Here is a 72,089-nt window from a genome sequence, read left to right on the forward strand (position 1 = left end):
CCAGTAGGAAATTTTTCCACTGACATTGATTTTGTATGCAAATGGATTGACATTTTTCTGTTTGAGTTGATTTGATTGCCGTTTTATTCCAATTTTTGTCCTGAATACAAATCATCTGCTAAAACCTTACATTATGGTGTGCAACGACAACTTTGGTTAACAAAACGTCCCAAAATTCATTCTATTCACTACGATCTTTGGTTGCCGGTCCGCGAATTTTTTTTTAAAGTTTGCCGGTCCCCCACTACCACTGGTCTAACACAACCGCCGGCTTGCCAGCCGAGTACTGTGTAATGTGCAAGCAGGGTGCATATATTGCCAAAGCTAAGCAACATTTCAACACATGAAAAAACCAAGAAACACCTAAATAAAATAGGCTACCAAACTCCTCTTAAAGTTCTCTCACTAAATTTGTCCATGAAATCACTGATTCAGAAAAAATAGCAGAAATGGATCTTAGTTTAACCATAGCGTGCTCAATTGATCACATTGGTAATGTGAAGAAGTATCATGGTAACATTTTCACTAGTTATTGCTGTAAAAACAAAACCTAGAAACAGAACACAAATTCAACTATTGGAAGTTGTCATAAGAATTCGTTCTCACCTGTTGGACCAAAAAATGTGTTGCAAAAACTTCAAGTGCACCCCAAATATGATTGAATTGCACAACAGTGAGAATTTGTATATTTCATCAAAAAACCAACTATTCAGAAGAAATTCTTCAATAATCCAATAAAATATAAGTAAATTTGTTAAATATATGTAACTGTTTTAGTAAAATAGTTAAATATATGTAACTATGTATATTTCATTATTTTTAATATAAACAGGTAAATATCCATTTAGCCTTTTTTATTTTAGTTTTAGTAAAATAGTTAAATATATGTAACTATGTATATTTCATTATTTTTAATATAAACAGGTAAATATCCATTTAGCCTTTTTTATCTAATATTTTCCTTGTTTTGGTCTTTTTTCTTGTATTATTTTGGCATTAAGACCTTTTCACAGTCTGACAACCCTGATTACAATGCTTATTTTACCTTGTTTGAGTTTGGCTTATTTTTGGCCTTTTTTCTACCTATTTGGCCTTAAGTTGGCCTTTTTTCTTGGTGAGTTTGGCCTTTTTTGCAAATTTCAGTCTGGCAACCCTGGCAAACTAACAAAATTGAAATTTTCAATCAATGAATCAATGGTTTACTAGCTAGAAACAGGAACAGTGCATGGTCGAAATATACAAGTACAAGTTGTATAACCTATACACACTTACACTTCAAAAGTGGCACAAGCTCCCACATTGACAGGGAGACAACGAAACGACCATAATACGGTCTACTAGACAATTGCCACCCTATGTCAGAAATGATAATAATTTTGCCATTTCAGACAGAAAAATACAATGTTTCAATGTTCAAAAATTGGCCTAGGGGCTATATGGTAGTCAAAGGCATATTGACCTATACTTCATTACATTTATTGTAGTCTACTTATTACAAAAGTAAAATTACAAATACGTACTAAGTTACAGGCTACCGCCTATCAAGCAATGCTATAAAATTTAGTTAATAAAAACCTGCAATTCATTCAGCCTATGTGTTGCAATAGATTGACATGTAGCCTAACTTGGCATGCAAAAAGGTGATTAAGGACAACTAAAGTCTTTAGGTATCAATTATAACTGAGAGAGCAAATTTACTTTTAAAGTGACTAATTAGGGTAGTACGCTCGAACTATCCTAACTACAATGCGTCACTACAAGTAGGCTACCGTAGGTAAAGTTGTATGAAACACAAGCGTTTCAAAAATTCAAACGAAAGCAAAATTTTTGTTTTTAAATGTTTGTAGCCAAATTCTCATGTTTGATTTCTTTTTCAATAAAGTTTTCTGATTAAAGCTTTTGTTTGTTTAAGAACTTTAATTTAGCCCAACCTTGTGTAACAACTCCTGGTAACAACGTTCATCGAATAAGCGTATCCTACTTGTCAATTATTGGGATTATGAGTATTGAGCAGGCTATGATGTGGAAACAGAATTTTTGAATATACAGTACAGTAATTTGTCCTGATTTCGTTTTGTTTTAATTTATTTTTAATTGCCTTTTAAAGTATAAAATTCCATTTTCCTGATAAAATAACTTTATTTTGTAAAACCATGTTTAAAAACTGGGACTTGAGGTTATAACATTACCATCCTGAAATTTCATTGGAATATATTTCATATAATTAGAAAATGCTTAAGTTTCATTATTTTCTTTTGCATAATAAAATGTGAATTGTCATTTAATAAAATATGTATAGGCTAGTTACTTACGCAGCCAATAAGCCTCTTTGTACATGAGCGTTCCACCTGTTCAAACAATTTTTTTTTACGGAATCAAAGTATATTCTTAAACTTTTGGGTTTAACATTGCTGGGACTACTTGATTTACTTATTTCAATGCCAATTCGTAGAAAAGGCAATAGTTTCTGTCGATTTTATTACATGCAACAGCTTATGGGTATTGGGTAGCATACTCTACTTCAAATTAAAAAAGTTCTAATATTAAAGAAAAAGTAGCCTAGTCTAACTTTTGCTGCCAAAGCAATTGATTATGGCATCGACCAAACTCTCACCAAGAATGCATTAACCGACAATGTCCGGATTGATTTAAAGTAGGTTGTATTTCTCTACAAATGAACTTTCTTTTGATCTATGAGTTTCGATAAAAACGTTACTTTTTTCCCAAACATTACTAAATCAACAACGTGTGTAGTTGTTTACTTTGTCGATATTAGGTTGCTTTGATGTCTTATCTTTTTTCTTTGTTGTAAACACTCAAATGTTATGACCTATCACACTTATGTTTTCTGGTTGGAGCTGGCTTTTTATGGGAACCAACTTTATTTTAATATTTTTTTAACCGATAAATTTTTTTTGTTGTTGTAAATTTAACTTTGCTTTGCCTAAAAGCAACGTATTGCAGGCTGACTGATCTCAATCGTAAAAGTGATAAAACGAACCAAGGTTTACAAAATGAGAATAACTGAACTTCATAGAAATCCAATATTGAGCAAGGCCATTGATTTAGCTCGGTACTAATGAGATCCTCGGTCTCAAATCGAGACACTTATAAGAAAAACGCATCAGTCTATATCCAAAAATACGCAGTGATTTCTTCAACCTCCAGGGCCCTTTGGAAAAATTACGAGAAGCTCATAAAATTTTCCTGGGCCCGAGTTTAAAAGTAGGCTACCTCACTGTCAACGTTACATAGCTGTGTTATGCTCTTGTATTGAAAATAATTTTAGTATGCGGTTCCAAACGTAGCCTATAGCTTAATATTGTTCATTGCACTTATTTGCAATCAGTCTACTCTAGGCTATAGGCTTATAGTCACGTAAATGCAATTTCTTTGCCAATTTTTCAAAAGTTTATGTCATCTAATAGCAACGCAAACGTCTGTAAACAGTGTAAAGCAGTTCCAGTCATGTTGAAAGTTAATAATAATCATACAATTTCCTGGTTCTCCTTTTTATGCACTTATAAAATCACACTACCTTGAAATGTTGCAAAAGTTTGACAAAACCAAAAAAAACTTATAGTTCAAGGTCAGGAAAACTTAAATACAAAATAAGAAAATAAAATAGTCATATACCGTATATTAAATGATTTTTTCAACTTTTTTTACGTAAACTTTTTTCAAGTGAGGAAGCAAGGCTTTTTTTATTTCACATTTTTTTCTAATTAGACTCAAACTATTTTGCTCGCGACCCCTTTTAATCTCCAAAATTTTTCCGCGACTTTTTACGGTTAAAAAGGATAAACAATGCGAAATATACGTTTGTGATATTTATTGAAACGCTTAATTTTAACAAAAACTAAAAACAAGCTATCCATACTCGAAGCCAGTGCCAGTCTTTGGGTTGTGCAAACCGTGCGATCGCACAAGGCCCGCAAATTAGGGGGCTCGCAATTTACTCAGAAAATGAAGTAATTTTGTCATTTCCAATGAAAAAATTCAACAAGCGAATTCAACAAAGGAATTTGCAACAAGAAAACATAGAGACTCAACGGGTGCAACCTATTTCGTCCCCTGAACATTTCGTACCCTGAAAAGATCGAGAAAAAAAACAACAGAGCCGAAGTAGCTGATCGGATTTGCGGCAAACATTTCAAAATTTCTCTCGATGTTTTCAGGGGACGAAATAGATCGAAATTTGATTTTGTTACTCCGATTTCAGGGTACGAAATCGGGTACGAATTTTTCAGGGGACAAAATAGGTTGCATCCAGACTCAGCTTTATTCCCGAAAAACGCCAAAGAAAGCATGATCTTATCCTTTTGCTATGCCACGGACAGCACCATTTTACATTAATATTCATACCCAAATTTTTGTTGAACATGCTCTCAGAATGCCCCAAATTCATTTGGGGGCCTCCCAGACCCTCCTCCGCTAGGTGTCGCCTTCGGCGATCACGCCGTTAGGTTTCGCCCGCCGCCCGTCAAACCAACCCCTCCCCTTTCAAAATACCCAGCTCCGCTACTGAATTGTATCATTGTCATTTGGGGCCCGCAAAGCATATTCCGCACAGGGCCCGAAATACCCTAAGACCGGCACTGCTCGAAGCCTACTACTTTACTAGGCTACTTGTAGCCTGCTGGAAACAAAACCAAAAAGTAAAACATTTATTCAGTGCGATGGGTGCGACTGCTCTCTGCTACAAAGCAAGTCTAGCCGTCTCTCGATGTTTGTCAATGCTGGTCTCAAGGCGGTTTTAATATTAGTCTACTTAGCCTACCCTGGAACAGTATTTTATCAACTTTGAAAACACTGAAACGCACATATACGGGGAGACAAACGGCAGGAGTGCGATTACTGCGGAGTCATATAATGGTGAATATTCTGCTCTGACGTTAGGCTAAGCCAAAAAGTGTGAAACTTTTTTCCAGAAAATTCAAGCCACAACTTAGAGTCAAAAGATAGATCTGTAAATTTTTTCTGAGATTTGAAAGAGGGGTGCTCGGTACTTTGTTTTTACATTGCAAATGGGTTTTGGATCCAATCTAAATTGTTATTGTCCAATTCTAGAAGAAAATAACTTTTAAACTCTTTCAACAGTCTTGACAAGTGTCGATAACCAGAGGCTTAATAACGTTTGACTCCACGCCATTGTTAGCCAAAAACTTTTCAGTAAATGAGAATATTTCAAATAAATCATTTTCAATCTTTTGTTTCTAGATGTTTAACTTTTTGATGAACGCTCCAACTATAGATTTCAATGCAAAACATAAATGTTTTCTCCTTGGAAGGACAAATTAAATTCGTTCCCCCTTTTTCAACGAAACCTGACAAATAGCATAATTCAAAAAACCTTTCCAAAAACGTCTTTACAAAAACGGCGGACAAAGACTAAACTGTTTTCCGTTAGAAAAGTCACGACTTAATTTTTTAACACTAACAACTTTTTAAAGCATTGGCTTCAGTTTTGAAATCCACGTTTACAATGCAGCCAAGAGGGTTTTAAACTCCTATTGCATATTTTACTATATAAATTTACAAAATACGGGTAGCCTAGACTGCACGATTCTTAATAAAGTTAATAACTTTCACAGCATCTTGCAAATAAATCCCGGTACAATGCTCTGAGAAACTTTTATGTTAGATCACTGAAACTCAAAAAGCAGAATCATTTCAAAATTACTCTGTTAAAACACAAAAATGATCTTAAAAGCACCTGGAGTGTTTTAAATCAGCTATTAGGGAAAAGCAAGTGCAATAAATGGTCCCGTCTGGTTGCTGGAGATAAAATCTTAGTTCACAACAAAGATAAAGCTGACTACTTTAATGAATATTTTTCTTCAATTGCATCAAAGCTAGTTGATAAAATCCCAAACACAACTTCACAATTTTCAGATTACCTTTCCAATCCTATTAGTAAATCAATTTTTTTACAGCCCACCACCACTCTTGAAATTAAGCAAATTCTCTCTTCCTTTCAATCCAAACTAAGTTGTGGCATTGATGAAATACCAACAAAAATTATAAAAGCTTCCCCAGACAATATACTTACTGCACTTGCACATATATTTAACCTATCCTTAACCAATGGCAAATTCATATCATCATTCAAAACATCAAAAGTAATACCTGTATTTAAAAAAGGGAAAGCAGAAGACTGCAGTAATTATCGACCAATCAGTTTATTACCATCAATTTCAAAAGTAGCCTACTTGAGAAAATAATGTACAATAGAATATACAATTTTCTAGAAGGCAATAACTTCTTCTATGGTCAGCAGTTTGGTTTCAGACAAAATCACTCAACAAGTCATGCAGCATTACACCTTGTTGATAAAATTTCAAATGCAATTGAAAGAAAAGAAACAACACTAGGTATATTTCTGGACCTGTCCAAAGCATTTGATACTATCGATCACCACATTCTGCTAAACAAACTTTACTATTTTGGTATTAGGGGAATAGCCCATGACTGGTTCAGAAGTTACTTACAAAACAGATTTCAAGTTGTAGAAGTATCTCACTCAATGTCTGCTAAACGAGAAATATGTTATGGAATACCACAAGGATCGATCCTTGGACCACTATTATTTTTAATCTATGTTAATGATTTTTCGAGATGTTTAGTACACTCTGAATCTATAATGTTTGCTGACGATACCAATTTATTCTTTTGCAGTAAAAATTATGACAAAGTTTTCGAAATGGCGAATGAGGAAATGACAGGAGTAACAAATTGGTTAGCATCAAATAAGCTATCACTAAATGTAAAAAAAACAAAATACATGTTATTCAATAACACCAATAAACTTTCAAACCTCCCTTACACACTGTCTATATGCAATCAACCCATTGAACGTGTCAACACTATTAGTTTTCTGGGCATACTGTTGAGCGAAGACTTATCATGGAAACCCCACATGCTATCCTTACTGCAAAAACTTCGCAAAAACTTTGGAGTGATCTGCAAGGTTAAGTCCTACTTAAACACCAACAATTTGATTTGCCTTTACCATTCCTTAATTGAAAGCAATCTCCGGTATTGCATAAGTGTATGGAAGCATGGTCATGTAACTGTTTTAAATAAACTTCAAAAGATTTGCAACAAATTTATCAAAATGATTGCAAAGCATGAATCAAATCACTCTAAATCCCATAATTTCTTCACAATTGACGAACTATACACAATAGAAACTGCAAAATTTATGTTCAAACTCAAACACAATCACTTACCCCAGTGCTTTAATTCTCTATTTCAACTTAATAACAATTTGCACTCAATATCAACCAGAAGCAACAATCACTTTTTCCTCCCCTACTTCTCCAAAAAACTGACTCAACAATCCATTCAGTTTAGTGGAGTTAAAGTGTGGAACAATCTCCCGAAAACCATCACCGAAACTGAAACCTTTTCAATATTTTGCAGTAACCTGAAAAAGCACTTGCGTTCTGAAAATCAACCTATGCTGTAACTCTTTAATTCTGACTGTGTTACTGATTGTTGCACCAAATCCTGGTATAGCATGCCTTGCCAAATGCCACTTTTGTAAATTTATCCTACAATATTACTATATTTACTACAAGCTTGCATCTAACTGTAACTACCCCCTAATTATTATAAGCTATTATGTTCGTTCAGAGAATGGATTGACTTTTTGTAAGATTATTGTTTAGGTTGGTTGGAAAAGATACTTGAAACAACTCAGACACTAGGCTACTACATTCTTCATCGGCACTACCAAAGAGTCTCCACCTCTCATTAGCGATACCAAAAACACTCCATCCCTCACTGATGCTATAAAAGATGATTCAACTCTTATTGGCAATACCAAAAACACGCTGCTATATATGCCATCATGCTTCTTATGCTTTTACATGTGCAAGAAATTAATTTAAAAAACAAAGCTTTTTTAACTATTTTATCTTGATAATGAGCTGCCATATTATGTATTTGTTCTGCAATCTATAGGCTACTTAATATCGTTGCTGCGAACACTTTATTTCTGTATAAAATCTGTAAATAATCCATGTTTTGATAGTCCATTACCTAATTACAATATGTGTGTGTTAGTTTGTTTTTGTGATGTTGTTAGGTTCAGTCGTGTTCTCATTGCTTTAAGAATTGGCGCTTCAATTGTTTCAGCAACGGGGAGGCGACTGATTCTTAACTAATTCATCTAGGCTACTTGTTTTACAGTATCAGGTTTGGTGGCCGTGCTTAACTATACTTATCGATGCAAATACCGCAATATTAGATCTGTTTATGCACGTCTTAAACCATTAAGGTTTTGCCACCTTTTCCTTTTGTTGGTTTTGTTACTGTATTTCTTTTTTACAATATCATTTCTTTTTGCGTTCTGACAAAGAAAAATAAATTGAATTGAATTGAAAAATAAGTGGTAATATGCAGTGCTTTGTGTAAAGTTTGTCTACTTTCTGCGACCCCTGATGTTCGTCACGCGACCCCTCAAGGGGTCGCAACCCTCACTTTGGGAAGCCCTGGATACTGTGTTGCTTTAAAATGAGCTTTTGAGTGGGATACATTAAATGTTACTGAAACTTTTTTATGTTATCATTTTATGCATTAGAAGATTATATTTACTCTGCTTGTCAGGTTTCACTAGATCCCATCACTTTTGCTTACGAACAAATGCTGAATAATAAATTAAGTAGACTGGGTTCACTTGGCCATAAAAAAAGCTGTTAATGCTGTCTGTCATAACAACTTCGAAGTTGCTAACGTTTGTTTATGTCTTATTGAAAAATTGTAGTCAAGTTGCGGCAAGTAGAGAATATTCTTCTTTCAAAGATTGGTATGCCAGGGCCCACACTTGGACCATTTTTTTTTATTCTGCATAAATTATGAGCTGTTATTTTGTGCATCGAAATAATGCTCTAAAGATGCTTGGCTCATTGTGAAAGCTAAAAGTGTAATGTCAAAGTACATCAAACCTTGCAATGAAAGGAGTTAAACGCAGAATTACTGCTAATGAAAGATAAACACTTGAATGTTTCATCTTCTTACTAAGACTATTTTCTCACTTACTTTCTTACGTAGGCTAGAATGAATCGACCCATACACAACAAAAGTATACCATTAAAAATCTAGGCTACTAGCCTATAACAGTAGGCAGTTGCTTTGGTATGCAACTCGTCAAATTCTTTATAATATGGAAAGCAAAACAATGTCAGAAATTTGAAAGCGATTAAAGATTTCCATAGTAGGCTTAAGAATTAAGCTTCATACTTTTTGATTGATCTGGTTTTTTCACAATGATCGAACATGCAACATGGTTTAGCAATTCTAACCTATAAATACATTTTTTATTGACGCTATTGCACATTCGCTCACTTAAATACTTTACACAAGAGCTGGCTTCTGCTTTTACGCATGTAGATTTTTTTTTAGCTTAATGGAAATTTCTATAGTCCGTCATTAATATTTATAAATATTAATATTCATATTAATAGATATGTTAATGTATAATTTATAAGGTGTAATATCAAACAAAATAGATACCGTATTAATATTGATAGCTTTATTATGCATTATAAACAGTAGAATTTTCGTTTTAATGGCAACATATGCCACGAGTTTTTTTTAGAAACTTTTTGCCATAGTTTCTTTCATCAACTTGAACAGAAAAATTGATTAATAGCACAAAATAAATAATTCATAATTTTGCAAGAAAAAAATCTCTTCAATGAAGTAAGACATCAATATGTTGAGATTTATTCCAAGCAAAAATAATATTTTAATAGACAAGGCAGCAAACTGTCATATTCTTCAAAGAACGAAACGTTACATTTTCGTTACTTTGTCATTTTTTTAGCACAACATCATAAGAATGGTCAAAGGTTTTTCACTACAAGTAAAATTTATTATTATGGTGTGCGAAACCGATTAACGCAAAGAATTGTAAATTTGTTCTTATATTCTACTCTTGTAGATTTGATGCTAACAATATTTGTCAATGGCTTGGCAAGCTAGTCCGCCGGATTAATCAGAGAATTTAGACTAAATTTAAAAAAAACTTGCTGTCAATGTAAGTAAAAAATGGTGATTGCATGCTATGAGCGCTCTGGTTTTGGTACAGTGAGCACGTAATTAGAGGAAGGCGGGGTAAAGCGAAAATGCAGGTCAAAACGGATATTTTCGTTTTTTAAAAATAACTATGCATAAAAATAACACATTTTTTCTCTATCTTATAAAACTGCTTGAATGAATATACCACAATGTCAATTGTTTCTGGGCAGTTGTTGTTACGTGACATGTTAATTTAAAAAACGCAATAGGTCCAGGATATCTGATTTGTTTGCTCAAATAAAGCATTTCAAAGTTAGCATGTCCGCTTTTTGCCCCACTTTCCCCTATCCGAAAACTGTTGCCTTTATGATCTATTTGCACACACACAAACGTGAATTTAAGCATAATTTGGTCATTTAATTATTCAAAAAGCAATTCACATCGTGTATAAGTAGCTTTTGAGTTGCAAAAGACATCGTTCTCTGTTATGTAATAAAGTCTCTTCGCGTTTGTGTTATTATGCTTATTTCGTAACAAAGACAATCACCTTGTTTTCTTTCAACAAAATAATTCCAGAGTCGCCAGTTTCGCTGTTTTCTTGTACAATTTTAGCAGTTATGTTTGTTGGTAGGTTCATTCTTTTGGTTTCGTTTCTCTTCGAACCGACTTTCATAGAATGAATACCATCAACAAAATGTATTTTTTTTTACTGTAACCTACTGTGCGTGAAATTGTCAAGTTAGAAACTTTGTAATTGATTGATTGAATCTTTATCCTCGGACATGGAAAGCTTCTTGCAAAGCTTAATCCTGGTAGTTTCGCACACTTGTAGAGGTTTTTGACGCATGCCCAGTCACCGAAATTGTCAATTTAGAAACTTTGTAATTTTTTGTGCATTGATCATAATGCGGTAATACTAATACGATTTCTTGTTCATTTGAAATACTTTAGTGCAGGCCCTTAGGGGCAAAAATGAGCATCTTTAGGCTAAACGTGTTACACGTTGTTTTTTTGCATTTTTTTGTAGTTGATGAATCTAACTTCAATTTTAGTGGGTGCCGCAACTTTTTGGGTCACGTGATCACCCCCAAATCGGGGATTCCCCCCAAGTCAATTTTGAGCTCTTTTCACGGCATTTTTATGCAATTAGATACGTTATTTTTTTACATTTGGACTGACTGCCACTACAAAATACACGAGATAAAAATGACACAAAATTATGTTATTAATGACGTCATTGTGACGTCATGTATTATTTTTTTGCTTGTTTTTTTCTTATTGTAGTCGCTTGTTTGTTGTTGGTGTTACCTTTTTGGTTACAATAAGTTACCAATGGTTTTTCAACTGATTTGATTAGTATTGAGTGTCAGTACTAACATATTCAATATGTTAAGGAATCCAACTTCCGGAAAGTGGTTATTTTCAAGATAGCTTCCAAGATGGCCGCCATACCATTGAACAAAACAGTAAATTGACCATAACTCAGTCATCATATGACCAAAACATGTAGTTTTGGTGTCTATATCTAGGTCTTTATACCCTGTGAAGTCAATGAGACTATTCTCAGAATTGTTGAATTATCTGATAGCCTATAAATTCAATATGGCCATCCAAGATGGCCGCTAAACCATTAAAATAACAGTAAATTGATCAAAGCTCGGTCATCCTATGACCAAAACATGTAGTTTTGGTGTCTATATCTAGGTTTTTATACCCTGTGAAGTCAATGAGACCATTCTCAGAATTGTTGAATTATCTGATAGCCTATAAATTCAATATGGCAAACCAAGATGGCCGCCAAACCATTAAAATAACATAGTAAATTGACCATAACTAGGTTATCATATGACCAAAACGTGTAGTTTTGGTGTCTATATCTAGGTTTTTATACCCTGTGAAGTCAATGAGACCATTCTCAGAATTGCTAAATTATCTGATAGCCTATAAATTCAATATGGCAATCCAAGATGGCCGCTAAACCATTAAAATAACATAGTAAGTTGACCATAACTAGGTCATCATATGACCAAAACATGTAGTTTTGGTGTCTATATCTAGGTTTTTATATCCTGTGAAGTCAATGAGACTATTCTCAGAATTGTTGAATTATCTGATAGCCTATAAATTCAATATGGCAAACCAAGATGGCCGCCAAACCATTAAAATAACAGTAAATTGACCATAACTAGGTTATCATATGACCAAAACGTGTAGTTTTGATGTCTATATCTAGGTTTTTATACCTTGTGAAGTCAATGAGACCATTCTCAGAATTGTTGAATTATCTGATAGCCTATAAATTCAATATGGCAATCCAAGATGGCTGCCAAAACAATTAAAAATGTACAATAACAATGTATTGTTTAAGTTATTTTGGCAGCCGATTGTAGCATCGAATAGACAGCGATAGACTGCTGTGCTGATAGCCGGGAAGAACGCCTTTCTTCACATTGACCTACCCCTGGCACCTGCTGGTTTTGTTGGCTCTTTCTTTCCACAAAGATAAGAGTTAAACTGACTGGTAAAGCGGCGGTCGATTACTCAAGTGGCAAGAATACGGTGCGATACTGATGAGCCCAGCCTCATGGGCGAAACACGTGTCTATCGCTGTCTATTCGATGCTACAATCGGCTGCCAACGTTTAATTGGAGGTCTCAATGGCTGGCGTGGAAGCTACACCGTTCTGGTTAGCGAAGCGTCACTGCAGCTCGCTGTGCTAGTGAGTAATCAGCCTTGTGCTGATAGCCGGGAAGAACGCCTTTCTTCACAATGTATTGTTTATTAAAAAACCCAGTAAATTTCTATCACAGGGATTTCTATATATATTTATGTTAACTGAGCAGGCATAAAGAGCTCATACGATGTGGTCATGTAGACTCTTGACATAATCAGCGTAAAGAAAGCAAATGGATCAAGTATTACTAATGCTCATCGCTGTCACTCTCGATGTCATCGTCTGTAATTATGTGATTGCTGTATGGACACATGAACCAGTTTGGCATGGTCCACATCCAGCATGGTATGGTAGCACATATCTCCGGCAACTACAGTGAGGTGCACACGATTCGCAAATGCAGTGATCATTTTCAGTAGGTTGTCCGGGGCAGCTTTCATGTCCGTCATGATTGGAACCATCTGATTATTGTCTACTTTCCATCCCCAGTCTAGAGCATCCATACCATCTTCAGTAGCTTACCCATCCTGACCATAATCTGGTAGTAAACTCTGAGGCAGTGGAATTTGGTATAGGATGATGTAGGTGGCAAAAGTTCAGGGTGAACAAAGGATTTGGCTGTTTTAATTTTCTTGACCAATGTATTGTATCGCTGTGTTTCTAGGTTACTACTGCCGTCGTTGCCAAACGTAACGGTCATAGCTTTGTTTCCAAGATGATGTGGTCTGTCTGATTTGGGAGAATAAAGCAATTTGCACATTCTTTGATTATATTGGTTGACTTTTCACTAGTTTCTTGAAAGCGTCTTCTTCCCGATACCAAATATCCTTGACGTTGAATCACAACCGGTGAATGCATGAATGAAGAGGAGTTGTGAGCATAATTATGTCTGGTCCGATGATTGCTTTAAGTTTGTTGATGTCGTGTATCTTGGTTGCGTAAGCCTTTTCGGAGCGGAAGTAGAGGTCTTTAATGTCTGGGTCAGTGTCAGCATAGCGTAGTATCAATATTAAAAGGTCCGTGTCTTCACCAATTAAAGTCGTACTATGTCGATGAGGGCTGTCCATCTGCCGTCTTGACGATGTCAACATCTGCATCACATGGAGCGTTCCTCACATTGCAGCTTCTATTCCTCAGTTGAGCAGAAGTTAATCCTTCCTTGTTGGAAGCTCGAGGCAAGAACTGCTCCTTCTTTCCAATGAACTTGGTGTCTACAGTAAAGTGAACAACCGGGTGGACGTTCATGCCGCGTCTTTGATGGGTATTGTCTTTGATAGACGGACCACCATATCCACCAAAGACCACCGTTGCTAAGCGATAATGACGAATGGTAAAATCTGCATACGACTGTGCAATAGACCCATAACTGTCTCCAGTTTCAATGGCACTTGATGCAACAAGAACCCTCCATCAAGGACGTAGTGATCGGTTTTCGAGGCAGATTCTTTCACTACTTCATAATCGGCTGACATCACACTGCTGGCATGTTCTGTGATGGCAGTAGCTATTTGAGGCTTATCTTCTGCAAGAAACAGGGTCTGGATGTTACGTGGCTGTCACAAGTAATACTCGTCTTCCTCTCAACTAGTCTGAGTTTTTGGGAAATGACAGCAACAAAACTGCGTTATATCAACTGGTTCAACAAGCTGTGATAACTTCAGTCGATCCAAACTTGTTTACGATTGTTGTAACATCGTTTGATACAGCTCTTAACAATCAAACATTGGACATGTCTGAGGTTTCCCCATGTGATCACGAAGAGGCAGACACCCGTATGTTTCTCCATGTGAAACATGGAAAATCCGATGCCATAGTCAAAACAGTAGATACTAATGTGGTAATTATTGCAATTTCGTGTTTTGACAAGTTAGAAATCTGTAAACTATGGGTTGAATTTGGAGTTGGAGAAAAAACTCGCTTCATTCCAATCCATGATATTGTTTCATCTTTACCTCAATCTCCGATGATTTGAGCTTCTTTACCTTTGTTTTATGCTATCACAATCTGTGGTACTGTTTCGTCTTTGGAAAAAAAGGCTTGGGATTGTTGGATGCTTAATCTTACCGCAATGTGTGGCTTATTTAACTCTCTGAATTTCTCAAGCTCACCTAGTTCTATAAATGACATACAAAAGTATGTCATAGCTCTTTATGGCAATGGTCCTACTATCACGGATGTAGAGGAATGCCGTTATATGATGTTTACCAATGGTTGCACTATTGAAAAGCTGCCACCAACGTCAGCTGCTCTGATGCAACATACACGCAGAGCGATACATCAAGCTGAAATACGGAAATCAAGCCTCGTAAATGTTCAGCAACTACCTTCTCCTTTAGCTTGGGGTTGGAAACATAATGATGCAAATCAGCTTGTTCCGTTTTCTCAGTCTACTTGTGGCTCTCGATGTTCCTGTAAGAAAAAATCCATAAAATGCACAAGTCTTTGTTCATGCGAGTACGAAACATGCAATTCGACCACAAAATATCCAATCCTCTCTGATGTTTCATCTTCAATCCACATTGACGTTTCATCTCCAATCCACACTGATCATTCAAGAAATGCTTTTGGCTTTCTAAACTCTATCTTGTAACTTGAAAAAACTTGTCGTACACGAATTTTTTTAACATCAAATTACGTATGGTAGGAATTTAACATCGAAAACCGCTAGTTTTTTCATCTTGAATTAACAGTGTTATTAAAACTCTGACATTGCATCATCTGGGGTCGTGTATTAATTTGATTTGTAGATCATAATTAGGCCTACATATTATTTTAAATTTTAAAGTGGCATGACCAAAAGAGAAATTCATTCCTGGTAGCTGCTCTTCTGGTTATTCCCTTGATGACGTCGTTATTGCGTCATACTGTACTGGAATTATTGTTATTGCTTGCAATTATAAAATTTTAAGCATTTGCAAAACTTATAATGAGAGTATTTGATCGCTTTTTTCGGAATAAACTTACCTTTGGTTCCTGAATTTGAAGTTGTCTAGTTTTAGTAATGTAATGATGACGTCATAAAAGATGCAATCATGACGAAACTACTTTTAGGAATTGTGAAATGGTTTTAGTAACCGGTACTCCAACTAAAACCAACAGCAAACGACCAAAATAGGTTAAAAAGGCAAAAAATATATGTGATGACGTCACAATGACGTCATCCATCAAATTATTTTGTGTTTATTTTGTCTCATTTATTTGTATGTGCTTTTTAAGTTAAAATATACAAAAATCAAATATGTAATTGCACAAAAATGACGTAAAAAGAGCTGAAACGTGATTTCTGGGGAAATCCCCGATTTGGGGGTGATCACGTGACCCAAAAAGTTGCGGCACCCACTAAAATCAAAGTTGGGTTGATCAACTGCAAAAATATGCAAAAAAACAACGTGTAACACGTTTAGCCTAAAGATTCCCCTAAGGGCCTGCACTAGCTTGACCAGAACGCCGTGAATGTTCATAAAGTGTTTAAAGGGCGCCATCACATAAAAGTTTGGGAACCACTGGTATAGCCTGCAGAAATTAGGGATAAGTGCAAGTCTTGTGCAGTTTTTTTGCATTGTAATTCGTCAAAATGTAATCTGAACACAAACTTTTTTGCACAGAATATATTCCAAAGTTGACATCACGCAATCAGTCCAAAAAACATAAAGAACAAACCACAAACTTCCTGAAATGTTTTAAATTTAGTAAAAGCTATAAGTTTTGCACTATCACACACCGATAAAATTGACAGTCACGCATGTCGGTCAGGCAAAAAAAAAAACGCATGTCGGTTAAAGCTTGATTTTTGTTATTCAGATCAATTTCCTTATTATCTAGGGCTGTTGAGAGAATAGTTTAGGCTCGGCCCCAAATCAAAACTTTTAAAGGAAAAACGCAGTGTATCCAAAGAATGCGCTGTGTTTTTTTTATGTTTTCGGGCCCCTTGAAAAGGTTCCAGGCCCCCAAAATTATCCCGTCTCGGGTCCAAAAGTACCCCCTGAACCTCCCTATCAACGCTACTGTGGTTATCAATCGTGTGTTCATATTTCTCACAGTAAATATTATCCAAGTAACATCTATGATAACATGGATGGTGGATGGTAACATCTAATCAAAACTGAGCGTAGCTATCATCTTCTTTATACATGTCGAAGTCGTTGGAGTCTTGCTTCATCATCTGCACACCTTGATCTACTATACTGGAGAAGAGGGCAATCACGTGGATGGTGAAAGTATAATATATAACAAGCACAAGGACGCAAGAGAGCATCGCTGCATGCAGCCTTCCCGATCCCGATGTAATTCTAGAGCAAATAAAAGTTTTTACAAATTTTGAGAGGATTTAAGATTTTTACAGTCGTGGCTTGTGAAAATCAATTGGTTTTGTGTTCTTGTGATATGAAACCACCATACCTTGTCCGTGTGACATTCACAATCATCCTAAATCTACAGTAGTATTAGCCTATACTTTAAAAAAGAAGGAAAATGCTTATTTAACATGAAAAGGTATATTTACAGGAGATTGCTTAATCGATACAACGTGCAAATGTTTGGTAAAAGCATTTTGCAAAAACATGTTTTATGTAGGTTTTGTGCGTAGTATCGTAGGAATCTGCTGAATCATGGCTCTTTTACTCAAACTTATGTTAGGTTTATGTTATTTATCAGAAAATGAGAAAACCCCCCGGACCATGTCTATGAAGTTATAAGCCTTTAAGTTACGCTTTCACTCTATTGTACGAGCAAGCTTTTACTGAACCTTTGGATTGAAAAGGCGACGAGAGTGTTTTTGTAAAAATGTAGGATCCAAAATATGAGTTTTGTTTAATTTATTTGTCTGCTTTCTTAATATGGACAGGTTCCTCATTAATATTTCAAGAACAGTTATTGTTTAGCTAAAAGCAATATCTCAAACTGTCATAAATCTTGAAAAAAAAAACACATTTAAGACACTTTAATAAACTACGGGTAAAAAGTGCATTAATTTCACACACAACTATACTCACTGGTTATCTGTCAAACTTCTAACGAAGAATTGATTATTTCCTTCTCCTGGTATTGCCGTCACCAATACAATTTCCCCAAGTTGAAAAAGAGTTAAAAGAATAAATGCCAATAGTTTTTTTCTTAATTTGATGATTTGTTGGTATCGAAATCGAGCCAAGTTGCTGTGTGACCCTTTTTGTTCGGGCAAAGGAGCAAGACAGCATTGCTCGGGCATGTTTATCTTTTCTTGATTAAACTCATGTCTTCTCCTGCTTTGTTTGTTTTCACGAGAAGATCTGTGCTTTTCTCTGTTTCTTGATGGCATTGAAGATGGAAATGGAACCGTTTTTGCTTTTTTCCCAACGTCTGTTATTAAAAACAAATATATTCCACTGTAAGACAGCCCATAACATTCTTTTTAAAATGTGTGTCATAAATCTTTTCTTTTTAGTCAAACCGCTTTAAATTATTACTTTAAATTATTGCAATAAAAAAAAATTGTTGCTCATCTGGTCCTATGATGGCGGACTGACTAAAGTAAAAAATTCGGTTTCAACGCCCAAAAAAAGCATACGATAATGAGCCTAAACTTGGATGCGATAAAAGCATATTTTTATCTAGTTTGAAAATAGAAACAAAAAAATAAGCAGTAATCTATAGGCTACTGCAGAAAAGCAGTTTCAAAAGTTTGAAAATCTCTGAAACTTTGCAAAAAGTACTGTAAAACAAAATAGGCTACTAGAAATTGTGTTTGCCTCAAAACATTAATAAATAATAAAAAATAATTCTTCTGTTTAGTTTTCGATCTTTACCCTCGGAATAACAAAGCTTTGATAGAACATTTCTGGTAGTTCAGCATAGGCTACCTGCAGAGTCTAAAGTAGCTAAACCATTTCAGGCATGGCTGTGGAGTCGGGCGAAAATTATACGACTCCAACTCCACGGTTTATTTCTGGTCAATTCCGACACGAGAATCAGTGTTGCCAGGTATTTTAGGGTTGCCAGAGTTTTTTTTAATTATTTTCGTTATATTTCTAAATTTAAATTCACTCACGTTGTGATCAAAATTGACATGGAAATTGTCACAAAAACTGTCAAGAATAAACACTTCGTAAATTTTTAGAACGCAATACGGAGAACAAGAAACAATATCTGAAAAAAGATTTGCAAACAGAAATTTTATTGTTTTGCCTCAAGTCGGACTCGGATTTAGCCTTTTTTAAACGACTCCGATTCCGGACGCCTTAAAATCTTTCCGACTCTGCAACCTTGACCGAGGAAAGCAATACAATGCTGCGAAGTCTCATGTCGATTCGGGATGAATGTTTCAATCTGAAATGTTATGATACGGTTGAGTTTCAAGCAGACCTAAATAACTTACTAACCTTCGCTACAACTTTTTTGACTCTCCTCCCGAGATTTGGTGTTTCTCTTGAATTGACGGACCTGCTTCCAAACTATTCCTCTTTCGGTGTTTGATTTATCTGCTGGTTTTCTTCCAATCCAAACTATACCTTTGCCTTCATCACTTTTTTCTCGTTCATAGGAAGAATCTTCTTCAGAACAGGACTTCAAGGAAAAATGAGACTTTGCTTCGTTTAGCACTTCCTGTTCTTCGATGATTACTTCCAAATGTTTTACGGATGACTTCTTTCGTCGAGGATGACCGGAAGGGGAAGGAGTGTGTCCCTAAACAACGCAAAGAGGTTTGGCGCATGTAGGCTACAAAAGTTAACGTACTTGTGTTAAAAAGCTATGATCATATTGTTATCATGATAGTTAGCCTTATCATTTTCAAACGTATATCCCAGACTATCACTGTATCTGGTCCAGAACGTTACTAGATCTGGTACAGATTTGACCAGATCTTTACCAGATAAAGTGGCTGTCTGGGATGTTACATGACTATGTAGGCTAACTTGCTTACAAGCTAACGTAAATGTTTTACTGAAAGCTAACACATTGTAAACCTAGTAAATATTATCTTGTCTTTTAAATTTTATTGAGTTAAATATTTAAACAAAGCGTTAACATTGGACCCCATTTTCTTTTTACATAAAGTCGCTATTTTTCTTGCATAGCCTATTTCTTTTTAACCCTACTGTAAGCCTACTAACCACTCACCGCAATTGCACACACGTCTTCGTAGCTATCATCAATATTGCGTCTGGGTGTGTTCTCATTTTCCTTTGAGGAAATAACATGGAATTACTGATAACAGCAACCACAAATATGTATGTGTAACCAGGAGGGCAAATAGCACAAAATTTGGTGGGAGGGGGAAAGGAAAATAAGTGTATGCTTGCACATGTCAGTGAGTCCGGCAACGGGTCGACGAAGGAAATCACCTGGAGGGAGTCTAAGGAGCCTCTTCCAGAAAATGTTGAAAAAAATACATTGAAATTGAGCATTTTGAGAGTACTTTCAGCATAAATCAATAGGAAAATTTTGTCAAATGTTGCTGTGACAGAATGTAAAATTTTTGTGGAATATATTTCAGGGAGGGGTAGTTGCCCCTTTGCCCCGCTGAACACGCCCCAGTCTTTGACATATGTTAGGTCAGCGGATCTCAACCGAGAGTTCGCAAACCTCAAGGGGTTCGCAAAGCATTTTCAAGGGGTCAGTGAAAGTTTGCCAAATTTGCAGCATGATTGATAAGTTACGACATTTAAAAATTGGTTACAGTGCTCTATTTGTGTACATTATTAACCAACAGCGATTCTCAAATTGTGCGACGCAACGCCCTATAGTGCGTTGATTGAAATTTCAAAAGGCGTCGCACAAAGGTTCGCATTCCTGACTATACAACTTTTTTGTAAAACAATTTAATATTTTTATAATATATAAGTCTCAACTATTCAAGTATTCTTTTGAGATAGCCAATTATTATTGATCAATGCTTAATTCAGAAACACAAACGTATATGTCAGCAGCTTTTTTACACGCATAATTTTGCCATGACCATCATTACGACAAAATATCGATTACAATTGAAAAAAAGTGAGAAATTCTTTGTTAACCTAAAGATCACAAAATCTCTATTAATCTTTGAAAAGATTGTAGAAAAACATTAAATCAAAATATAGATTACTGATTTTTGATCCCGTCTGCCAGCATGTCAATGTTATCAATTCAGCAAATTTTTTAATGTGCATCGCTTCGGAACTTATGAAAGTAAAGTCAATTTATTTTGTTTTTATAGCACGACAAATAAACAAGCAAAGTAGATGAAAAGTAAAAACAATGTATTGTAAGTTACAGCTGTTGCTAGATTATGACGCTATCAGAATGGTAGCGAAAGATCATAAGCGGTCATCTAGTCAGCCACCACCCCATAACAATAAATCTAATTAACACAGGTGTGTGAAGGCAGGCACACTACATCAGTAAATAAAAAGGGTTTAGCCACTGACATTAAACAACAAATTACTGCAAGACACGATATACTAAGATTTGAAATAATTTTTCGGGGGTCTGCGACCGCTTTGAGGGCACCAAAAGAGGCCCGCCGAGACAAAAATATTGAGAATCACTGTGTTAGCCCTGTATACAACCGCGATTGTTCAAAAGCACAATAATCGAGTCTAGGCTACTGATAAATAGAAAAATGATAACATACTCTATCAACTGCGAGACAGACATTGTCGTAGTCATGAAGTCCTTTTCGCTCCATTTCACTCATGGCGTCCTGAAAATCATCAAAATCTCCTAATCTGTCGTGGTTTGGCTCTTCAGGAAGCTTCCTTAGGGAAAAGTTTGATACCATTTCTTTTACACTTGTTGCGTCTTCTTCGGTGAAAAATGTCGAACTTGAAAACGCTAATAAAACGGAAAAGTTAACTACCAGTAAGCTATAGAGTCCGATAAGCATAAAAAAATATCGCTCTTTTTGCAAACAATACTCATGTAAGCTAGTTCTATGCACGAAAATTTTTGAGTGAAAACATAATCTATGATCACCTTCTAAAGCTGTGGTAAATATTACCGGTTCGTGTGTATTAGAGACCATTTGATAAAGTTTATTAATTCATACTTTTTTAAATTAAAATCTAATCTTACAAAAACGTGTAAATTTGTAACCTCTAACTACAAAGTTTTCAAAATAACCAGAAGAACCTTTCTTACATTCTTGACAGCATTTCAAACCGCGCTGGCAGCATCGTCTGGGACAACAATTTTTCTTCCATTTATTTCCTGGATCCGGACATCCGGGAGCAACTTCAAAGCATTCCGCTATCACTGAGTTGTCAAGAATGCTTTGGGGAGCCTGAGTTAATTTGAACGTTTTGCTGTAAAGCACGTTTTCATGACAACAGTTGCTAATTTAGAATTGAAAGACCTTTTAAATTCTTTGCTACTATAGGCAACTTGTCTAAACATATGGGTTTTGTATCGGTGAAACCTTGTGGATTTCGGTTTGAAACTTAGGTTAGCAGTTATTTTCCATGTGATCAATAATAATAATTAATCGTTCGAATACTCAATCATATTCAGCCTTATTGCTTTGTTGTCGATTACCAGAGATGTACTGTGCGTATACGCCGCATACTTGCGGCGTAGACTTTTTGTTTGCGCTAACGCTTGCGGCCACATTTTTTTGGATAGTTTGCACTTGAGGCTACGCCGTAAAGTTTTTGCGGTTTTTTAGGGCATAGCGTCAACGCATACTTTTGTATTTTTTTCGCTACAACACGCCAATACCTTCCAGCGCTGCAGTTGAAAGAATGTTTTCAATGGGCAAAGGCATTTTGCAACCAAAACACAGCAAAATGTTAGATGAACACTTTCAGATGCTTGTGTTTCTTCGTGGAAATTCAAAATAAAACTTGTTTGTTTCGAGTGGTTTATACCGTGTGAATGTTTGGCACCTAGCAAACAAAATGAGTTTACGCTAGTGTATGCGCTAACGCCGCCAACTTTTTTTACAAGTTAAGTTGACGCATACGGCGTATGGTTTTTCGAACGTTTGCGTTTACGCTGACGGCGTCAATATTTGTTGTATGCGCGTACATCACTGTCGATTACTTATACTTGTTTTGCAAAGAAAAGAACTTTTTTTTTCAATGACACTGCAGTGTTCAATAATTTGTGTTGGTTTCATTAATTTTCAAGGTTATGTGTGACTTGAAGTTTAAAAAAAAGATTAACGCTAGCGCTATTTATTTGGCTTATTTTATTAAAACCATCAGTACAAAAATAGTATAATATATATAAAGGCTATATCCACATCACCACGATATAAAAAATATCTATAGCAAGTATATCAATCACCTCGTCTGTTAGTTTCATACATGGTTTAGCTGTACTGTACCCTGTGTGCCGACGTAAAAAAAACCTTTAGTATTCTCTGCATTGTTTTAGTTCATATCTACTGTATTTATGTTGCGCGTGTGCAAAATGTGTGTTTACATTGGTGACCAAGCAAATGATTTTTATCGAGCTAGGTGCTTCGATTACATCATATGTATGCCAATTAGCGTGACACAGTGCTGGAAATAGTTTTATGACTGGCACAAAGGAGTTCCCTGCAATGCAAACCTGTTGCACTAATCTCTCACAAAATCTCGCAACTCGAACAACTTCTCCGGTTCCGTCAATTGACGTTGTTGGTTGTGGCATAATCGGAGCATCAGTGGATTGAGTGTGAGACTCGTGTAGAATTTTCGGACTTTTCAAACCACTTGGACCACTAGGAATATCTAAGATAAAAAGTTGTAAATGAGTTGAACACAAGTTTGGTATGGTAAAAAACGGTTTTGTTGCCAATGCAAACTCTGTATAATGGATTTTTTTTTGTGGTTATTTTGATCAATATTTTTTAAAACATTTATTAATATGTAATATACTCGCCTTCATTTCGTAAGCGAGCCATTTTGGTTCTCACAAAAGCTACAGAACGTGCAGTGAAATAATCTGGCAAGCAATTACAGATCATTGGCTCGACTCGTAACCGGCGGTTGCTTGTGACACAAGAACCTACCAAAAAAGCAAAAAAATATATCGATGCATAGTTTTAGCAACAGATCACAGAGTAGGTTGTCACTAGGTTTTACCTGCATAGCATATACCTACAATCCAATTTACGAAATTTAGCTTATTTTCGTTATCTTACCTCATAATATCTCTGAGAGGTAAAGAAAACCGACTGAATTCAACCACTTTAGCTTGGCCTGGCAAAATTACTCATTTCAACATTTAACATAACTACCCTGACTTTGGGTGTCCCCATGGTTTTGTTTGTAGGCCTGGAGTAAATCATGTTTGTTTAGCTCATAGCGGTAATTTATCCATAATTAAACGAGGTGGCTTATAATTTTGAATTAATGGGTTTTCAATGAATTACTAAGTCATATAAGAAAATAAACAAACAGAACTCATCTGCAGACGGTGCAGCGACATTGTGCAAAATATTCAAAATACAACTTTTACCTGCGTGGACACTTCTACATTCTAATGTGCGAAGCATCAGGCTAGACCCTAGTGCATCCGGTCCAGGATTCCAACTGGAAGTGACTGGACCGGTAGAAGTGACTGGGACGGTAAACTTCGGGTTTAAGTCTTTCCACGTTACATCCCTGCTTCTTCCAAGAATTTTTTCAAATCCCTTACCGCCAATTAGCCGAAATAACCTTTAAAATTATAATAGATGCCAGTTAGTGTAATTTAAACTTAATGTGGCCTACGGTCCTTGTAAGCCTATTTACCCATTGCCTACTATTTTTACATGCCACCATTATACGATGTTGTCAGTGCTGGCCTAAATTCTTTTCCAGCCTCATAGTTTCAGTTTTCAGTTTCATGTTTTACTTCCGACCATCAAAGCAAAGAGCTTTACTTACCATAACATAGCAGCGGTCTACAAAAGGTAGAAGCGACGAAATATAATTAAGCTACCAATGGGCTGCTGAACAACAAATCAAAAGTAAGTGGGCTACATCATTCGAAAATAACTTGGTGTGCCGCTGCTAACAACAAATAGTGGTTGTTCAAATAATCCAACGCAATTTTCTTGCTTTCCTTTACCAGTTTATACCTTGTCAGTGACTGCCAAATATGACATTTGATGTCAACCTATTTAACGCAATATCACGGGCACTGGCAGCCAGGGACGCCAGAACGGTTTTTGACTGGGGGGGGGGGGCAGGATTATGAAAAAGGGCACTTTTGTTGCGGAAAAGCCAATTTTTTTTAAGTTTTATGATAAGATATAGCAATAATGCTCATCCATCAGCTCATCATCGAGTAATGATACAAGTGTCCGGTATACAAAGAACAATGGCACGGGAGGGCATCATGCTATGTTACGATGATGTAGGCTAATTACCTACTGTGATGCGGATTTTTGTGTCGTGAATATTACTTTGAAGCAGAAATGAAAGATTATAATTAGGCTAATAACTGAAATTGTTACATCATATTGCAAAATGTGCAGTAGCTTACATAACCTTAGAAGGGCACCATTGCCACCCTGCCCCCCCATTCACAGAAAAATCGAGGGTTCTGCCCCCCCGCTTCCGGCGCCCCTGCTGGCAGCTGGCAGTAGGCCGTCATATGTCACACTGTCACTGAAAGCACCATGTAACATTTAAACAACAATTGTCCAAATTTTATTGTTTCAACTCAAATCAATTAGTTTGTGACGAATTTTATCTTGTTTCACCAATAAAGAAGAAATACATTGAATAGTCCTAGGCTACTGTACTTGATAGGCTACAGTACACTAAAAAAATACAACATCAGAGGTAAATGGAAAGATTTCGAAGTGCAGCGATTCACAAACGAGTCAGCTTCTGAAGTCTCAAAATTTTGTTCCAAATAATGATGGAAAAAACTCTTACCTGCACCACAGCAGTGACAATGGTATAACAACTAAAGAACATAAAAAGGACATCCATACAATGTGTACAAGACACAAGATTTGTGTATCGAATGTTGACTTCCCAAATTGTGTGAAAAACTCGTACAAATCGAATTGCGTGATCTCGATGAACTGTGCTGAAATTTACAAAATCTAAACGTTTTGTTTGCATAGACGTGCTATACATTGGGCTACCCCCCCCTCCCACCCCTTCAACAATATCATTTTTTGTCGTTGTGATTATGTAGTGCAAGCACGTTATTGTTTAAGAGTGGTCTTGGGTAGCAGGGTTTTATTAACCGCCCCTCGTACTCCCAGGAGGGAAACTGCTGTTTAGGGGCCCACTCATTTCAATATGTTTAATGTTATTTTGGCTATTTAAAATGAGATAATGCTGTAAATATTGCTACAGAAGCTCGATATTCAATAACTTAAATCCGGCAAGGCCCTATTTAACGCTTCCAAACCCAGATTAGTGGGACCACATCGCTGTTTAGCGACCCATCCATATTCATATTTAATTGGTGCAGCGATTTTTGGCAGTTTTATGTAAACTATGTGACAATACTGCTACAAAAACTCGACATTTTATAGCTTACTGTACAGTAACCTATAGGCTGCATCCATCAGTTTTGTATTGTTGATCATCATTCGCAATGACTATTTTAAATCAGCGAAACGAGTAAATCTATGTTATTTTTGTTGGAGTTTATACTAGAAATAATACTACGCTCTCGCTTTCTCGGAAAAGGCCTTTCAACGGTTGATAGCATAAGCTTGTCCAAAATTAAATGCTCATGAAACGACAAAATGTTCAATTGATATATAATATACATGCAGTATAGTGAACCATTGATATAGAAGGTATTGTGTTGCTTTGAGTTAAAAAGCTAAAAAATAATGTTATGAATATTAATATTTACTTTTTTGTAGCCTATTATAGATTTCACAGTTCCCTTGAAAAAATCCTGCGTACGCCACTGTGTATATAAACCTCGTAGGTTGGCTACAGACGAGAAACTGGTGAGCTTCGAAGATTTTTGATTTCCACAATTATTGTCTATTACGTCAGTTGCCTCGCATGTCGAGTGCCAGTTATAGACTAACTCGTCTTGACTTTGCAAGAACTTATTTTTTAGTAAAAAGCATTAACTTGTGACTTCAATAATCCGCAAAAGAATTAGCTCCAGCATGCAGTACTTACTGTCTTTATATAACTTTTCTATACTTGCTCTTATACCAGGAAGACCCAGATTTTCTTCAAAAGCTATAAATGTTGAAAGAAATTAGAATACAAACACTGACAATATGTGGCATAAGTTGAAACAAAAGCACTTTTTTGAAAAAATTTGTCCTCTGCAAGAGATTGCATTGAAAGCTTTAGAGTTTATTATGGCACACGAAAAGTTGTTTTTCTCCAAACCACTTAAAAATTTCATAGACCGCTAACAGATCCGTGAACCCCGGGTTGGTTTACCATTGATATAGAAAGTATTGTTTTGCTTTGAGTTAAAAAACTCGAAAATAATGTTATGAATAATAATATTCACTTTTTTGCAGCCTATTATAGGTTCCATAGTGACATTTTGGTATAGCACTTATAAGAAAAAATCCGTCTTTTGAGGGTTAAGCTGGGCCAATGGTTCTCAACCCGTGGAGAATTCCTCTCAGGGAAAAATTTCATGAGTTCAGGAGAGAGTTTTTCGCTTGATACTTTATTGCTCAGATATTCCATTGCCAGGACTTCTCAAACTTTTTTTTTATTGTGTAATCCGGTGGTTCCTAACCTTTTTAGGCTTACGGCACCCTTCGGAGAAAAAAGTAATATGTGGCACCCCGTTGCAGACCAACGATCTTTCACCTCGACTGCCATAAGGTTGTTAGAACAAACCTTTACCGTTTCACCCCAAAAAGACTTAAAATGATAATAGCCTGTTTGTAACTTTTCTGTTCGACTTTCAGCTCTAATGCAGTGTGGAGAAAAGTAGGACAGTTTGCTTGTTGTGTGTGCTCTTGAGAAAGGCAATTAATAATACCACCTTCAGAAATCAACATACAGTAATAATAGTACGGTAGCTAACACTTCAATTTTGCTTGGAAATTGAATGCTACTTTGATTTGAAACAACATTTTGACTAAAAAAAGTACAAGGTAAAGTTTACTTATTTCGAAGTTATTGTGAAACTGTAAACTAGTAAAATGGTTGACCAAGAGATCCAATTCGCATTCATTGCATCAAATTTTGCAACAGTATTCAAGATGTTTTCATGAAGTAGCCTATTATTTTTTTGTTATTCATGTTCCTTTCACAAAATTCCATTGCGCAACGGCATAGCGCATATAGGCTATAGTTCGAAACACCATGCTGTTGGGAATACAGTAGATTTATCCAAAGATACAACAAAGCAACTAATGGATGGACTAGGGTAGTGGTTTAAAATATAATCTGAGCTTTGAATCATCCCAAAAATGATACTTTATTATTTCGGTCATTTTGTCTACTTTTACATAGCAAGGAATGAATGAAACGTTCCAAAATCAGCAAAATGAGAAATGCACCAAAAAGGTCGGGAACCACTGGTAGGAATACAGAAGATTTATCCAAAGATACAACAAACAAACTTTTAGCCAGTTTACTTTTCAAATAGTAACCTGTAAGTAATCTACTGGCCTAAAAGTATCTAATCGCACCGAAAGCAAAGCTCATGGAAACAGCTACAATTCCGGCAAGTTGGTCCAGCAACAAAACAAACACGTGATCAAGTTTAGAAAAGTTGCTCCAGGGGTCGTGCCACTTGGAAGATAGTGAATAGAGATAATGCAGAGGACGATATCCCATTTTTGCGTTTTTCTTTAAGCTTGAAAGGTAATAGCAGGTTAATGAATTGTACACAACTCAGTGGACGGCGTTTTTTCCCAAAAGTAATTTGGATTGTACACTAGTAAAAAAGATTTGCCGGCCACTGGCTTAGCTAAAAAGCTCTCATTTACGATGCGATTACAATTATTGACAACAATGCAATGATGCTACAATGCAACTCGACACACGTAGCCTACAAGAGCAGGGCTGATGAAAAGTAATTTTTACGTTTTGTATTATTGTGTTTAATATGCCGTATGTTAGCACCACCATGTGTTTGCATATATTTTGTGTCTTCAATGCAACACAGTATTTGCAAAAAAAAACATGCAAACGAATTTTCAACAATGGGTTTTTGCTTCAGTTTCTTTAGTTTAGCTTACCCAGGATTTTCTCTGGTCAATGGAAGGGTAACCACAGCATCTCGGGTACGCAATACGTGGTTCGTTCCTTTCACATCATCTCCAATACCGACAATGCCAGCACCTAGAGTACAACGTACATGCAAAAACTTTTTATCATTCATAGGTTACGTACAATAATTATTATGAAAACAAATAAATAAAATAACTTTTAGTCAAATGTTCTTGTCAAGACTGTGGAGTCGGCAAAAATATACGACTTCGAAACCTCGGTTTATAACTAGCCGAAAATACGACTCCAGACACGGAAAAATCCCTCCGACTCCACAACCCTGGTTCTTATACAATTTTTACATCGACTTGACCCTATTGTGGCAACAACACATAAAGTCTGTGATTTTAAAATGATTTTCATTCTTCAAAGAACGAAACTCAAAGGCGTCAGCGTTTAAAAGTCCAACATGAAGAAAGAGTCGCAAAATATTCACAATCATCTTTTTAAAATATTTGTAACTCACAATTCAACATAACCTTCGTCAGGTTAAATTACAGTGCTCTAAGTTTAAGCAACCTAAAAATGGGGCTTAATTTGCAGAAAACTTTTCTGCTCTTTTGTTGTTTTTTTTTCTGAGTGATAACTAGCAAACATTTTTCTAACGCGACCTGCTGTGTTGGTGACTGTATCCATACAAACCCAAGTTCGTAAATCTTCAGCCAAGGATGAAAAAATAGCCGTTGATGCACGTTGTTTCCACAAAGAATATGTACTGATTTTTGATTTGGCATGTGACACCGTCCACCTGAGCAGTAAGAAATTGAATGCAATAATTATACCAAACTGATAAAAAAATGCTGTCGAAGATACCTTACAAGTTTTGAAACTTTTGATTTTGTTAATAGCTATGTCTAGGACCGTTGAGAGGATAACTTAGGTCCAGTATTAGTGAGATCTTCAGGCCACAAAACAATATACCTTAGATTGTGATCGATTTCGAGTAATGGGTAGTACCAAATTTAAGTCATAAGTAGAGTAGACAACCGGAAACAGACATTGCCGTCGGCTGCAGCGTGGGTCAGGTGTATGTCGGAAGGCGTACACCGATGCATAGCGCTCAAGTCCGCTTTCCCGCAATGCAGGATAAAGATAAACAAACAAACAAAAAAACAAAAGAAGAAGTTACCTTTTAAAAAACACGCAACTAAGAGAAAGGAACTTGCAAAATGCTAACAAAGTTATAAAATTATTCAAGAAAGAGTTAGTTTACTAAAAAAGTCTGGAACCTCCAAAAACCTATTTGGTACAAATGTAGGTACAAATTGGCGGTGAGATGGCGCAGTGAATAAAACGCTCGCTTTTTAAACATGCAATCCTGGTTCGACTCCCTACTTAAGCTGATTATTAAAAAACACCGCTCACTTCTACCCAAGGCGTAATAAATCGGGTGGGCGTAGCTGCTGAAGGAAAGGCGGCCGAGAAAAAAGAACTGACCTTTCTAGTCTCGTTGGTGCCGAAGGCTTTATATAATGAGAACCAGGGCTGGATTTCAGCCGGAGCGATCCGGAGCGCCGCTCCGGAAGCTCGATCAAAAAATTGACTTTTCCGGAACGGCGTTCCGGAAGCTCAAATATTTTATACTCTTATTAACTTATGCTTTGCCCTGTTCAATAAAAGTACATCCATAATTCTTGGTGAGTCGAACACGTTAAATCGGGTATTCACTCTGATAATATATCTTCGTACCAGTCTTGACGGAAGCGAACCTGTGAATGTATTTGTCTTGTTGAGCTCGCTATTCTTACTGCGAATGGCATCTATGATTCTCTGAAGAGCTGCCTAAAATCAAATGGCATGTCCCTACAACATTTTTATCTTCTTGTTTGATTTGTGTTGTAGGGGAAGGGAAGGTAATTTGATACGATTTTAACATTTTTCCCTGTCACATGAAAATCACGTGACACTGACTATCGGTTTTAGGCTAATGTGAAACTCTAATCCTTTGCACACTTTTAAAAAAAAAAATTACATTTGTATGTCTTTTAATATTTTTTTAATTCAAAATTTAAAAACGTCACTCAAGTGTATCAATTTACCTTCCATGGAAGGTAAATTGATACACCCGGAAAGTAATTTGATACAGAAAATATAATGCAGAAAACCTTTTTGACAGCAAAGCACTAAATGATAGTTTAAGCATTATTAATGTTGTAGTCAAAATCTAACAAATTCCATCAACACAAACATGCTATAGACAGGTTGGAATGACATATATAAACTACTTAACACCGAAAAAGAAACAAAGCAATATCAAACCATCATATTTACAAAAAATTACAATCTATTTCACGCCATCTAATTAGGTACCCGGTCATTTGGTCGACAGATATTTGGTCGACAGGGCGTTTGGTTGACAGACGTTTGGTCGACAGACATTTGGTCGACAAGACATTTGGTCGACAGGACATTTGGGTTAGGGTTAGTTAACTCTAACCCTAAAATGAATCGTTCTGTCGACCAAATGTCCAGTCAACCAAATGTCCTGTGGACCTAACGTCCTGTTGACCAAATGTTCTGTGGACCAAATGTCTGTCGACCAAATTACTGTCGACCAAACGACCGGCCACGTCTAAATAAGAGAATGAGCTAATGCATCACACACAAATACACAACACATCTTTCAGCCTACAACACAGCAATAAAAGTTCTAATCACAAACAGATTTCCTTAGGCCAAATTGAATTTCTCAAAGTTAAAAGGAAACCGCAGTTGGTTGCATCTCCTTGCAGAACCGCCAACTGTAACTGGCGCTGGCAATTTTAATACAATGTCCTCCGGTGCAAATGAGGCAGCATCATTATCATTAATGATGAAAATTTGTCCATCAACATCATCTTCATTCACTTTCCTATTCACTTTTTGCAAAAACACCCCATCGTATTCTTCACCATCAAAATCATCGACTCGGGCTATGTATTTTAAGGATCTTGACTTTCCAAAGACTAACACAATTACAAAGTCACCACAATTTGCTTTAATAATTTCTTTGTAGGAGGCATCGCTATCATCATATGGGACATGAAGTTCATCTGAAGACGTGCTTTCAACTTGGACTGAATTTTTACTCTTGCCAAATAAATTTCTTTTAGAGCTTTGTTTTGTGTTTTTTGCCGTCTTTTCCATCGCCGTTTTCTCAACTTCATCTCGAATAGGAGTGTCTGTGTAAACCCTGGTTTTTCCTCTTCTTCGGTTCATTTGCTTTCTGGGTGCTGCTTTTGGAATAGGTAAGACATCAGAAGGAGAAACATAAGCTGAAATATCTGGTACTTCTGAAGATAATGATTCATTTGTACGAAAGCCCTCACCATCATCAGTTGCATTTGCAGCACCATAAAAAACAGGAGTTTGTAAACTGTTGGTCTTGTCACTATCCAATTCATTTTGCACCAATTGTGTGATTTCTGGAATGCTGCCAGCCTCGGGAGTAAAATCTCTATCGGTTACCGATGAAGATGCAAAGTCAGCCTCTGTGAAAATATCTGGATTGTAGGGAAAGTTTCCAGTCGCACTAAATCCAGACAAGATATTCCTTGGCACCATTGCAGCTAAATGGGCTTCATTAACTAGTCCTGGAATGTCATAAATAGAAATTGTCTTTCCAGGATTGGACCTCATCCAGTTGTCCATTGCTTTGTTGTAGCAAGATTTGAATGGACCAAACACAGTTTTATCTAACGGCTGCAGTTTGTGCGACGTGTGTGGAGGAATTGTGAGCAAAACAATACCAAGATCTCTGGCCTTATTGATAGCTGCAAGTGAAATATGTGTTTCATGATTGTCCAATATGATCAATATCTTGTGGCTTGGAGAACAGCAGGTTAGATTTGCAACATGGTCAAGATAATCAATAAAAATATCCTCATTGATCCAACCTGATTTGTTTGATTTTCCCACAGTTCCAAGTGGAGCTCCACGTATAAAGTGCTCTCGATATCGAACTCTGGGGAAAATTAACATTGGAGCTAAAGCATATCCAGCAGCACAAATCGTGTAAACAGCTGTGACCAGTTCTCCACGCTCTCCAGACGTTATGGCACCAACACTTTTTACTCCAGAAGCAGTGACAATTTTCTTAGGGTTTTGCACAGTTGTTACACCGGTTTCATCAAGATTAAACACTCGGTCAGGTGTAAATTTAAATTTATCTAGCACACAAGATAAATTACTGAAATATTCTTTTACTGTTTGCTTATTGAATGCTGTTGCTCGGCCGAGTGATGTGGCTTCAGGACATCTAATAGATAAACTGTGTCGCTTCTTGAAACCCATCCACCATTGTTTTCCAGCTTTTTTGTCCTTGTGCCAACAATCTGGAAGCGTTAGGTTATTTTGCATTGCAAATTCATATGCCAGTTGTTTGCATTTCACCAATGATAAGCCAAAATACATATCTGCCAAATGAGTGATATGTGCAGCCAGTTCTTTTTCCATACTTTCTGGAATAACTCGTTTCGAAAGACTTGTTGAGCGGTATCCAACTGCACTATTAGGGTTTGACTGTTGCCTTTTGATGTATCGAAGTAGTGTCATCTTGTCAACTCCAAAATCGCATGCAGCTTTCCGATATGACAACCCCTCTTCAGTAACTTGTTTTGCAGCGCGTTCAAGTATGTCTAAGGGAGATCGACTGCATCGATTTGTTTTCCTTTTGTAATTGGAAGGCATGGTATTTTCAATGATAAGATGTAGAATAAATTATTATCACAGGTACATTCAATCACTGAAATACTGTTATAAAAAAAGAGTAAGTTAATTAATTCTTGATGTACTCTCAACAGATTTGTTCCTATGTAGTCTACAATTTAAAACTAAAAGTCAATATTACATGATGTCACTTTGATAGTAGCCTGTGTGTTAAATTTTTCACCTAACTATGAAAGGGAGTATACATACTGGCTGTGGCTATATTTACTCTGCCTTAATTTGAAAAAAGTTTAAATCTGTTCAATACAAAAACTTGTAATTTGGAAATTTTTTTAGTCCTGGGCAAAGATCAAAACCCTAACCTTATTCCTAACTCCAACCCTTACCTTACCTCTTCCTAACTTTAATCCTAACTGTGGCAAAACCTGATTGTAACCATTGCAACAAGTGTGTAAAAATAGCCACTTCCATGCATAGTTGCTGTTCTCCACAGTATCATATTAGTTTAGACAAAACAAACTATTTGATAAACCAGACTAATGACAACATGTGTTACAGTCAAGGAAGGTAATTTGATACACTGTATCAATTTACCTTCTGCGCATGTATCAATTTACCTTTTTTCAAAAAATTACAAAAATCCTAATGGGTGTGTTCTTAGATGCACATTGCAAAAAAAACATTACATGCCCTTGAAGGCTTATTAATGAACTATAAGATGAATTTAGTTCCGTATCTCTGGAGCCTTTCTTCAATTTTTTAGACGAAAATAATCAACAGGTAAAAAATTTACAAAAATATTCAAAAAACACACCTCAGCCATTTTATGCCGCAAAAACACAAACTAGCTGCATGGCATCATTTTTGTTGGCATTATTTTCACTGATTTTTCACTTGGTGGCAGTATTTTCGATCAATTTTTTTTGTATATTTCTGTAAGGGGGGTGTATCAAATTACCTTCCGTATCAAATTACCTTCCCTTCCCCTATGTGATGGCGCGGCTGTGATGATAGGTCGCAAAAATGGTGTAGCAAAATGGCTTAGTGATTAATTTCCAGACATTGTGGTGTGGTATTGTGCAACCATAGATTGGAACTATCGGTTCGTCATGCTGTAAAATCAGTCAGTAATTTGAATCGATTTCGATCTTTTATGGACAAACGTTATAGACTTTATCACGCTTCTAACAATAGCAGGGAATTGGGTGAATGTGCAGCGGCTGTTGAAGTGCAGTTGTTGAAAATCGGAAGGGTAGGCCTACTGGACACACATTGGGTAGCCTCGAGTTTCCGCACAGTTAGTGCCGTCTGGAATGATTTTCCAGCACTTGTCGAATGTTTCAAAAAGGGGGCTATTAGCGACAGAAGAGATTCTTGGAAACGTGCGAAATATCAAGGACTCTTGTCGAAGATAACATCCACGAATTTCTTGTTGGACTTGGCTTTGATGTACTAATACTCGCAAAAATTATCCGAAATAGCCTAAGCCTTGAACTGTAAAACAAAGCATGTAGGCTACTATTTGAGATGCAGATAACAAAATTAATAATCTTGCAAAATTATTTGAAACACGAAGGAACGAACCCGGATGGCATTATGGCATTGCTAAGGATGCTGAAGAAAACTTAGAGTTCAAAGGTGTAGAATTACATGTAAACAATTGCAGAAATAGCCCGCTAATCAATCCCCGCATCTTCTACACTGCAAATCAAAAAGTGTAGTTTTAACCACTTCTAGGGGTGGTCTAAAAATTCCACTTCTACTTTTTCATTCCCACCCCATAGCCTATTGGGAAAGATGGTTATTTCCACCTTACCAAAGGGTGGTATTTTCCACCCAACAGAGAAGGGTGTATAATCACTTAAGAAATTCCATCCAAGATCGCTTGTTGAATTCAACAGATCTGTCATTTATTAACAGCTGAAAAATACTTGATTCAACTACTTGGTCAGAGGACACAGTATAATGACACACGGAGAAAACGAAATCATTGAAGTGGCAAAGAGATTGCGCTTAGATGAACGCGAAGCTGCTGTGAGAGGACTTCGTGAATATATAACTACGAAAAGAAGATCCCAGAGTCTTCAAAATTTGATAACGTCACTATAATCCCTTCCAATTTCATCGAACGAGTGTGAGCGCGGATTTTCACAAATAAAGCTCATACTGACATCTGACCGTGCTTCTCTACACACTGTAACTGTTTCAAGTTTACTCTTTATACGAATGATCCGTCTTCCACTGAGAAATTTTTAACCACCGAAGTATGTTGGATCCTGATTACGCCATGGACGTAACTCGGCAATTGAGACCCAAAGTCGCCAGAGGTTTTATGATTTTGAATACGAAAAGTGTCTTAAAAATTGTAGGCTATAACTTGAAAAATCAAAAATCAAAAGTGGAAAAAACTAAAAACAATTTTTTTTCTTTTTTTTTTCTAGGCTATAACTTGTATTTTTTTGTATTATTGTTTCACTAAAATATGAATATTTGCATTGAACAACGCTATACCATCTATAGGCCATGATACTTACTTTAGCAACGTTTTAGGTAGGCTACCGTACATCAAGTGTGTTGGTTAAAAGTCTTATAAAGACATATTTCTGAATTTCTTCTACGGCACCTAGAGCATTTGGAAAGTAAAAAACTAGCGCTCCGGAAGCTAATCTTCTGGAAATCCACCACTGATGAGAACCTTATCCTCTCATCTCCCGATGCTTGGATCAAGTATGGGACTCACCTTTACCTTTCTAAATGTGGGTTACAATAGCAAATGAATAGCCTACGTGGTACTTTCTAGATTTCCTAAACCATTGAAAAGTTCTAAACCCTACAATCTTCTAGGACTCGGGTCCGAAAATACCTTTTTGACCTACCGTCAATGCTGCCTGTTATGTCTGAACATATCAAATGAGTCCAGTATGTTGAACAGTCAATTTTAAATGTTTACAGTTAGGTTCATAACTGTAGCCTTGGAATCTAATGTGTCATTAAGCCCTAAAATAGAATGTGTTCTGTACCTTGGGTATTGTCGAACATATATGTCCGATATAATGATAACTGGATCACTTTCTTCACAACAGTCGTTGTTGCACGCAATATCAATTTCAAGACAATTTCCAACGTTGAAAGGCAGTGCTACTCCAATGTTTACCATTGAGCCACGCCTGTAAAAACAAAAATTAAAGTAAACTGCTTTTAATGCTGAACCTCAAAATTTACTCTTATTAATTTTTTAAAGAAAACAGCGCTATTAATCTTGGAGAACTACAATAATACTTATAATAATTGCAGCCATTGGCACAAGGTATTGCACACTCGATTTACTCGATTGCTGGAGCAGCGAAGGGACATGTAGTTAGAGTCCGGCTGTTCTCAATTATTTTGATACGCCATTATATGTCTTGCTGAGATACAGCCTCATGCTGAGGAGCAATGTCAAACTGATGCCCTTTCAAGCCTGCTCATTTACTTAGGCAACAAGACTCTTTCATTACAAGATCCATGTACCGGTATCGGGTTATTGCGCTTTCTGTAGCACTACAGTTAAAGTTTCAACAGTACTTGAATAACTTTCCAGTTTCATCTCTATATAAAATGAGAGGGGCGTCCTTCAGAGAACCCCGTATCCGAAATATTAAATCGCTGGTTCCAACTTTGCATATCTGTTCCTTTATTGTGAACGACACAGAATAGACGGTGTTTGATTGCGCAATATTTTCTTGAAAAAACACAACTTTGATCTGATGAAAGAATATTTTTGAACAAGTAAAAACTGACAGGAAATAAAAGAACATTGTAAATTAGTGACTATACAGCACTTCTCGGAAAAAATCCAATTACTTAATTCCAATAAGTTAGGCTAAAACTGACGTCATTTATAATAATAAGATTTAATCAAATAGGCTGTGTCTAAAAAATTATCACTGTAATTAGTTTGACCGAAACAAATATATTTATGTGATAGCCTATGTCAACACAAAACTGTAGAGTTTTCACTCACTTGTCTCAGCTCTTTTAAATCACTTTTTAGAGCAAAATATGCTGCGATAAAGTAGATGATGCATATCAAGGCAGCCAAGCATAATATTGAGTAGTTGCCGGTAGGTAGAAGATTTATAGCCATTTTAATCTGCATGCAAAATTACGCAACTAATGATATTGATTTTTTACTGTCTTAAAATAATCGCTTTAGAAAGATTCGTTTCTATTGTTAAAGTTACGTATATTTATTTTTCATATGAACGATCAAAAGGTTTAAGTCAATTGAGTTTAAACTTTTAAAACATTTCATATCCAAAAAATAGCTCACCTTTGTTCCTTATGTCATTTTTCAATACTGAAAAAAGTTTACTTCAATTTATTTTCGTGGTTGTGATAAAAGGAAAGCAACTTGAGTGATGACGCAATGTGTAGCTTTTATTGCGTAACAGTACTAATTACTAATACTTGACTACTTATTTGAGTAGGCTACTAATATACAGTAGTAATCAAAATTAGATTAAAAGGCAATGAAGATGTTTTCTCTCTTATTTCTGATGAAACCTATTTGTGCGAATTGCGATGAAGCCTCTGCAGCAGGATGGACATAAGAAGGATGATTGACTGATGTTCTTATTCGAGGCTCGGGCCTTGCGCTGATCTCAAAATTGGATTAGAAAGTAGGCTAATACAACATGAAACATCACTCGATTTGAAGCACTGTTTTGAAAAGTTTTTGACGCTATTTTTTAAACAAAACATCAGTTGGCAGTTGCTGTATTTTAGGATCTTTGATTTTTATTCCGATTCACCATCAAGCATTTCAAGTTTCAACTTTTCATTGAAAAGTAAAGCAGGTTTCAAAACTTCAAAATTGGCTGATGTTATTTGTCCAAAGTAGTCCTTATCTAATCAAAAAATAAAAAGCCGAAAATGTAGATACTAAACTTATGTTCAGCTAACAAATGTTTCGAAAACTACACTGCCTTAATCTTTAGTGCTATAAATGTTTATATTTTATACCACTGAAGATGAAAACAGTATAGTTTTCGAAACGTTTGTTTGCTGAACAAAAGTTTAGTAGCTTATCTACATTTTGGGCTTTTTATTTTTTGATTAGATTAACCGCACGCGTTCCAACCTTTTTAGTCTTTATACATTGTAACTGCCAGGGCCGTTGAAGAAATAATTTAGGCCCAATAGCTAGTCTACTAATACGTTTCTAGATTCCCAAACTAAGACATTTTTTAAGAAAAAACGACCTTTGGGTAAGATACTAGGTTACTAAAATCGTAGGGAAAAAGGTACATTTTTTGCAAAAAGTAGTAGTCTCTCAAAAAACACGGACTGGATACAAATGCACTAACCCGTTTACGAGAGATAGCTTCTTTAAGTTTCTGAACAACTGGAAAGTTCATTGCAGGGTCGGGTCCAAAAGCATAGCCTACCATGTCAACTCTACTGCAAAACCGCACTCACCTTTTCCTGATTAGGATAACAAAGGTGAGACCCATACTTGGATTACAACAGGGCCGTTGATAAGATATTTTGGCCGGTACCAATAAAATTTTTGGGCTTCAAATCAAGAAAATTTTAATGAAAACTCACTAGCTTATATCTGATTAATACGCGATGGCTTTTTCAATTTCCCAGGCCCCTAAGATTATCCCGGATCCAGGTCCAAAAGTAGGCTACCTCTTGTCAACCCTACTGGATCCCAAGCATCGGGGAGGTGAGAAATTAAGGTTCTCATTATACTGATATGATTACGCGTGTCATATGCAGTTGTTTTATGATGCACAATGCAATCGAAATTAATTGCCTTTCTTCCTCCGGTTGGAGAATGCCTATTGAAACTGGTTCAAGAAGCTTTCTTTAACGTTTAAAAGCTTTATTTTATCACTACGAATTTTAGTAGATTAATTATTGTTAAGACAGCACAACGTAATAAATTGTTCGCAAAAGTGTAAGAAAAACAAATTTATTGAGTATAACAATAAAACATAAATATAATATTTAAGCCTACTGTACATGCGGAATATATATTTTATAATTCAACAAACACAACAATAAAGCAACATAAGGACAACTGTAAATCAACCGACAGTTGGACTTGCGAATATTTCATGGATACATGCTATGCTTAAGTTTACCGATTAAATTTATTATATAACAATGTTCTACATTTGATACCTAAGCATGGCGACGGAGGTTTACAAAAGTTCAATGCATTTTGTTTCCATATGAAAATTTTTTTTTTTATTCTAAATGTAATGGTATTTGTTACACATAGACTAAAAGTTAAATGCAACTAATGAACTTATTATGGAAGAAAATCTTCATTGATCCACTCGCTCGCTTTTTACACAAAATATGCAAAAAGTAGGCTACGTTTTAGCCGTGCAGGACTTGTGAAAATTACTTATGAATTGTAAACCTCCGTAAAAGCGCCGTATAGTTTGATTAAATATTATTCTCAACTCAAAGATAAATATGTAAAAATTTGGGAAAACAGAGGTATTAAAAAGAGCTGTAAAAAACGAGAAATTTTCACTGAATTAGCTTCAGGTTATTGCAATGCCTTCACCTCTTAACAAGGTCAGATAATATGTAATAAACTGCAGATAAAATACACCAAGTAAGTTGTTTATTGTCAACTTCAAGAGACTTTCTTAGAACGTGCTACATTTTCCGCGTGCAATTTCATCGACAAATAAATGTAAAAAAAACAACAGTAGGCCTAAGTCAACTTTCTTGAATCATAGCATATAAATAGGCTGATCCACGTAAGGTTGCAAGGGAGGATGATGGTTAGCATACCACCACAACATAGCAAGTTCGACCAGATACGAGAAGAATGCTATCAAATGGACAGTCAGAAGAAAGTACAAGACCAGACTAAGGAGGCAAGACACCACCGCCGCGTGCATCAAGCCAGCACTGGGGGGTCTCCTGAATATAAAAATGAAGAGAAATAGAGTAGCCTATTGGTTAGGTATTTTCATTCTTGCTTTACACATTTCTCATTAAAGAAATGATAAACATGGGCTTCACATTAAACAACAGAAATTATCTATGACCTTGAAAAGTTTAAATCAAATCGAGGCCAGTAGAAATTAATATAGCCTACGTACGATCAGCTGCTATTCACCATTTTAAGACTAAAATGGTTATTTTGTGTGAATATTTATCTTCGAATAAAGCCTCTTTGAATCACCGTACATAAATTAATCGCCATAATCCTGGCCGTTTTGCATACTTTTACAACCTTGGAACCAGTGACCTAGGTCCGGTATCGAAATTGTATAACTTAGTTTCCGCTTGTTGAAGTGTTGTTACCTGTAAATCATTCAATTCACTAAGTTCCGCTAAATGGAAAGCTGAGCTCGAAGAACGTCACTCAACTGTACCAACCGAAAGTTAAACCATTCTGTGGCTTGATCTTGCCATTAAATCGTTTGCCGAGCCAGATGTATATCCGCTGAAGTATCGGGGCGGATTTAAAAACTACAGATTACTACCCAGCACGCTGATTTTTCTTACCCTGAGTCACCAGGATCAAAGAACTTGTTATTGGATGGGCTAATAAATGCGGTAACGAAGTAAAGCTCTGTAAATTGAACCGCTGCAAGAATCAAGAACGAGATTATCTTGAATTTTGTTCCTTTAAAAGGAACTTTTCGACGGTTCCTGAAATCTTTCGCTTTTATAGCATCCGCAGAAATAGGATCGTAAGCTTTGTTCATCGCAGCCATAGAACAACTACTGTCGTCGTGAAACCCAGACGGAAATGGCACTCTGTCCATTTGTTTTTTCGTTGAACCTGTTTGCAACAAACGATGAGTACCACGCTGAAACTTTTATCAAATCTATCAGAAAGTGTTTTCCATGTGTTTCATAAAATTCATTACAAACGCATGCCAAAGCCATTGTTGGATGTTCACAATGGCGTAACTACTGTTAGATGCCTCCGCCGCAGTGACGTAGCCAAGGAGGGGGTGGGCAATTGCCTCGCCCTGTAGAATTCTTTGCCCCCCTGCAAAAATCCAATTTATGAAACGCTAATCAGAGAGAATGATTTTTTATTGGAATTCAGTCTCTCATAAAGCATTGGGCTACAGTAGCTCGCCAAATGAAATGGTATGTTATCTTGATTCAACATGACCGTTATTTAGAAACTGTCATTCGTGTCGCTTTTCCTTCAATTATAACCGAACCAGAATCAGCAAATGCAATCGAAATGACCACTTCAAGGCAGAAAGTTAATCTTTTATCATCAATTAAAGTTTTACGCTAACATCAAATTTAAAGCAATTTTTATCGCCTTTACTTATGACGTCACAAAAAATGTTGCACCTCCTGGAAAAAAGCCTTGCCACTTCTTGCCCCCCCCCCCCTGTAAAATGGATCTGGCTACGCCACTGTTCCGCCAATGTATGGGAGGAAGCATTGGTAATGGAAATCCATTGGCTACATTATTGATGCAAATGCTGAATTTTTGACGCAACATGCATGTAAAGAGGGACAGTTTTCTCATCTAGCTTGTCAAAGAAATTGGTTTGCCTAGTTAAAATCGAGAACTTTAAATTACATTGCGATAAACTGGATTGGTATGCAAAGCTTCAAACATCAGATGTTGTAACGCTAGTCTGGCTAGAAAGCTCAAAGAAAATTTAGTCTTGAAAGCCTCAAGTATAACATATCTCAAACATGCACCTTTCTGTTTGACCTTGGTCGGCTGTCCGGAGTGTTTGCGTGGTGGTGACGTGTCAGGAACACGATGACGTGGAGTCTTCGAAACGTCATCGAGATCACGTGAGGAACGACGCTTTGAATTTTTCTGCAGATTGTTTGATTCCTTGAGCACAGATCGTTGGTGACTAGTCGCTATACGTCCGATCCACACGTTTCCGTCAGTTTCGCTCACATCCGTCGATGACTTTGGGAAAATGCTGGATGAAGATTTTGACTTGCGGTTTTCATCAAGGGTTTTTCCAACACTGGAATTTTTACACTTTTTTTTTGACTTTGACAAACGTTGCGACTCTGCGAGTCTTGAAGAGAAGCGATCGGATTTTGATCTTTCACGTCCCAAGGCTTCGGTTTCTTTTGACAAGTCATGGTGAGATTTTGACAGCGTTCTTAAATTTTGACTTGATCTCCCTTGTTTCGTGAAACTGTCATCTAATTTTGACTTGGATTTTAAACTTTGTGTGGATTCTACTGGTTTGAGCCTGCCGTGATGGGATTTTGAGTTTACGCTTTGGCTCGAATCCGTTAATCTTAACAAGTTCTGACTCGACTTTGATCTGCGGCCTGATGGAGCTGGGGCTGAATCCACCTAAAAAATGAAAAAAATTCAGATCACTTAAATTTTTCTTGACTCCTTTTTCTCCATTTTAAGTCTTAAACATAAATTAATCATAGACTTACATTAAATTACTAAACAAACAAACAAAAAAGTCCAAATAATTATTAAAAACTTATTCTCTCAATCACTTACTTCACTTCTTTTGTCTGTTGGTGCAGCTGACACATTCAGTTGATTGTTGCCACGTCTTCTGGTGTAAACCGATGACGTAATTCGTTCCGCTGCTTCGGTGCTTTGAAGTTCAAGATCTGACGTTTTTCTGTTTCTCTGGTTCAAGTTAAATTGACTTCCGTAAATGCAGCGAAACTTTTCGGCGGATGGTTTATTCGGAGCTTCGGGAATCTGACGCAGAGAAAAACTTGATATCATCTCCTTCACGCTTGCGGCGTCTTCTTCAGTAAAAAAGGTCGCGTTCGAAAAACCTACGAAATAAAACGTTGACTTTAATGTGGAAGAATATGGAAAGTACAAATAGGAAATGCATTACGTTGATGTATATGCAAAATTACAAGCGTGACTGAAAATGCGCCTTGGCGTACAAAGGAGAAATACATTAACAACAAGCGTTTAAGCTACTTCTATGCAAAGCAGATACCGACTTTAAAGTAGGACATCTTGTTAAACACATCACTATGATTGCTTTCTTTCCAAAGCAAACCCCTTACTTTGATCTCGGCATCGCAGATTGCGTTTGCAGCACTGGCGTGGACAGCAGCTTTTCTGCCACGCGCCACCTGCTCCAGCGCCGCTCTCTGGTGCAACTTCAAAGCATTCAGCGATCACAGATTTGTCGCGGATGTGTTGACTGGCCTGGTAAATGCTGTTGTATTATATTTACTTCAAACGGGATTCAATGAAAAATACAATCGTACTAAAGTCTAAACGATGTAAACGTCAATATTGGGTTGACACTTTTTCTTGAAACCCAAAATGAATGTTTTGTATAATTAGTTGTATTAGAATACAGACCTACAGTGAAAAAAATTAATAAACTGCATCACTGCACAATGCACATGCAAGGTAATTTAAAATTAAAAGATAAGAAATCATGCGCAATGCAACATCAGAGAAAACACCAAGCTCACTTGTTGGACTAGTCTTTCGCAATATCTGGCAACTCCAACAACCTCCCCTGAACCATCCGGCGCCGAACTAGGCGGAGGCATTTGTGGGGCGTCTGTTGACTGTGTATGAGATTCGTGCAAAACCTTTGGGCTTTTCAACTCGCTTGTTCCGGTTCCACCAATTTCTAATTTTTTTCCGCCATTAGTAAAAGTATCAATATGACTTCAAATCAGTTTTCACGTTGTTTATAGTCATAAAAAATACTTTGCTTGTTGACTTAGTAATGAAAGATCGCATTTTGTGCAGTGTTTTGAATTCAGAAAATAATCTTTACTTGCATTGTTGCAGCAGCGTTAATGATTTCTTCTAAGATTCAGTACAAATATCAAATACATTATAGAATTTTATAACAAGGGTCTCAAACACGCGGCCAGCGATGCATTTTTAAACTTTGAAATAATTAACAATTACACTATACTGTATATTTTTTCTATGGATTTAGGAAGATAAAGTTCATTATGAAAAATTGCTCAAAAACCGGAACTATGCCAATCAAACTTCACACGACATTTTAGCACTACTGTCGCGCCATCTTATTGCTGCGAGAAACTCGTAATTGTCACATCATAATGCCTATTCAGTATTCACTTATTGTGCCGTCGTCACAGTAATCTTGGTATTTGCTTAAGTCAGTTCTTCAAAAGTTTGTTTTTTTTGCGCGCTTTTGAAAGTTGATTGCAAGATTTTTACTCTCCAGGTCCGTCATTTCACTTTTCATTTTCGTTTTTTTACGTTCGTACAATGTTTTTCTATCTTTTTGTTCTTACTTCTTTTTCTTGGCGTTCTTGGTGTGTTTTTACTACCTTTTTTATTGGGTTTGAACTGGGTTATTTTGTTTATTGACTTCTTATTGTATATTGCGTCCCTCGGGTTAATTTACAAGTGTTCATTTGTCCCTCAGAGAAATTTGAGTTTGAGACCATTGCATTAGAACAGAGGTGACGAACCTGCGGCCCGCATGCGGCCTGTCAAAGAATTTTGTGCGGCCCGCAAAACAATTTGACAATCGCTCATGCATTGAAGACAAAAGACATCTCAAAGCTGTTTTATGCCTTTACTGGTACACCTTTTCTTTGCTAGCTTCTTTCCATAAGCAGTAAGCACTATATATAACTTTCAGGGTTTAAAGTTAGAAAATAGGAAAGCTATAAGTAAAGTTGTAAAAACACTACTCACCAACTTTACCTTGTATTTAAAGTGTTGCCACATCGTTTGTTCGACCTAATATTGAACGCTTAGTCAAGCAAAAAACTTTTCAAAAATCCCATTAAGCAAAAAAATTCAATGCTTCAATGTTATTTTTTAATATTTTATGCTTCAATGCTGCATTAGATAGCTTCAGCTGTGTGATTCGCATGGGCTTTTGTATGTTGTTTGAAAAAGAAATTTCATTAACTGATTTGTTGTTTCGGAGCATAATGGTCGAAACATTTAGTCAACTTAAGCAAAAAGGATAGAGCCAAAAAAGAAGAAATCATACTTATATGAACGCAAACGCTTCGAAAATTAAACTGTCTTCATTATCAGTGCAAGTACTGTTGCTCTATCCTTTTTGCTCAAGTTAATTTGATTTTATTTTTTGCTGTTGTATGTTTCGATTCTGCGTAAGATAATTTCAACTGTGTGGGTTTTATCACTTTTATCTGCCGTTTGTTACTTTTCATGAACAATATCTTGAGTCGCTTCTAAAAGATTTCATAGTAGGTTACGATTAAAAAGTTGTGTGGCCCGATAACTCATGTGTAATTGACAAAGTGGCACGCGACCGCAAAAAGGTTCGTCACCCCTGCATTAGAACAACACAAAAGCACGTAACTTATGATACATGTCGCAGTCTAAACCAACTTTCAACCATGACCACGGTTCAACTTAAAAATGCTCGAGATTTATGCTTTTTAAGCATTTTGAAACTTCTATTTTTTTCGAATTGTTGTGCTTCACCAATGCTTACCGTCGTCTCGCAATCGCGCCATCTTTGTTCTCACATAAGCAACAGATCTGGCAGTAATGTTATCAGGCAAGCAGTTGCATATGATTGGCTCAACACGGAGTTGACGGGAACTGGTCACACTAGAACCTGTTGTGCATTATATCAAAAACCAGCTCATAAACATCCTTTTGCTATTACAATGGGTAAATGAATGGTCAGACACCATAACTGTAGAGATGCAATTTTCAAAAACCAAACAGAATAGTTGTCTTGGTAATTTTTTAGTAATAATCTGCTGTTACCTGTATGTACACTTCTGCATTCAAGGGTACGAAGCATTAAGTTCGTGTTTGTATTAGTCAGCACACCATACGTTCCTGTTGGAGGCGCGTAAAAGGAAGGTTTAACTTCATCTGTAGTTTTGCCATGAAACACACGATTGTAGATTTGATCGAATTCTTTTCCACCGATAAATCGAAACAACCTTGAGAAACATGGTAAGCTAATCAAAAATGAAACATTACAATGAACAACAGGAAATTCACTTAATAGATTGACAAAACCAGGTGTGGCCTACCTTTTTCAGAAAAGATCTATTTTTCAGGAAATATAATTCAAATTTTAACGAGCAGTTGTGCGTATCGGTATCTCAGTTAAATAAGTGCCGACTTTGTGCACGAATAAACGTCATGATCAAGCATCGTCGGTTCCACTGACGGGCACTGTGCTCGAACATCAATCTCTAGGTCACAGCTCTTCATTTAGCGGCACCTAGTAGATATCATAATTCACAGGCCACAACACTTCAACGAATGGAAACTTCCTTCTGTCAATCTCGGTGACAGGGCCTGCGTCAATAGTTCAAGTCTCTACAAGCATGCGAAACTTTCAGGATAAAGAAGATTTCTCAGATCGAAGATAAAGATTTCCAAGTCAATCAATATCAACGTGTCGACTGTTAGACTTTACAAAAACTATCCGTGAAAACACAGCCTATAGTTCAGTGGTTCCCAACCTTTTTGACCTTGCGGCACCCTATCAAAGAGATAAATAGTTTGCGGCACCCTGGCAAAACTGGATCAATCTTATGAGGTTTCTGTATTAAAAATAACTATGAAATAACACATAGAATGAGTTGTACAGTATAGCTCGCGTAAATAAATGTATTTATTCAAAAGTCAGTGTGAAATTTGGGCTTGACTTCTTGCACAAAGTCCCTTAATATCTGGGGGCACATTCGAAAAAGCCACCCGCCTTTCTTCCTCGACTAAAGCAGTCGTTCTCGTTGTTTAGTTTTTATGTTCGATGACGGAAAATCCACTCTCACATAGGTTGCCTTGACGTGGAAAACTGCAGCAAAAGCACAATAGCTTTCTTTCCAACGCAAGGATATTTATTTTGAATTTTTATCCAGAACTTGTCGAGAGGCATCTGCTTATGCACAAACTTAAAATTTCCATCGTTATGAATGTCAATTAATTCTCCTTTTTTAGATTCAAAACAATATGAGAGTCCAGTAAAAATGGATTTCTTACCCATGCGTAATTTTCCGTGGACAAACTGGAAAAATATTTCACAATTTTTTCTTCCAATAATTTTAGGTGCTGAGTTATTAATGAGACAACTTCTTTGTTCTTCATTTTAGAGAAATGTGAAAGCATGTCAAAGTTTCCGTTCTCCACTTTTAAGGACCACATTTGCAGTTTTTCTCCCAGTGCTTTCATTTTATCGTTATTTAATTAAATGGTTGAAGATATCTGCTAAATACGCTAATTTGGAGACCCAATTGTGCGCCATGAAACGTAAAATAAAATCATGAAATCTGGCAATAATGATGCGTTTTAAACGTTTTTACGGAAAGAACAGCAATGAGTCTAAATCTCTTTCACGCTGGTTTTCCTGGGCGAGAAAACAAAGGCATAACGCGGATTAATTATCTACTTACCGCCAGCGACTTTTCAGAAAAGAGCCGGGAGTAACTGCGAGATGCGAAACTTAATACGCACTGAAACTTGGTTAGAAATAAATAAATTCCGCACTTAACGGGTTAAAGTTAAAATAAAGAATGGGCTGCAGTATTGCAATATCTCGCGGCACCCTTGAGGTTGCAATTGGCACACCAGGGTGCGGCGGCACCCCGGTTGGGAACCACTGCTATAGTTGTTACAAACGATGGCTTTGAACGACAAAATGATTTTCTTCGCGCTTAGGTTGAAAGTAGCAGGTCTTCGCTCGTTTCTTATTTTAATTAACGTTTAAGAGTGCTACCTTCAAAATTAGAGCCCATTCACAAAATTTTATCCAAACTTGCTACGTTTTGTACTGTCGTGAGCTTTTAGCAAAATTATTATGTAAATAGGACAAAAATATTGGTCATTACTAAAATATTCATCGTGTGACTAGCAGAAACTATTGTGTTTAGATTGCCATATTAATGGGTCTCTAAGTATACGTGAGATGTTGCCAGCTTAACTATTCCCACCTGCACCAAACTAAGGAAAGTGGAATGATCAAAAAAGAACCAATCAAAGCAATCCAAACGATGTGAACAAATGACATGGTGTTTCTAAGCATCCATTCCAACGAGGCCTCGTCGATAAACCGAAACAAATCAAACTCGGTAATTTCAACGTATTGGACTGAAAGTTGAAGAGTGGTACCCAGTCAGCAAAATCAGTCCCTTTGTGTACATTGATTCGAATCAACATTCGTAAATGTTGAATGTGGACGTTCAACATCCACCAAATAGAATAGACGTTGAATCAATGTAACAAGGAACTGATTTACTGACTGGGTAATACCAGCGGAATGATCAAGCTTTGCATTGTGCTAAAGTAGCCCAATATAATTTTGTTTATATTAGAGTATCTATAGCAAATAGTGTGCTTAGTTCTACCACATATACATTACATGGAACAGGTTTAGGTTACTGTAGTATTATTTTATGTTATCACAGAATATAATGCTCTCGTTCATACAACCTAAAGTAGTCGTACAATCCTACACGTATAGGCAATGTAAAAAAATACAAAGATTTAAAAAAGAAAGAAGATGTAGCCAACACTTAAAAATTAAATAAAAGATGTAGATGGCTGGTAATTGCCATGTTTATTAAAAAAGGTAACCAGACAATTTAGGGTTTTATTGCTAAGTTAATATAAGAGCTGTGAAAACATATTAGAACTGAACTGATATGCAAAGTTTGATGGCTTTAACACTCAGGGATCGCACGATCTTCATATTTTTATGTTTTGACCTTTTTTGTCGAAGTTTCTTGGGATTGTGGACAAAGCTATCGGAATGGGGATCAGAAAAGTGACTAAAATCCAGAAATTGCGTGGTTTCCCAGTATCCTATGCTAATACCAGAGACAATCCTCCTGGTATTTTTAACTATTAATTAAAACATTTAAAAAAGGTTTGAAAGAGTAACCCCGCTCTCAGAACTAACTTGACGGCAACGAAGGTTTCAAAAGTGATTGCATAAGTTCAACTCCAAAAGTGCGTTCCATTTCTAAATAATACAACATAAAGGTCAGCTTGTCACAATCATGTAAATCAAGCTAAAAAAAACTTGCCTTCATGGAATAATTGTGTCACTCATGCCATTCTAGACCACAAGATGTTAAAGTAGTCTACAGAGAATTAAGTTATGCTAAAAGTTTGACATTTTATAACCCCGACAGTTCGGTTTGTAAAGCGACGGACTTCGTAAGCGAACAAACGACAAAATCAAGAAGCCATAATTCAACTCGCGAGATGCAGGCTATGCTGCTACGCCTTTAGCAACGCAGTTTTTCAGCAACGCATTAAAATAGCACTTTTTACAGTGTACGTCGGTGAGAATACAACTTATTATCTGAAAAACGTTTCAAACTTTATATTTACAGTAATTGTACGGTAAGCTATAGGCTACAGCAGTAGGATCACTTCATGCTTACGATAAGCAAAAGAAGCAGAAACAACAACCAAGCAGGTAATTTGATCAAGGAACATGACAAGGACTAGATCAAGCCGGGAGAAGTCGCTCCAACTGTCGTGCCACTTCGAAGACATTGAAAAAAGATAGTGGAGTGGTAGATATCGTACCTTGGCTCGTTTTTTTACACTGAAAACGTATATTTTAAATTTTAAAGTATATTTTATAGTTATAGCCTACATGTGTACAACTACACGATTGTAATTTACGGTACCGTATCTAAATACATGGCATAATCAGATTGATTTCATAATGCACGAAAGAAAAAGGCCACACAATACATCCATAAATAGGGGGAGGACTTAGAACGCTTTTTGGCGAAAAACGGTTCTCTAATGGGCTAAAAATATGGACCGAGATATAAAAACTACAACAAGCCCAAATTTATGCCTCTGGAAGATCGTTTACCCCCTTGAACATACCCCTTGAAGATGACCACTTTGAGATTTTGGATATTTTCTTGCAGTGTTGCCATATAAAACAATACGATCAAGTTTTAACACATTTTATCTTGCAAAACTTGTTCCTTTGTAGTTTTAAGAAGTTTTTGATAATTTACCAGTATGTAGAAAGATATTTTAGTTGTTTAGTGACACACTTTATTGAATTTAAGTTAAAAAATAGTATTTTTTTTTGTGAATGGCAACATGTGTTCTGCTTTGGAGACTGTAATAAAAGCGTGTGCCTTTTGATTGTTTGTGCACGTTAGTATGAGTGATAGTGCAAGGCAACTAGGCTACTTTATATTGGAATATTGCCTGATCAATGAGTATAAAGCCTTTCTAATTGAGAAGAGAGTAGCCTACTGATTTAGATACAATTCAAAGTTGTAGTAGGCCATATTAGGCTAATGCCTGACAGTTCTTAGCCTACAATCTTGTAGAAGACTAGGCAATAGCTTGTGGCGAAACCAACCTAGCCATTGGTGACTATCAGTACAATAGTTGCAATGAAATGATTATTTTGGTTCAGTTTTAAATCTACAGAGTTTTACTATGGTGTAGAGAGGGATAGAGCAGGGGCCACTGCCCCTTAACCTTATTTGGATTTTTTGATTTATTTTGAGGATAAGTTTTAACTTGCTCTTTGAAACAACTTTTGTTTGGCCAACACCTTGATGGTGTGTTGTAATATTGCAGTCAAGTATACCATAACCAAAACAGACCCAGAGCAAGCATTGATTTTTATTGTTTTTCAGATGTACTATAAACCTATATCATATTGAAGATACAGAAATCTGAAAGTGTACATTCTACCCTTTGGGCAGTTAGCAGTCTATTTACACCTAATAATGTCTGCTTTTGAAACTCGGTCCAAAGCAAAAAAGAAATTAGGTGATGTTGCAGCTGGCTTTCCAGCAGGAACCCTTCCTGTAAAAAAGGCAGTCCTTGAAAATATGTAGTACTTGTTACAGCCTAAGAGAGCAGGTGCAAATGAGAGAAGTAAATTGGATGCTGCTGGTATGATAGCAATGATGTTGCAAGAACATTGGTTGCTCTGCAATTTGTATACAGTTTCCACTATTGCAATTAAAAATCGTGTTGTTAAGATTTATGATGAATTTATGTATCTTTTGAGAATAAGAAAATCTCGTCAAAACAATCGGCATCAGAAACGAGTGAATGACTTCAATGACAGGTCCAGTGGTGTTTTTGATATATTTTGTGAAAATAACGTACAAAGAAAAAAAACTTGAAGCTCTCCATGGAGTAACGATGACCAGTATGGAATGGGACTTTCTGAAAGATCAACGCTCAGAACGAAAAATGTATTGTGAAGATTACATTGACAAACAGTGGTGTAAAACAATGGAAAGGCGAAAGCAAGATCTTCATGCTCTTGAACGATTGAGGTGCTCCGAAAAAAGAATCACGGAAGAATATAATGAAGGTTTAACTGAATTAAATGAGATGCTTTCAGACTCTGAGCAGTCTAGTGCTGTTGAGGTCACTTCAGACGACACTCCAACTGATGATGAAGAGCCTAAGCCAAAGAGGAGGAAAGTAGCTATTATTCATGTGATTGATGACACTATGGCAAAGCAATACCAGCATGTTCGACTTACTTTGCGAAATGTTCGCAGTGAATTTTATGAAACCTTGGACAAACTAAAAAGTGTTTATCATATGTCTCAGCTCCAAGCAGAGGCAGCTATCGTGGAAACAGCAAACAAGATGTTTGGAAGAACTTGGAAGTTTCATGGTAGTGACCCGGATCAACTCGATTTGGACACTTTGCCGGACAGACATATTATAAGGAAAACCGGCAAAAGCATCAAAACAATGGCTCTTGATTCCATTGTTCAAGAAATTATGTTTTCTGAGAATAATGCAGCCATTACATATGCTAATGACGGATCAAAAAAACAAGGAGCTGGTTCTTTCATTGTACAGGGAATAATAATCAATGGAAAATATAGAGCACTGCCTACCTTGTCCATTGTTTCAGAAAGCAGAGCTAATTTGGCAGACTTGAAAATGAATACACTACGGATCCTCTCTGTGGCTAGTGATGTGGAGGCTAAAGATATATATGAAAAGATTGACTTTGTGTTGACTGATCAAACTTCACATAATTTTCAAGTGGACCACACAGTGGCTGAAAAGTTTCAAACAAAAAAACTACCAGATCATGTCTTCTGCAATGTTCATCCAAGCTTGATGTTCAATCGTGAAATAAGTAAGCACTGGGCAAGTTTGGAAAACGCAATTGGAAGAGACAAAATTTATGCAAACTTTCTTGTTAATGCAACCTCATCAGCAAGAAGTGTCACTGAACAAGCTCTTAATTGCATAACAAGGCTAATTAATCATGATTTTGATCACAAACCATGGAATAAAGCCAGAGACTTTGACCTTCACATTGCCCCAAGAAAAAATCTATCAGTAAGCCTCAAAGATGAAAGATTTAATCGTTTGACTTTGTCCTGCGCTATTGTATTGTATCATATGGAAGACGTAGCTGATTTTTTGCGTAAATTTTGTCATGTTTCAAATCAGCTAGCATGCATTGTTAGGTCTTTCCTTGACATCGAATTTTTAGAGGTTATGTTTTGTATTGGAGCTCTTCTGGGTTTACATCTGGTTGAACCTTTTTTGTCACTCACTCTGTCCCAAACTACCACATACTCTAAACTAACACCTGCATTCCATCAACTTTATGAGGATCTGAACAACACAAATCCTGAAAAGCTATTCGATCTTGATAACCCTGCATTCCAATTCATGTCATCCCATCGTTTTCATGCCACAAAGTACAGCCCAGAAATATGTGCAAGCATTGCACAAGTGACATCCACATACAAAGCACAACTTAAAAGCATGTTACAAGTTCTTCTTCCAGCTATCGCTGAAGCATTCCAGAGACAAAAAGGAAACATTTTTGGATTCGGAGATCATAACCCAAAGGCAAATATATCCTTAGCCCACATGGATGAGGAAAAACTGGAAAAAGTGCCTATCCACAACATTGACTCTGAGAGAAGTGTTGGCTTCATTAACTATGAACTATCTCGCAGAGGGGCCAGAGAACTACCAGCAGCCTCTTCATCACAAGTAAAAAATAAATCCCAAGATCTAATTGAAAGTGTGCCTTCTGGATCTTTCAAAAGTTATACCAAAAAAACCATCCTTATTCCCGAATTGCAGCTAGAGTGGAGAAAACTTCAAGATAATTTGCAGAAAACGATATCAGAAAACAAAATGTCCGCTAATATTGCACTAGACCAAAGACGCCACAAAGATCTTGCAGCTCTCAAATCCTTAGGTGGACCGTTTACTTCACCAATGGAACTCGACAATTACGCAAATTCAAATCAAGCAGAAAGAACCAAGACAGACAGATTGTACAGGGAAATACGTTACGCCAGGGACACATCGTTATCCATTCCTAAAACTAGCGATATTTTTAAGCTGAAAAAAGGACACAAGAAGCTTCCACTTCACACATACATAACAAACTTGAAACTATACCTTGAAAATGTTGTATCAAAGACTGATGTGACAATGGAAGACTTCAGTGAAGCAATCACAACAATTGTGACTGAATCAAAAAAGTAGTGTTTACGTACCACAAACAGTAAAAATTTTAAAAAATTCCAAAACTTTCAACCCCTATGTTCAAGGGGGTAAACGTTATTTTTAAGCGTTAAAAGTAAGATGGTTGGTGTTTTTACATGTTTCTCCATATTTTCAGGGGGTTAAAGCAGAACTTTTGGTCTAAGTCCCCCCCCTACCATAAACATCACAAAAGTCTATTGCTAGTGAACTACACTAAAACAAAAATCTAACTTTGGATCTTCTCTTGTAAAAGGTAACGACAGTGCAACATCGCGAGAACGCAATGTTTGATTTCTTCCGCTTTGAGGTTTCTGTATTCCTACAATCCCAGCACCTAAACAGAAAAGTTGAAAATATCCAAACAGACGTAAAGTAAGAAGAACATAAATAAAACAAAAACACTTGCGTTATAAATCCTTTGAAATAATTTTCTCCCTACCTGAAGTGTTCGTTATTGTATCTAAGCAAACCCATGCTAGCAAGTCAGTAGCTAAAGACGTAAACAGGGCAGCAGATGCGCGTCGTCTCAAAGAAGTGGCTAAATTTCTTTTGCATCCAGTCACGTTCCACCTGAAGAAATGAACGTGTTTATTTGCAGTTATGATGTTCGCCCTTCGTTTTCGAAGATGGCCAATGAGACTGAAATCAAGCTGATCCAGAATCATGACTTGCGCGTGAATTTGTTTTAAGTGAGGGAAGACTGCGCAGGACTCCAACCTCACACTCTCGTCTCAGGTTTCATGGTCCAATGGCAAGACATGGTCAATACGATTGGGTGAAGCATGAAATGCAGCAGGATGACCATAACGTCTACGTGTCACGTCATGCTCTTGGGCACGTCCTGCAACTGTGATACTGGATGGTGCCTTTCTGTCCGTTGAGCTATATCCAGTGGAGCTTCTTCCGCACAGCCTGCCACACATCCAGGTTTGAATAAGGTGACAAGCCGGAGTGGTGTTATTTGACCGTTATTTGCAGTTATACAACTAGAGTCTAGCTGCTAGACTGTGTAGCGTGAGACACACAAAGTTAATACAGTTAACCAGAAAAAAGTTTACAAAAAGGAACACATAACCGTTACCTTGGCAATTCGCGAGCATAAATATCAGATATACTGATGACAGGCTCTCCTTCTTCACTGCAATCATTGTCAGCGGCTAAGTCTATTTCAAACAAATTTCCAAGACGAAAAGGTAACGCTAACCCAATGTTGAGAGAAGCCCCTTCGCTGAAAATAGAGTTAATTTTGTCTAAGTAAGCAAGGGCGACATAATGTTTGAATAACATGCAGCACTTTACCAAAGACCAGCACCAAGACAGAAGCACCATCACCAAAGGTTGGACTACCAGCAGGTTAACGATGGGTAAACTGCTTGAGGTCGGTTCAAAGTTAGTGTAGCTTAAAGAAATTTTAGAGCTTTTGGAGCAGTGACAGTTGGGCTGACAACATATGTGCATATATTTTAATATTATTTTTTTAATTTATTTAACTTAATTTTTTAAATAAACTATTAAAATAAACTTTTTACATAAATACTAACTTTTTAACTAAATACTTTAATTTCATAACTAATTTAACATAACAGATTTGCAAAGCGGTCACCTAAATCTAGTTCCTTCTAGATCTCGATATAATATAAGAGGTCCATCTTTGTTGGACCCTCTCAGACGAAAGATCAGATCGCTTGTCCCAATCATACATAATTTTCCTTTCATTGTTAGTGTCACAGAGTAGAGCACATCTGTTTCACTGATGTTGTCTTGGAAGAAAATAACTTTGCACTGCAAAAAGTAAAGTAACAATCAGAAAAAATAATATACCTTCTCATTCCACTGCATTTGATAGTTAGGCCTAAAAAGGCAGGCTAACTATATTAAAGTTATGCCTTTTCAAGAAAACATTAAAAACGAAATCGTCTGGTCCCGAGGTGGGCTTGATAAGCGGAGACTACTAAGTAGTAATACTTAGTAATGTTCATGTGACTGATTTACCTTTTTTTCGCAAAAATCTTATCTTACCTTTAAAAATGGAAGAGCTTAATCATTCCTAAATCCGTCCGTCCCGACAGCGCAGTCAAGCGATTGCCTTTTTTTTGCGAAACATAGATAGCAGATACACAATTCACTCTTTCAACCTCGGTGATCGAGCCTACGTCAGTGGTTAAATACCTCTACATTCTACAAGTATGCGATACTGCCAGGCTTTCAAAGAAGCCTTTCTCAGGATAGAGATTCTCACAATCAATCAAACGCATCAGTTTCTATAACAATCGAATGGAGTTTAGAAGCTTCGGTGATAAAGTTTACAATTTTGTCTGAAATTAAGGTATACAAACGGGAGAGTATATATGGTATTAAACTTTCACTTTTATTAAACTAAACATTCACTGAGTTGAAAGCGCGTCTTACATTTTGCTTCGGTTATAACAGCGTGGTCCAACTACTTTTAACTTACGGGCCACTTTACAAAAACGTGACAACATGCGGACCATTTCCAATAAAATGATAGTGAGTGCGTAATCAAAATTGTTAAAGTTGTTAAAAATCGAAATTGTTAAAATTAATAGCAAATTGAAATTTATTTCAAAGCTCTATCAGTGAGATGCCTGTGGTCGAGGTTTCTTTGATACTATCGTTTCTACATCAATTTCAATGTTAGTGGTAGCATGTCGGAGACTATCTTCCAGTGTTTCGTCTATCGTTCGATTTCTGTTTTTAGACTTGACTTGCTGAATTCTAGAAAATGTACTCTCACACATGTATGTGCTTCCAAACATTGAGTGCATTTTTAATGCAAAAATTTTCAGTTTGGGAAATCTATCCTTGCTGACTAATTTCCAGAAGCACTCTGAGGTTTTATTTTGCCCCTGCAAATTTAGGTTTAACACATTCATGTGCATTGTCATGTCTGTAAGGAAAGCAAGATTGCACAGGAAGTTTAGGTACATAAGGTACATATCAGCCTTTAACACTAGGTATATATCAGCCTTTAAGAAGCCCAGTTGTACTGACGAGACCTGATAGGTTGAAACAGTTACTTTCTGTAACATAAATACAAATTAAATCAATTACTGTGAAAGCTCGCGGGCCGCAAAAATTCTATCCGCGGGCCGCATGCGGCCCGCGGGCCTGTAGTTGGACCACGCTGGCCTAGGCTATCCATTAAAAATAGCCATGAGCCGCCACTGATTGTATGTGAAAAGTAAAAAATAAAAGTAGCAAGTGATGATGACGATAAATGAAATCACTTGGAATTTTGCATCATGTGAATGAAGTGTGAACTAGAGAATTGCCTGAGTCACGTCAGGTTCTGGCTTAGGTTCGTAACAAATAATTAAGGGGCTGATGATTAGGTTGACGATACGCAGTAACAATTCTGCCATTCCTATGGCGCTATTTGATACTTCCTCATGAATGTAATCAACATACTCGCAAGTTAGGCCTACCAACCCTACGAATTGGAATTAATTTGAGCTTGTACTTATAACCCAGCGCGGTCCAACTACAGGCCCGCGGGCCGCATGCAGCCTGCGGATAAAATTTTTGCGGCCCGCGAGCTTTCACAGTATTGATTTAATTTGTATTTATGTTACAGAAAGTAATTTTAATTAGAACAAGTATAGCATTTGGACAAAAAGTGTCAAAAATTTAATTCAAAGTTGTAGACAGCAGGGCCTATACTGTTTCAACCTATCAGGTCTCGTCAGTACAACTGGGCTTCTTAAAGGCTGATATATACCTATAGTGTTAAAGGCTGTGGTCACAGCGGTAAACCATAATTTCTTCGTGGGAAAATTGTAACTTAAAGTTCCCGGATCCTTTCGTCTGCATATAATGACCGAAGAAACACACACTTGAACTTCTTTTCAAAAAGTGTATTTCTGTAAAAATTAGCCCACGGCTACCGAAAACGAGGGGGTGCAACGCGTACACCACTGAAAACTGTCACTACAGAACAGATTACTTGGATAAAAGACGGAACTTTTGTCCAGCTAGCAAGCACTAAGCCAACAGTTAAATGAGCGGCCAACTTTCAAGCAATCATTTTACGAATGACCAGAATAGATATCAATATCTCAAATTCACGTATGCAGTACTATGACGCAATAATGAAAGACAATTATGAAGTCATTCAACAGGTGTTTAAAGCTGATGTAATCCAATGTATTCATGTTTAAACAGGTTTCAAATCGAAACAGGCCCAAACAGGTTCAAACAGGCCTGACACAAGTCTTATTAACGATGGTGGAATTTTGGCACATTTTCTAGCAACTTCCATGACGTAATATTCAGTAGACTTGAACTGTTTTTATATGACGTTTGAATAGGTGAAAATTGTCGGGAACAGGCTGATATGTACCTTATGTACCTAAACTTCCTGTGCAATCTTGCTTTCCATACAGACATGACAATGCACATGAATGTGTTAAACCTAAATTTGCAGGGGCAAAATGAAACCTCAGAGTGCTTCTGGAAATTAGTCAGCAAGGATAGATTTCCCAAACTGAAAATTTTTGCATTAAAAATGCACTCAATGTTTGGAAGCACATACATGTGTGAGAGTACATTTTCTAGAATTCAGGAAGTCAAGTCTAAAAACAGAAATCGAACGATAGACGAAACACTGGAAGATAGTCTCCGACATGCTACCACTAACATTGAAATTGATGTAGAAACGATAGTATCAGAGAAACCTCGACCACAGGCATCTCACTGATAGAGCTTTGAAATAAATTTCAATTTGCTATTAATTTTAACAATTTCGATTTTTAACAACTTTAACAATTTTGATTACGCACTCACTATCATTTTATTGGAAATGGCCCGCATGTTGTCACGTTTTTGTAAAGTGGCCCGTAAGTTAAAAGTAGTTGGACCACGCTGGCCTAGGCTGTAAAAATGTTTTGCTGAAACAGCTTAAAAATTTACTACCAAGGATTAGCGTCATTGGTAACTGGATTGCGCACGTGTTATGATGGTATACAGGTGTAGCACCAGGACAAGGGATATAGATTCAATCACCAAAAACCGAAATCCTATCCTCACAGGGTAGGCTGCACCCTCGCATCCTGTTAGGACGAGCCGCCACTGCATACAATATAAAAAGATAAAACTAAGGAAGGCGTATAAGCTACGTACCTTATTTAATTCATCTTTGTCTAACTTGAACGCAAAAAGTCCCACAATAAAATATAAGACAGACAAGATTCCTCCCATCAACAATATTGTGTAATTTTCCGTTGGCAAAGGAGACACAGCCATTTCAAACCTAATCTTTTAAGACTTAGGTTTCTCGTTTTGCTTTAGTCTTAATTAAGTCATGAGGCTATACCTTATTATACAATGATGCTACGTATCTGTGGCGCACAAGGAAGTCATACAAATGCACAGCACAGTTACCATCTCAGCTGGGTGAAGGCAATGATGTGATGGGAGGTTCACTTGCAAAAACGAAAAGCAAGAAAATAGAAAATCTAAAACAAATAATTCTGCCTGCTTGTTGACCAAGAGTTGAAAAATTTAATCTTTGAACACAACGTAGGCCTACACATTTTAGAACAGTTTTTAAAGTTCGAATTCTGCAACTAACAATGAGAGAAGTTGAGAAGGAGCGATCTTCCTGGCGTCAGCACTACCTGACTACAGATGTAGCCTAACTGAAACCTTTGAAATGTTATTTTAGTCTAAATAAGCTAGAACGAGTATAGTAAATTGAGCAATGATTATCATCGTTTTAAAATCCATCAAGGGCCTCAACACAAAAGTTAGCGTGTTTTTAAAAACAGAATAAGATGTTTTTAAAAACACATTAGGCCGATTTGTCTCGGAAACATGTCCCAACACCGCAATCAACGGTAGCCACTTTAACAAGTCGAAATTCTGCCACTGAAATTGACTACAATGCAACCGCCAACCAATCAGAACGTGTTATAAGAGGCTACCGTCCAATTGTGACCCTTCTACCACTCATCCAGAGAGTTAATGCTTGTTTTGAACTTTATTTGGTAATTACAGAAGAAAAAGAGCAATAGCAGTGGTGAGAATCGAACATGCGTCAATGAAATGACTACTTTCTAGCAGTGGCGTAACTACTTATTGGATCTTGTGGATAAATCCAGGGGCGGCACGTTGCTAGAGGGTGGCAAAATGTGATAACGTTTTAAAGTTTAAACGAACAAAGACAGTCACATTAATTTATTCTTGGAGAGACTCAGACTTAAACGACCTAAGTTAACACTGATCTAAGTGAAGCTAAAAAATTAAACAAGTTATGCCTAGGCCCTGTTAACTAATTTGCAACTTTTTTAGATTGTGCCTCACCGTGTGGTATTTGTGACAGTTTAATGATACTCATGCTGTTGAAGTAATGATAGAATGTCTGTTGTAACTTGTAGGCATTTAGCTTTGGTAGTTAAGTTTAGATTAGGTTGAAGTTTATTTCACTTTCGGGAGGAGACAGGAATGGACCGTGCGGTTATCAAGTCAACTGCCACCTTTACCATCTGTCTGTGGTAGATAGACGGGATTCCTCCATCTTCATGTGTGAAGATGAGTTAGGTTAGTGAAAGGTTTAAAGTTTCAGGTCTGAAATAGATCACTTAGTTTAACTCGGCAAATTTGCAATTATGGTTATTGTTTTTAACTAATGTGCTGCAGATTCTAGAACAAGATTGAAGTTGCAATTTTTTTCAGTTAATTTTTGCCTTTGACGAGAATAAAGGAAAGTGAAGATTTTTTTAAAAAGAAAAAGAAAGCTAGAGAAGAGGAACTAAAAAGAATGAAGGAGTCATTTTGAAGTTCATAAAAATTGCCTCTGCTAAAAAAACAGAAGAGATTAGCACAGTAAATCTCTACTTGAAGTTGAGACGGAAGAAGAAGTGTAGGCTACCTCGAGCAAAACAATAACAAAGTGATTGTTGAAAGAACTCAGCCTGTGAATGAAACACTGTCAGATAAAGATAAAACAGATGCTATCTTTTATTCTCATAACGATGTGGCTACTTGGCCAGAAACATTGGCTACTTGGCCGTTTCGTGCAAAAATCCAAGGGCGGCATATTGCGTTGCTACGCCACTGCTTTCTAGCCCTAACCCCTAAGCCAACCAGCTGACAAAAAATCCATCACTTAATTTGCTTTCTATGATCTTCTTTTCGCCATTTTTTACGTCACTTAAATCGTAGCTTATGATTGGTTGGCAGTTTCATTCTAGTCAATTTCAGTGGCAGAATTTCGACTTGTTAAAGTGGCTACCGCAATCAACACGCTCTTTTATGGTGAATCTTGAACAATTAGCACATTTCTAAATTATAAACCCACAAACCAAAGAATGCAACCAAAAAGCAAAACTAGCCTGCAACAAGCAAATACTGAATTTTCCCACTGTTGCGAATCAAAATTAGCCCAACAACAATAGTCCAATTAGCGGAATCAATCACACGAAAAGACTGAATTGGCATGAGGGCACACGGGTATTAATTACAATACGATTTATTAGAATTAATATATATAAAAAAAAAACATGGGCAATTTTCATCCGCACCAGTGCCTACCATCCCAGTGGTTGAAAAGTACAGGCCTATAGGTAACAAAATCAATATCCTCGTCCCAGACGCCAACAAATAAATTTTTCTTATTCTGTTTCAAAAACTCCCCAACCCCACCCTTCACTGAAGTAGGCATATCTATGAAAAAGGGAGGCTATCTCTCGAACTTCCACAATTTCTCCTAAGGGCCTTAAAATATCAACTTTCCATTTGGCAACACTGCCTAATTTCATAGCTGCTTTTTGTATATGAGAAAATTGTAATTCACACTTCTCGACAGACCTGCAACCGACGACGCTCTTTTCATAAATCATCTTCAGCCGACAAACTTCACTGAAGCCGGCTGGTTCACATTAAGTTTAAGTAGGGATGGATTACCTACCTTCGGATAACTGCAAAATGTGATCTTTTTAACTTTGCATTTTACAGTGGGCCTATGGTATTCCAGCCTTTTCTTTCAAGACTACAAATGCTGTCATCCATACTGACCTCTTGAAAAAAAAAACTCATTAGTCAAACGACATACAATGCAACCTTACCTTCTGTTGGAGAACCTAGAAAATAGATGTGGTTTCTTCGAGAGGACAGAACCTTTGCTTAAATTCTAACGTTTCTTTGGCCATTGTCACGCGACAATGTCATGACATTTGGCTTTACAGTTTCTGCATGGTTCTTCAGTTTAGTCGAGCTTTCAATTCATTGCCCGCCTCGGCAATGTTAGACATTAAATTCAAACGTTAACGTTTCATCCTACTCGAATTGCATTCATAAAAGCGCTATGCGATGTAGCAACATTTCAAAACTTTAAAATATGCTTCAAAGCAAAATTTGCATGACTTTTTTTTATTTAATTTGAACACAAAAACGTAAATTTTACATAAGCTCATGGCAACATTTCCAAACCAGAAGAAAGCTTTGAATCATGGTCAGGGCCGGATTTAGCTGATGGGGGGCCCGGGGCACTTTTAGATCGGGGGGCCCCCCTGCAAAAAAAATTTTTCGCGCCTCCGGCGCGAAAAACCACTTCTGCGTCTACAGTAGCATCAATCCAGCACTGCATACCATTTTTCAGAAACTTCAAGGGCTGAAAAGCAGAAAAATAACACAAAATCACATTTTTTCCACGTAGGGGGGCCCTTCAAAAGTCGGGGGGCCCGGGGCAACTGCCCCCTCTGCCCCCCCCTAAATCCGGGCCTGATCATGGTGCTTGTGTGTGTTTTTGCGTAAAAAAAAGCGTAGCCTACTGTAGATGTTACACCTTTGCCTTGTAAACAAGGCCGGGAGGGGATATAAGCCTTCAATAATGCCTTCAATATAAGCCTTCAATAATGCGTTTAGAATTATACACAATTTGCCTAAACACTATAGCGTACGCAGGCGCGGATTTATGGGGGGGGGGGCCCAGGGGGCCCCCCCCCGAAAAATTTTGTGAGGAATTGTTGAAATTGTATGTTTCCGCATCAAATGGTTTGATATGCTTCTATACAGCTGATGTTAGTCCCACGGCGGACTTAACTTATCCCGGAGGGGGGGGGGGGGAATAGATTTTTGTTGTTATGGTTGAAATTACCCATCGATCAGACTCCGTTATTTTCTTTCATACAACTTCAAATACACTTTAATAGCAACATTTGTTGGGGCTGAAACCAACGCTGAACCAAATGGCGTCAGTTGAAACAATCTGAAACATTGAATGGCTCAGTGGCGTAGCCAGGGGGGTTTGGGGGTTACAACCCTCCCCCTTGGCACGCATGTGACGTCACGATATTGAGAATGATGCTTTCAGTCTCTTTATGTCTCTAAAACAAAGTTTACTTAACTTTAAACGAAACTGCATTAAAAGAGCGAGTTTTGCCAATACCAAATATTCAAATATCTCAGCCAGGAATTAGCAACAAGAAAACATAGAGACTTAGCTTTATTTCCGAAAAATGCTGAAGAAAACATGATCTCATCTTTTTGCTATGCCACCTGACAGCACCATTTTATAGGAATTTTCATACCCACATTTTTGTTGAATATGCTCTCAGAATGCACCAAATTCAAAGTAAATTTTCAAAATTTTCTGGGGGAGGCCCCCAGACCCCCCGCTGCTGGGTGTCGTCTTAAGCGAACACTCGGTGGCTTCGCCAGCCTGACGTCAAAAAAAAAAAACCCTTTCAAAATTTCTGGCTACGCCACTGGAATGGCTGTTTTCTAGTTTTTAGTCTTCATTATAATTTCAATCAATTACCGTATATGCCTGCAAACATAAAATAACTTATATCCAATTGGTCATGGATAGGCATGCAGGGTTACCAGATTTCAAGTTTACTTTGCATGCTTAGCAATTTTTATTGAAGCAAAATTTATTTTTTAAACATTCACAATTGATGAAAATGGCTGTTTTAATGTCTATTTTATATCATATCTAGGCTATATGTCGTAGTATCATTGTTCATATGTGTTCTATCTTTTTCTTTCTTTTTAATTGATTTTCAAATTTTCTGGCCCCCCCCGAAAAAAACTCCTAAATCCGCGCCTGAGCGTACGTGAACATCAAGTCTTGTGTAACATCATAACATTTGATGCATTACTTCGTAAATATGTTTTTTCTTTTGTTGGAAGATGCGAAGTATCGTCTAACTCTATTGTTGCCTCCCTGATGAGGTCTGATTGCCATAGTATATCAAATTACCGTCTTCATTATAATAATTCTATGTATGCTATTATCTAGTTTTGATGGCTGCCAGTGCCATGTCATCTGATTGTTTTTATCGTTCTCAATACTTTCAGTTCTTCTAACTTGTAACGCTACCGTACCATTGTCTGTAAACTTGTAACAGTAGATAGGCCTAGCCTATTTATTGAGATTTTGTGCATTTGCAGTTTTTAATTGTGTATTATTTTGTTATTTTTTTATGTTATTTCGTTGTTGTTGTTCGTTGTTTGTGCATTTGCAGTTTGTGTATTATTTTGTTGTTTTGTTTTGGATATGGACAGCTTTGTCTGATGCAAATAAATTATTATTATTATAATTTGAGCCCTAAATCAAGACATTTCTGAGAAAGACTTGTCACAACCGTACTAGCCTACTTTTTTTTGTGCAGTAAAGTTTAAAACGCTCGTTGCAAGTGTTCAGTCGTCATAAATTGGAATTGACCAAGAGTATAGAATAGACTGAAGTAGCTGTTTTGTGTCTTGACCACTTTCCCTTTGCTTTACTAGTTTCTAACCCCAATCGAAACTCTCATGGTTGGGATTGAAAAATAGTAAAAGGAAAATGGTAAAGTCTCGAATTTCTTTTTTGTGTGATAAAGACATAAAGTGTTAATCGCCCTTGCAAGTGTTAATTGTAGAATTAAAATGCGTAAACTGAACATTCAAGAATAGCCTACATTTAAAAAAAAATTACCGAATAAAATTTGTTTTCAATGGCACTGGCAAGTCCCAAAGAAACACTGGTTGAGAATACGTCACTATCGACAGCAATAACAAAAGCCACGTTACCACATCTGATGTTTAGAGCAAACTGTTTGATGTTGAAATCTGATGTTTTGATGTACTGTACATTAGGGTGTTTTTAGCGTAATACGCAAAATTCTAACCATTGTTAATATTAATGTACAGAGTGGTGTTCATTTCCTTTCAGTAAAAAAATCCTTTTGGCAAATTTTTGTTGAAATCCGTCGACATTTACTACTTGCGCAAGGAAGCTAAAGTTTAGGTTGTTTAGCCTATAATCTAGCAGCGGAATATAAGCAATTACCGGTACTTGTAGGCTAAGTTACTTCACAGAACAAATAAAGCATTGTTACGTCACAATTGCAACACCTTGTAAAACTACAAAAATTACACTGTCATGTCTGTTGTGCTGTTGCATTTATTTCAGTTTACTAACAATTTGCGGTTGTACAATGGCTGTGACAAGGTCTAAAGATAAAATTTGCCTGGTAAGTAGCAGTTCAGGTCATTTCCTTGAAAATTTCCTTGGAGATTGTCCTTGAAAAAGTTTTCTCTCTGGTGGATGCTGTTTCTAAGTCCCCAGTCATCGACTTATTCGCTCGGTAACCGCGACTTCTGGCCAAATATAGATTAAGCAAACTTCAGCACATCTCTGGACGATCCTGCTGTTTCTGATCAGTTACAACCTGTCCGCGCAGAAATCCTGAAGTTAGCGGCGACAAGCTAGATCTCAATCATCCTCGGGACGATTACGCTGAATTATTAGAACTCAGTATCATATTTCTCGGAGGAGTGCCGAAGAGAGGTGTTAAATTCCGTCACCCTGGTGCACTTTATCGAGCCAGATGGATGGCACGAGCGATATATTCCCTTAAAATATGGCTGTTCAGGAAGCAATTTCAACTGGACCTTCGTACCACTGGCCGAAGACAGACGCAGCCCAAAACGTCCAGTCAATTGCTACGCATGTGCTTATTTATTGTGAGTGTTTACATAGGCCACTGGTACAGCTGTGATTCAGCCATACAGGCACCTCTCAACGACCTGAATTTTATGAAGAACTTAACAACGTATGCTGATGGAGAAGTATCTCAATTAGCCTTCAAGGCTTACTCCAGACACCTGTGGTACTTGTCGGAAGGTCTCATTGCCTTTGCACTGTTTGACAGCAGAGTCACTGACATTTATAAGAGGGAAATGGTTCGCAGTATGGCAACCAGTCATGGATCCGAAGATCCGCCAAACCGGGCCGTGGTACCTACCGTCTACCGATATTGCTGAGAGAAAACTGTCTGATTTCTGCACTACTGCAACTGAACGATTATTCACAATACTTGGTCTAGACAAAAGCTTCTTAACCCTTGATCCTAAATACTGGGCTGAAAATGAGGCCTACCAAAGTGCCAAGGAAACAGTTTCTGCCCTGAGGGTGACAAACGATTTGGCAGAACGAGGAGTGGCGCTTATGGCAGAGTTCAATTCGACATTGACCAGAGATGAGGAGCAGAAACAGTACGTTCTGCATCATCGAAGAAAATTTCCCGTAGCCAAAAAAAATCAAAAGCCATGTTTGAATGGTCTAGCTCAGATGTATTTAAACAAGGATACTGTACTCGAGTATGATGCAGTCATTGACATATTTGCCAAGCGCAAACTCTAAGTTTAATGCGATGGCTGTCATTGCGAATCGTCGAGAATATTCAAAAGTATTCGAGATCGGAAGGACTAACTTATTGTTTATGTTCCATTATTGTTTATGTTTTGAAGTGTTTGGTATCTTTTGTTGGTTCATTGATTGGAACAGTAACTTACTTCTGCGGAATCGCTCATGATTTAAAGTATGGGGCCGTTCAAATATCATATGACGGTATTTTGGCGATTCTGGACCGCTACACGGCTGACTGACACAATGTATTGCTCCCCCCCTAATAAGCTTTCTAAATACGCCACTGCTTCTGATCATCTCGGTTATGGATGAAACACGGTGTAAAGGTTGTTAGAGGAATAGTTGCTTTGTTGCTATATTTGCTTTGTTATCCTATAAACGTGCCTGAAATGCGTGCATATTACAAGTACTGAATAAAGCTGGTTATTTGGTTGCGTGTTGTAAAGCTTGTTTTCTTGATTTTGCGAATTTTTCAACCTCCTTGCGCAAGTTGTAAATGTTGAAATAATTTCTTGAAATTTGAAAGACATTGTTTTCTTACCAATTGTAACAACCTGGTGCCCTGTACAAATCAAACTTACGATATGAGAAAATTAAAAACACCCTACTGTACATGCATACATAACCTATAGTTAAATCGCCCGCAGTAACAACTATTGCGCGATCAGCTAATTGCTAGTCTATAGCGACGTAGCCGGTACAGTCGCACGCTTTGCTGCTCACGCCGTCCCGTTTTGAAAGCTCTGACAAAAGCACGCGCGGAATGGTGATCAGCCCGAAATGGGGCAAAATTTTAGTGAAAATCGTTTTATGGTAGCATGTTAAACACAAAGAACGTGGAAAATCGCCAAGGCAGGTTTTTCCTTTAGTATCCCTTTAAGCTTATCTTGTTTTCAACGTAATGCCGGTATATTTGTACCATATAGGTCTACTATTTTTCGCAACAGGGAGGTCCAGAGGGTACTTTTGGAGCCGGGCCCGAAATGATTTTGAAAGACTGTAACCACGACGTGACTGTAACCAGAGATGGGCGTGATCTTGAAGACCACTTTTTTTTTGGTAATCTTGATCTAAGATCACTTTTTTGTGTGATCTTGAAGAACAATAAGATCAAGATCACTTTAAAATTGAATTACAAAGTAGCCTAGTTAGTGGCAACTACAAGTAGAACTCGGTTAATCCGGATGAAACTGGTAGTACAAATGAGTCAGGCTTGATAGAACCGTTATCGGTTAATCCGGATCTTTGCCTAATCCGGATGGAATCTTTGGTCAAATCGAATCCGGATTAACCGAGTTCTACTGTTACTAACATTAAGCCACTGTTAATATGATATGTGTCCAACAAAAGACGATTTAAAGTGGTAGGCATTTTAACATTACCCACTCGTCGAAAAGGTACGCAATCATGCGTGTTCATTCGCGATTCAGCTGATTTCAGTCATGTGACTCGACACGTGATATTCTGATCGAAAAATTTTGATACAAAGAAATTTAACTGAATGCTTCACCACAACCACCGTTGCCTAATGGTTAGGGCAGAGGAGTAGTAATTTCGATTTCGTGGGTTCGATTCCCACCCTCTGCTAATACTATTTTTTCTTCTGCAACTGAACTGAGTGCAAGAACGATCTCAATGGTAGCCACTTTAACAAGTCGAAATTGTGACTAAAACACAAAGCAATTTCACATTGAAAAGCAGGCACTCTTCGACGAGTGGGTGATGTAAAAGTGCCTACCATTTAAAGTCTCCATCTAATCTGGTCCATTTCAAAATTGAAAAAGTTTTCTGTGTTGGTCGTAATAAAGAAGTCAACTACCTTGTACTTTATGTTGAGGTATAATAAAAAATGATTTAACTTTGTTCACAATTTCCATGTGTGAATTTTAAAGAAATGTTTTCTTTGACTCAATTTTAGATGTTTCAAAACTCTAGAATGGCGGTGTTAAAAAATCTGGACTCTAGGACGCCGACTTTGGTCATGTAAAGTGGTGTATTGCAGCAAATCAACCAGACCAAGACTTGTTTAGGGTCTGAGTATGGAGCGGTTTGTCTGACCGCAGGCCTCTGAACTTTTTTGATAGCAAACAACAGCATCAAGGTTGCCAGATGGGTAAATGGTGCAATAAACATTGACATAATACAGTGAAAGTTAAAACTGCTTAGTAATACGAATAAAAACTTCCACATGAACCAGACAAAAATTTGGTAAGAAATGATGCAGTTTAAAGTTTATTTATTTATTATAAATAAAAAGTATAAAACTAATTGCAAATTTTGCGACTTTTTCAGAACTACTGTAATTAACCGCGGCCTTGGGTGTGACATTGCGATTTTACGCAAACTACGTCAACAATTGATAGGCCTAATAGCAACAGTCACTAACTTATTACAATTCTTAGGCCAGCGATCGAGTAGTTAAAAGTAAAAGTTAGCAAAACCAACTATATACCTTTACCCAGGTTGCTTATAGTAGCCTAATTATTTTTTGCAACATTATTGATCAAAAACTTCATTTTTTTTCAAGTACACAAAAAGAGATCTTGAAAGTGATCTTGATCTTCAAGATCACATAGTTTGGTGATCTTGATCTTCAAGATCACCTATTCTTGGTGATCTTGATCTTCAAGATCACCAATACTGGTGATCTTGCCCATCTCTGACTGTAACCCTTCCGAAGGATCTCATTAGCACCTGGCCTAAAATATCTTTCCAACGCCCTTGGCTATATAATACGCACGATAGCGTAGATAGGTAGGTTAGAGCCACCTATAATTTTTTATTTACTTCAAATGGCGTCGTTGTTCGCATGAAGCAACAATTTTATATACATGCACATCCGTAGCCTATGGGGTTGCATAATTAAAACAAATTAAAATCGGCAATTTAAGCAATAACCAAGTGGCCTAAATAGTAGCGCAAAATTATAAAGTATCCATTACAACATTATTACTACGTGGGCAACGCCAACACCAGCAAGCATCTACAACGTAATGACAGAGCGATGGCAAGATGGACTAAGTGAACTAATGACAGAGCGATGGCAAGTGACTAGTGACCGTCGTCATAAGTTTGAGCTAAGTGACCGTCGTAATCATAAGTTTGAGCTAAGTGACCGATGAATCAAGCCCGCAACCAGGGGGGGCATTTGCCCCCCCGAAATTTTTTGAAAAAATTTTAAGCGTTCTATGCAATATGAAATGTACTATACGTTGTACACATACAGCCATACTGTGGAGTTTTGACTATCGAAACCGAAAGTAGGCTACTCTGGTTGGAAGCTATGCTAACGATTTTGTTCGATAAATTAGGCTGGCACCCTCATTATCTGTTTCGTTAGCGTATATATAATGTCAGCATCCATTATCACCATTTAAAGCGTTTAAAACAACTAAATAATTCGAGATCAAAAGCAGCTGTGATAGCGTGGTGAATAAGCTACTCAGTTGGGCTTAGGCATTTGTAAATCTGATTTTAAATGAATTCTTAAAAGTGAAAGGCCAGCAAGTGCGATTGATGCGGTGTCAGCAATAGAATCCCAAAAAGAGTTTTATCCAAACATTTACAAACTCTTGATAATTTTGGCTGCACTTCCAGTCACAACTGCTTCTGCAGAAAGAACATTTAACTGTTTGCGACGCTTGAAAAGTTACCTTAGAAGCACTATGGGGCAGGACAGGCTTTCTGGACTAGCTCTCATGCAAATCTATCGTACTCAAATTCCAAGCGCGGAATTGGTGTTAAACGAACTTGCCAAATCAAGTAGAAAGTTAGACATTATGCTCTAAATTAAAATGTCATTTTGCATTTGCAAAGTCAACTTCTTTGGGCCTACAAACATAAAAACTTGTTGAGCCAACAAAATGTTTTAGGATTGTAATTTGTAATTACCGTGTTGAGTTTATTCATATGTATCTGTTTGTTTATGTTGATGTATCATTGATTAATTTATGACTTCAGTCGTGCCAATGCAGTTCGTAGCCTACAAATGTTGTATTTTATTTGTAATCGACTGAACACATTACTGTGATATCGTAATTTTCTTCCTTGGGTAGTCATAGCTAAATGAGAAAAGGTTACAAAGGCTAGTTTCCTTTAATGCTGTACTAAACAAAAACGTGATTGACATAAGTTATGACCACTGAACCGTAACATGGTAGTGCCACACACTCTATCAATGGGCGTGGATATTAACATAAAAATGTCACAATGCATCATTTTAATGTTTGTTGTTTGATAAAAATTAAATGCCCCCCCCCCCGAAAATATTTGCTGGTTGCGGGCCTGACCTGAATGAAGACAACATCCAGTTTAAAACTTTTTGATCCAGGCTTAAAATAAGAGACGCTGGTGAAGTTCTCCAATTGGGCAGAACATGGCTTGGGTACGTTGAGGGCAACACTAGCTGGATCTCTCGGGTCAGAAGTGTCAAATTCGCAGCACAGCAGGGTCAAGGTAGACTAAAAGTCTCTCGGGAAGAACTTGTTAAGTGTGCCTTTTAGCCCTGAACATGGACTCTGCCAACCCAAAGAACCGTGAGGTGTGGAGAAGAAGACTTCGCCCTAGACAGACAGGCCACACCCTCAAGATAAGGACTAATTCAGGGCTTGTATAATCAAAATTATTGATTATGATGGACATGTTTCTCCTTATAGCGTACAGTAAGCTGAATCGTAAATACTTTTTTCATATGAAATTAGTAAGCTACAATGGACGAAACAAAAGTTTCCAAAAGATAAGGATTGATTGCAGCTGATAACGGTCACGAACTTATTGGTAGCACTAGGCTACCAAATTTAAAGCAAGTGGTTGGTTTTGCATGCAGTTAAAGACCCAATAAGTTATTTGCACATCAAGAAACAACTAATACTTTACACAGATCTTTTATAGTTACTGTTAGGCTATTTTAGATTTAAACAAGACGACAAGTTTTCTGCTATCTTGAGTGAACCTTTTTTTGCTCCCAGGTTAAAAGTGAATAATCTATTGTTAGTGTATGCAACAATTTACGTTGCATACTATTGTAACACACTGATGAACATAGCTTTGCTAGAGCATAAGGAGAGCATTGGTAAATTGATAAGTAAAAATTTCTCTCATCTAAAAATCCTTTGAAGAAAATGCAATAATAATTATGTTTGCTTTTAGCGCTGTATCCATCGCAGAATGCATTACCCGAATCCATGTCTGTAATTACATTCTAGCCTGCCAGAGATAACATGCGATTGCACTGTAATAAATATTGCCACAATGGAAGGAACCAAATAAATTGATTGTTGTTTTCTTCTCAAATATTGCTGTTGATTCTTCTTGTACTGGTGTCATTTCTAAAATTTTAAAGTCTGTGTTTTGCAAAGTTTCATTGTGTAACTGCAGGTTTTTAAAAACGCAAATTTTTACTTTGGATGCCGGGCGCGAGAATTCGGGAATGGCCCGTTTCGGTGAGTCCGATCCCTTAACGGGGGATTTTTTCAATTTTTTTTTTTAAATTATTGGGTACCGCAGCCTAATTATCATTGCCGTTTTAGGGTTAGGGAGTTG

At 37.0% G+C, this 72,089-nt stretch overlaps 3 protein-coding genes across 3 annotated transcripts in view; all 3 read right to left on the reverse strand.

Annotated features, from left to right (window-relative positions):
- Window positions 1-16,261: 16,261 nt before the first annotated feature.
- Window positions 16,262-37,811, reverse strand: LOC145779562 (uncharacterized). The gene is made up of 18 exons (XM_082591179.1): window positions 37,763-37,811; window positions 37,454-37,582; window positions 37,015-37,193; window positions 36,471-36,617; window positions 29,415-29,551; window positions 28,773-28,875; window positions 28,221-28,387; window positions 26,734-26,796; window positions 25,510-25,666; window positions 24,101-24,300; window positions 23,522-23,647; window positions 23,210-23,370; window positions 21,797-21,938; window positions 21,291-21,490; window positions 19,796-19,858; window positions 19,057-19,360; window positions 17,692-18,037; window positions 16,262-16,989 (listed from the first exon to the last, which is right to left on the reverse strand). Exons 2-18 carry the CDS (start codon window positions 37,574-37,576, stop codon window positions 16,797-16,799), a joined length of 2,811 nt encoding a protein of 936 aa, XP_082447305.1. The 5' UTR covers window positions 37,577-37,582; window positions 37,763-37,811; the 3' UTR covers window positions 16,262-16,796.
- A 1,515-nt stretch (window positions 37,812-39,326) lies between these two features.
- Window positions 39,327-59,246, reverse strand: LOC145779674 (uncharacterized). Its single transcript, XM_082591312.1, has 16 exons — window positions 59,033-59,246; window positions 55,497-55,675; window positions 54,975-55,121; window positions 54,333-54,463; window positions 54,125-54,227; window positions 49,798-49,964; window positions 49,308-49,370; window positions 48,340-48,496; window positions 46,160-46,341; window positions 45,879-46,004; window positions 43,888-44,051; window positions 43,468-43,612; window positions 42,935-43,224; window positions 42,148-42,772; window positions 40,975-41,254; window positions 39,327-40,383 (listed from the first exon to the last, which is right to left on the reverse strand). Exons 1-16 carry the CDS (start codon window positions 59,153-59,155, stop codon window positions 40,191-40,193), a joined length of 3,075 nt encoding a protein of 1,024 aa, XP_082447438.1. The 5' UTR covers window positions 59,156-59,246; the 3' UTR covers window positions 39,327-40,190.
- Window positions 59,247-69,206: 9,960 nt separating this feature from the next.
- The window catches only part of LOC145780020 (deoxyhypusine hydroxylase-like), a 4,393-nt gene continuing 1,510 nt past the window's right edge, over window positions 69,207-72,089 (reverse strand). Inside the window, exon 1 of the mRNA XM_082591723.1 lies at window positions 69,207-72,089. This exon is cut by the window's right edge and continues 1,510 nt beyond it. The gene's annotated coding sequence lies outside the window, so the exon portion shown is untranslated.

Source organism: Aplidium turbinatum, chromosome 11 (genome assembly GCF_918807975.1).
Source record: "Aplidium turbinatum chromosome 11, kaAplTurb1.1, whole genome shotgun sequence".
Lineage (NCBI taxonomy): Eukaryota > Metazoa > Chordata > Ascidiacea > Aplousobranchia > Polyclinidae > Aplidium > Aplidium turbinatum.

Bases quoted from the DNA above. Each gene is read 5' to 3' on its own strand.
- LOC145779674 (XM_082591312.1), bottom strand. From the start codon at position 59,155: ATGGCTGTGTCTCCTTTGCCAACGGAAAATTACACAATATTGTTGATG. The intron at 46,005-46,159 runs GTAACAGCAGAT...AATGCACAACAG, and splicing joins ATGCAGAAGTGTACATACAG to GTTCTAGTGTGACCAGTTCC. The intron at 42,773-42,934 runs GTAAGTGATTGA...TTCATTTTTTAG, and splicing joins CAACAGACAAAAGAAGTGAA to GTGGATTCAGCCCCAGCTCC.
- LOC145779562 (XM_082591179.1), bottom strand. From the start codon at position 37,576: ATGGCTATAAATCTTCTACCTACCGGCAACTACTCAATATTATGCTTG. The intron at 36,618-37,014 runs GTACTGTTGAAA...TTGTTTTTACAG, and splicing joins GAAACTGGAAAGTTATTCAA to GCGTGGCTCAATGGTAAACA. The intron at 21,491-21,796 runs GTAAGAAAGGTT...CCGTTTTATTAG, and splicing joins TTTGAAATGCTGTCAAGAAT to CGTTTTCAAGTTCGACATTT.